The sequence below is a fragment of the Sapajus apella genome, unplaced genomic scaffold, assembly GCF_009761245.1.
Source record: "Sapajus apella isolate SASKATOON/1434 unplaced genomic scaffold, GSC_monkey_1.0 scaffold21, whole genome shotgun sequence".
NCBI classification, from domain to species: Eukaryota; Metazoa; Chordata; class Mammalia; order Primates; family Cebidae; genus Sapajus; species Sapajus apella.
Window position 1 is genome coordinate 11,954,044 of NW_022436961.1, and position 72,089 is coordinate 12,026,132.

The window sequence follows — 72,089 nt, forward strand, 5'->3', positions numbered from 1 at the left end:
ACAACCTCTATATCTGGCTGAAGCTGGCTTAAGGTCTACAGTTTCTTATCAGGAAAGAATGTTTGTAAGGCTGGTCCTCTGTCCATTCAGACTTGGAGTGGTCCGGGTTGTAAATCAGAGTTAGGAGGAGCCTCATAGCTCCTGTTTTTAGGGAATTTAGCAAGAGTGTGGGTTTTTTCTTGTAGATTTAAGAATTTAGAAATTTGTCGTAGTAGCCGATCTCTGAACCTTGACCTTGATAAAGGTATCAACTAAGATGGACCCTAAGGTTAAGGTAACTTTTGTTTTCTTAACCTTAGGGTCCATCTTAGTTGATAAAGGAGCATCTTTTAAATCATATTTTGGTCTCTCAGATCACACTATACAGATCTCTGCTACCTGAACAGCCCATCTAAAAGATCCAGGCCTTCCCGCCCACCAAATTACTCTCTACCCTTTTTTCCTGCTCCATTCTTAGTAGCATTGATCATTCTTTACAACATTACGTAGCTTTTTATTTATTATCAACATCCCATGCTACGATGTGAGCTTCATGAGCACAAAGACTTTTATTTTCTCCCTGAAGACCCTTTAGAAACAAAAACAGTATCAGTTAAATAATTTAGTGGATAAATCTTGTGTTTCACCATATTTAAGGGGCACTCTAAACTGCATGTAGTTGGGTTATATTTTTTCATCCATCGAAAGAATCTTTATTGACAGCATGTTTAATCAATTGAGATTGATTGCATTATTGATAAATTCTGATTCATTTCTACCATCTTGTTTTATTTTTTAACCATGTAATTCCTTTGCTTCTTTTTTTCTGTTTCCTTAACATTTTGCATGTATTAAACTCGAAAACCTTCTTTGTTTTCCCCCACTTATTTGGATGTTTAAAGTCTCTGGTTTATTTTTTTCTTTCTAGATTTTATTCATTTAAAGCCTTTTTTAATATGACAAAAAATACACAATTATTTTATTAAATAATATAATGTAGCCTGGTTGCAGTGACACACCTAAAATACAAGCATTTTGGGAGGCCAAGGTGAGTGGGTCACTTGAATTCAGGAATTCAAAGCCAGTCTGGACAACCTGGCAAAACCCTGTCTCTATGAAACAATAAGAAGAATGTAATACAATACAAAGACATGGTGGCAAGCAGAATTCTGAGATGTCCCCAGATCCCCAACTCCTGCTTAATCACTCCCCTTGGGCATGGATAGGACCTGTAACCATGAAGGGTTAGTCACTCCCTTGATTAGGTTGCACAAGTGACAAAGGTAGCAGGATATAAAAGTTTGTCTTGGCCAAATGGAGAAAGATCATCCTGCCTGCTCAGAAAAGGAAGCTGCCAAGTTTTGAGAAATCCACACAGCTAGGATCTGAGAAATACCTCAAAGAGCTCAGAGTAAACTTCAGCCCGTATCCAGCAAGAAAATGGAAAATTCAATTCCATAAGCACAAGCAATTAAATTCTGCCAATCTGGATGAACTTGGAAGAAAACCCTGAGCTCTGGGTAAGAAAGCAGCAGGATAACACCCTGATTTTGGCCTTATGAGGCCCTGAGCAGAGAGTCAAGATAGGCCATGTCCAGGTTTCTGAACTACAGAACTGTGACCTAATAAAGGGGTGTTGTTTTAAGCTGCTAAATCTGCAGTGGCTTGTTACACAACTATAATAACTAATACAGCTGTCTACATAGGTTTTGGTCTGAGCAAATGGATGGATGGAGCGAAGATTAGCCAAGATGGAGAAGAGTGCAGAAGGTGGCCTGGTACACATTTTTTCATCTAACGGAGGAGATAAAAGGGAACTTTAGGAGAGATGACATAAAATCCACATGGAACTGGAGGGGACAATGAAGAACAATCAAGTCTCTATTGTAGAATTCTACCCCTAAAAGCTTTCAGAAAGACTGTTGTCTAAGTCTTTCTTCACTGCTTCACTCAAAAATTGATTCCCAACTAAATAATGGATGTGTTTTCTCAAGAAAATGGAAATATACTTAAGTGGGATATAGAATTGATGCTGCTTTTTCTGTAATCCTGAAGCAAATATACTTCTCCTTCCACAGAATGTTTTCTCTAATATGCTCTCAGTAAGGATCTTTTTGTATTTTAGAAAATCTAAGCTTGTTGTACACTGCTAATGCTTGATGGCAGCCAACCTAATATTGTCCAAAGAATAAATGCTTCCTATCGGTGGTCTCAGAATTATCTACAGGTTCAAACAGCGGCTTTCTCATCCTGACGGACACAAATCTACACTCCTATAACCTTCCTGAAATGATAGATCACTACTACTACCCAAAATATATTGAAAATATCCTTCACTGTCCATTTACAGCCATCAAAAGGCAGCTGCTCATCTGGTATTGTATAATATAGAATTTAATCTTGCTCAAAGAAAGGTATGGACTTTGTCCTTGGATCCTGGGAGACAATCTCTGAGCCCTTAGAATGTTCTGTCTGATAGGAATGTCTTAGTTTACCCAGGAGCCTTGGGCCATCCCAGATCATCTAGCAATGTGATTTATGGTAGAAGCTTTGGGTTACATAGTATCAGCTCTGTCTCCAGAGGGGCTGGAGATTGAGTTAGCCAACCATTCTATGTGTCTGAAACCCAACTGAAAACTCTAGTCACCCAGCTCTGTGTTAACTAGTACCATGTGACAACACACATAGTTGGCATTACTAAGTGAGTATTGTTACACATCATTCCAGGTGGAGTTTACACTGGGTGAGGACAACTGGAAGCTCAGTGTTTTGAATTCTCCTATTCTCTGCCCCATGCATCTCTTCCTTTGGCTGATTTTGATATATACGTATTTTTTGCTGCAATAAACTGTAACTATGAGGATAATCACGGTTAGTGAGTTCTGTGAGTGAGTCTAGCAAATTACCAAGCCCAAGAGCGGTCTTATAGACATTCATTCTTGCAGTTGGTGTCAGAAGAGAGGGAGGTCTTGGGAACCCCCAAACTTGCAGTTGGTGTCAGAAGTGATTTTTGTGGACTATTTTCCTATCTCTGCAAGTATGAAAACATAAACCACAAATTATAAGCAGAGAAAACCTTTTATAAGGAAAAGTAAATGAATAATGTTACCTGGGAATACTCCCTTAGGAGGAGTTCAAAAACTCTTGCTATTTTAATTTAGAACTAATCTTGTAAAGAAGTCAGGCTTTGACTAAGCCTGTAAAAACATTTGAATCAATGTTTGTATACAGTGAATTCTTATAACACTTTTTTATTTCTAAAACCTGAAACACATGCAATAGTAAATAATAGATGAATTAATGAGGATGTAAACACCACCTTCTGAAGCCAGATATGTGACCGGATTTTCTCAATTTCTGAAGTCCAGCTATCTGAGACACAACACTATATTTTGACTAGCTTTCTTCTTAACTTTAAGAAGAAAACAACCTGTGACACATCATATAGTGCAAAAGAACAATTTGAGTGGATCTTTCTGCTTTTCCTGTCAATTTTCCCAGTATGGTCTCTATTCCCAGTCGTTATATACCCAGAGAAGAGCATTTGTTCTGAATGTTTTCAAGAAGTAGAATAAAACGCCACAAGTAAAGATGCTTCCTGGGGTTTTCTAACTCTGAGGATGATTCTAAAGTCACTCAATAACCATCTTCAAAGATTCAAGCAGGGTTGAAATGCTATGGTCAGTAGAGACAAATGCGGAGCACTGCTGAACTAAACCCATAGGCTTGGTATAAAGGTGAACCTTTCCATATTGTCAATGTAGAGTGAGATCTAAAACTCACAAGATGAAAGTCTTCGATGTTCCTTTTTATGTTTCAAAACAATGAAAGACCTAGAGCAAGAAAGGGTGCCTTGCATGAGTCAGAAGAAAAGATATGAGCAATGTAAAGAAACAATCTCAAAAGACAAAGGGGGGAAGGCAAAAATCAATGTTAACTTTGTAGTAACCTTCATTTCTGTCAGTTCTACCTCACTCTCCAACTTACTTTCTGGCAGCCAAAGATAAAGGTGAAAATATTGTTTTAACAACCCGTAAATAGTGTGCGGGGGGAAATTGTAAGTTTAATTAAGAACCAATACTGTGATCACAAGTATTAGTTTTTTTAACTATTCATGGTGCCAACTGAATTCCTGGTACGAAGGAGAACTCCATACATAACAATGTATCTGTGAAAGCAGAACAAATATTAGTAAAAAATATATAGATCTTATTTAAACCATACTATTCTTACTAATAACATAAACTAGATTGGATTTTTGTAAATTTTTGTAAATTTTTTTCCTTTATGAATATAAGTTAAATTTCACTGTGATATCTAAGTTTTAATAAAATAAAAACAGGAAACTAGTTAATGAGATATAAATGAGTTATCAAATTAAGTGATTCCAACCCAACTTCCTTCTTTGTTGTTTGTTTGTTTGTTTTGTTTTGTTTTTTGAGAAAAAGTCTTGCTCTGTTGCCCAGCTTGCAGTGCAGTGGCAGGATCTCAGCTCACTGCAGCCTCAACCTCCCAGGCTCAAGCAATCCTTCTGCCTCAATTTTAGCCTCCTGAGTAGCTGAGACCACAGGCATGTGCCACCACACCTGGCTAACATTTTGGATTTTTAGCAGAGATTAGGTCCCACTACCTTGTCTGGGCTTGTCTTGAACTCCAGAGTTCAAGAGATCCACTCACCTCAGCCTTCCTAAGTGCAGGGATTATAGGCCTGAGCCACTGTGCCCAGCCTCCTCTTCACTTTCCAATAGCATTTTCAGCCACAATATACAGGTATTTATTTGACCCTTTAACCCTGTCACATGAAAATCTCAGTGAGGTCTCAGAGTCTCAGGAAAAAACACACAGCAAGTTCACAGACTAATTCTTTAAATCTAGGGAACATGAAGAGTCAAAATACATGATAAAAATACAGAATTCAAGTAGATATTGCCCAAGAGGAAAAAAAGATAAGAACTGATAGCCTTGAGAAATAAAGTGATCAGGAACAGATAAATCTGCGCTAAAAATGAATACAGAGAATTTTTGGTTTAAATTTTAATGCTTACCACATTTCTTACTAAAATACTGAGACAGATACACTTTTGGTAGAAGTAGAGACTAATATTTTCTGGAGGACAATATTGCATATTCCATCAGAAACTTAGAATGAAAGGCCCAGAGCAAGAAAGGGTGCCTTGCATAAGTCAGGTTCCAGATTTTCTGCTTCTAGGAATTTTCCTAAAGAAATAATTAGAGTAGTCTGGCACAGAGGTTCAGGCCTGTGATTCCAACACTTTGGGAGGCTAAGGTGAGAGGATTGCTTGATCCCAGGAGTTCAAACCAGCCTAGGCAACATAGGGAAACCCCACGTCTACAAAATATATTTTAATTAGCCAGGCATAGTGGTGTACACCTGTGGTCCCACCTACTGAGGAGGCTAAGGCAAGAGGATCGCTTGAGCCCAGCAGGTCACGGCTGCAGGGAGTGGTAATTGAGCCACTTCACTCTAGTCAGGATGACAGAGAGAGACCCTGTCTCAAAAAAAAAAAAAAAGAAAAGAAAAGAAATAGAGTGCTTTTCTAAAAAGAACAATACAAAGATGTCAAGTAAAAAATTAGAAAAACATAATGCTGTAAAAGGAGATGTAGGCCAAGTACAATATGGTACTTATATAATTGAATATGTTGGGGCAAAATGGTAATATAGTTGTAAGAGGATATTTAAATGCATGCAAACATATTCACAATGCAGCCAGTGAATAAAAGCAAGTGTTGGCTAGGCACAGTGGCTCACGCCTGTAATCCCAGCACTTGTGGGAGACAAAGGCAGGCAGATCATGAGGTCAGGAGGTCAAGACCAGCCTGATCAACATGGCAAAACCCCGTCTCTACTAAAAAATACAAAAATTAGCTGGGCGTGGTGGTGTGTGCCTGTAATCTCAGCTACTCAGGAGACTGAGGCAGGAAAATCGCTTGAACCCAAGAGGCAGAGATTGCAGTGAGCAGAGGTCATGCCACTGTACTCCAACCAGCCTGGGCAACAGAGCGAGACTCTATCTCAAAAAAAAAAAAAAAAAAAAAACCAGCAAGTGTTTAGTAGAAGAGCGTTGTGGTTGAGAACTCAGACTTTCCAACTAGACAAGCTAAGTTCAAATCCTCCATGCTTACTGGCAATGTAGCTTTGAGAAAGTTTACAGAGCCATGGTAGTAAAAGGGGGATAATAGTAGAACTTACTTCATCGGGTTGTTTGGAAGACTAAATGATACAATGCAGGTACAGTGGTTAGAAAAATAGCCAATACATAGTAAGGGCTCAATTAATGTTGACTGCCATTCTTATCAAAAATATTACCAGGCAAGAGTTTTATTAGAAGAGGGATGGGGAATTGGCAGTGGTAAACTACAATGTGAGCATGCATCCAATGAAATATTCTGTTTCAGTTAGAATGCCTTTATTTGCAAGTGCAGAAAACTTAAATGGCTTTAAACAATAAAGATGGGAAAATGACTATGTAGCGTCAAAAAGCTAAAGGTAGTATGCATTTCAGGGTTAGGTAATGCCATGATTTGATTCAACGGAATGGAAGCTTCAGGTATTTTTGTATCTCTAGCTCATAGAACAGTGTCTGATGCACAATAGATATTAAATAAATATTTTTGTATAAATTAAAGTAGGATCCCATTTTCTACTTAAACGACCGCCCTTCTACCTACCGTCACGGTGTCAAACTTGCTGAAGCAATATTAGATGTAACATCTTTGGACTATACTATCCAGAAAGAGAGAAAGGGAGAGTCTTATTTCCTAACTCTCAAAGAAGAGCAATAAATGTATCCTCTGAATGAAAAGATGAAGATCTCTGATTACAGGGCATACAAGGTGTCATGAAGTTTCATAGCAGATTTATTCACAGTGTCAAAGATCTGGACCTGCTTATTGAATTATTCCATGTAGTCAAACTCAGCAACGTTAGCTGACATACAAGCAATCACTAAAAATTCCACTAAGAATAGGAAGAAATTAATTTTTTGTCTTAGCTATATATTTGAAAAGAGGTTTCAATCATCCTCCAAAAGGACAAAGGTGTTATAAAGCATAGCATTCACACAGACTCTAAGAAGATAGTGAACATAGATAATTTCTTCTCATCTTAAAATAATCAAATTGAAAAATGAATTTTAAAATACCTCTTGAAAATAATACAATAATGACCAAGTGTGATGGCTCATGCCTGTAATCCCAGCACTTTTGGAAGCCGAAGTGGAAGAATTGTTTGAGGCCAAGAGTTAAAGACCAGCTTAGACAACATAATGAGACCCCATCCCTAACAACAACAACAAAAATTAATTAGCTGGGCCTGATGGTGAGGCCCTGTAGTCCTAGTACTCAGCAGGTTGGGGAGGAAGGATCACTTAAGCCCAGGAATTTGAGGTTACAGTGAGTTATGATTGCACCACTGCATTCCAGTCTAGGTGACAGAGTGAAACCCTGACCCTGTCTAAAAAAATAAAAATTAAAAAAGAAAATACTACAATATGATTTGCTTCTAGCCATGATGATATACTAGTACCAGGCTAGGCTTCCTACCATAAATATCTAGAAATCTAGACAAAATATATGTAACAACTATTTTTAGACATTGAACACCAGGCAACATAGGAGTAATCAGGCAAAGAATGGCTTCTAGGAAAAAACTACAGGGAAGCTGGAAGCTGAACAACTTCCTAAGGCAGCACAGGAAGTATCTGAGTTCCAACAACCTAGAATGGAGGGGTACCACTGAACATTTGAAACAGTCATAGAGAGACCCTAAAACATCCACACCTTCGATGTAAGGCTTAACAGCTATGGAGTGAAGGTACTCTGGATCCACTCAAAAGAAACTTACAAACAAATCTCAAAAGTATGAAAATGATCCAGAAAATAAATTAACCTCCTGACACAGAAAAACTCCAAAATCTTTAAAGGAAGGGAGGAAAAAACCAGACACTCAGAAACGTCCGGCATTCAAATGAAGATTATGCCACATACAAAAGGTAGAAAAATGTCTCTGATATCCAAGAGAAATATCAGTTAATTGAAATGGACAAAGAAAACAGGGAAATGATTGAATTCACAAGCAGGGTCTTTGTAACAGTTACTGTAACTATATACAAAGATATATAGTTACATATAGTTAAGCATACACAAGAAGAAAAGGAGACTGATACATAAATGTTTGTGGCAGCTTTATTCATGATGGTTGCAACTAGAAACAACCCAAGAGTCCAATCAACAGGAGAATTGTCTTAGATGGCTTAGACTGATAAAACAAAATGTTATAGATTGAGGGACAAAAACATAGACATTTATGGAGGCAGGGAAGTCCAAGATCAGGGTGCCAGCATGGTCAGGTTTTTGATAAGAGTCCTCTTCCTGACTTGCAGACAGCCACAGTACGTGTTTTGGGGGTGTGGGCATTGGAGAGAGGGAGAGAGATTGAGAGTGCTCTGCTCTCTTCCCGTTCTTAGAAGCACACTAAACCTCACCATGGGGGCCCCATCCTCATTGTCTCATCTAAACCTAATCACCTCCCAAAGGCCTCACCTCCAAATACCATCATAATGGGGATTAGGCATTAGGCTATAAATTTTGTCTGTACAACATTCAGTCCATACAAGAATGGATACACACAGTATGTTATATTTATACAATGGGATATTACTAAGTGACAAAAAGAAGCAAACTACTGATAGGCATAACAATACTAGTGAATTTTAATAATGTTAAACTGAGCAAAAGAAGCTAGGAAGAAAACTACATACCAGATGGTTCTGATTTTATGAAGATGTTGAACAGCCAAAGCTAATCTATAATGACAGAAATCATATCAGTAGTTGCATGACAATGATGTTGGGGTCACTGACTACAAAAAAACGTATAGAAAACTTTTTGGAGAGTAGAAATCTTCCTTATCTTGATTGTAGTGGTGAATATACGGATATATACAAAGATCATTGAAATGTTCATTTAAAACGGGTATATATTAACAAATGTAAATGATACCTCACTAAGGTTGATTTTTAAAATACTGCAATGAAAATAAGGAAAGATCACCTTAAAAATGTAAAAGGATAACAAAATCTGAAAATGATTTGGTAAAGAAAGGAGAAATTTCCATTAGTTTGCCATACTTATTAGAATGTATGATGATTATGCAATAGCAGCAGAAAGCCAAGATACGGAAGAAAGAAAAAAAAAAAAACTAAGAATAAAAGACTAATATGCATAGAAAAGAGAGAAAAAGACTCAAGGTAGGATAATTTTAAGAAAGATAAAATCACAATTGTAGGATTTAAATGCAAATTGATTCAATGAAGCATAAGATTAAACTTGGTAAAATCTAATCAAACAGAAATAACTTGATAACATTTTCAAAATGCAGTTAAAAAAAAAACCCAAAGGACCAAAATAAATGGATAATGAAGGTTACTATTAAGAATAAAGGAGGCTGGGCGTCGTGTCTCACGCCTGTAATCCCAGAACTTTGGGAGGCCGAGGTGGGCGGATCATGAGGTCAAGAGATAGAGACCACCCTGGCCAAAATGGTGAAGCCCCGTCTCTACTAAAAATACAAAAATTAGCTGGGCATGGTGGCGCAGTGCCTGTAGTCCCAGCTACTCGGGAGGCAGAGGCAGGAGAATTGCTTGAACCCAGGAGGCGGAGGTTGCGGTGAGCCGAGATCACGCCACTGCACTCCAGCCTGGCGCCTGGCGACGGAACAAGGAGACTCTGTCTAAACAAAAAAAAGAATAAAGAAAACAGATTGAACCTAAGAGTTTCAGGTATTCTCAGGAAGGCACTAGAACTAGAGAAGAAACAAATGTCTAGAGCTTAATTGAAAAACACACCAAACTGTGAAGAAAGCTTAGTGTAAAGAGTTTATCACGAACTCCTCAAAATTCTGAAAGATAACCCACATAAATACATATCCTGGAAAAAATAAAACAATATTTTCATGAAACGGATAAGCCTTTAAACACCCAGGTTTTTTTTTTTTAAGTTTAACAATGAAATAAATAAAAATCAGACTCTTGTCAAACTAAAAATGCTAAAAGGCAAAAACAAACAAACAAACAAAATTTATGGTTTTAGGGAAAAACATTATGTCCTCCAAATTCTGAAATCAGATAAATGGCAAATTATGCATGAATAAACAGAAAGATCTTTCGAAACATGTAGTACACAAAGATTCTTTACCTTCTAGGGATAATGTATTACTTGTCCAAAGACCAGGCCGTGCGCGGTGGCTCACGCCTGTAATCCGAACACTTTGGGAGGCCGAGGTGGGCGGATCACGAGGTCAAACGATTGAGACCATGGCCAACACGATGAAACCTCGTCTCTACTAAAAAAATACAAAAATATTAGCTGGGCGTGGTGGCGCGCGTCTGTAGTCCCAGCTACTCAGGAGGCTGAGGCAGGACTATTGCTTGAACCCGGGAGGCGGAGGTTGCAGTGAGCTGAGATCGCGCCATTGCACTCCAGCCTGGCGCCCGGCAATGGAGCAAGACTCTGCCTCAAAAAAGAAAAAAAGAAAAAAATAAATAAAATAAATAAAAAATAAAAAATAAAAAACAGTGCTCCCATCTAGAGGAGCTAGAGCTAGAAAAGTCAGACGAGTCAGACGAAATAGAAAAATTTTCTTTTTGAAAGAGACAATTGTTGCTAAGGCAACAAGAACAAAATGAACTGATACTTCACAAGGGAAGAAATAGAGAGAACTGGCCTCTGCAGTTGCTTTTCTCTTGGGGGTGTTGATGAATTTGAATACGGGCAAGAAGCTAAGAGTCTAGGGCAAAACCCAGGGCAACAGCTGGAAGAGGGCTGCAGCGGGAGTAAAAGGAATCGGAAGAGTTTTAGTGGAGCATTCAAAGGTTTCAAGCACTCCGCAGATTTTTTTCCCCAAAACATGTATTGAAAACTGGAACCCATATGTGGCAAAAGGCAAAAACATAAATGGGAAGACTCTGCAAAACAAAACAGCTCTATTGACAGTCTCACATGACCAAGATTAGAATTTGATACCCATAAAAAAGAGCATTCCCAAAACACACTAACATTCTAGATGAAACTACACAAGGCCAGTTTTGAGCCAGAGGTCGTCCCTCATACAGCCATGGTTCAGCACAGTTCCTTGCTGAAGTAAACAAACTGACCACCACTCTGCCAAGGGGGGAAAGTGAGCCTTCTCAGGCATCTAGAGTTTCTATATTTTTTAAATAAACAATGTCTGGCATTTATTCAAATATTCCTTCACATGTCAAAAAATAACAAAAGAAAAAATATGACCAATAGAAACAGACCCATAGGTGATCCAATTTTAGACTCAACTAACCTGTTAAAATAACAAACATGTTAAAAAAAAAGTTAATAACAATAATTAATGTTCAATTAATATGAAAATTAAGAATATGCATAAAAGAGTTGAAAGACTAGGTAATTTCATCAGTATATTCAAAATGATGAAAACAGGATAAAATGGAAATTCCAGAACTAACAAACCAACAAAATCTAAAATTAAGAACTAGTTGGGTTCAATAACACATTAGACACAGCATCCACCACCTGGAAAATAGGTAGCAGACAACAATGAAACTAAAGCAGAGAGAGGAAAAAAAGAATTGAAAGGACAGAAAAAGTATTAGAGAAAGGTAGAATTCAGGGAGAAGATCTAATAAACAAGTAAGTGAAGCTCCAGAAGAAAAAGAGAAAGAAAATGGGCCAAGAGACAGATGCAAGCAACTACTGGCCAAGAGTTTCTCAAAGCTGATAAAATACTTTTGATCACTCATAACTTCCTGACAAATGGACCCTTCTGTCACTATAAAGTCCCTCTCTTTGTCTCTAGTAACTTTTTTTGTTTTCAAGTCTATTTTGTCTGCTATTAGCACAGCTCCTCTACTTTCTTATGGTTGCCATTTGCATAATACATTTTCCCTTTTTTTGCTTTCATTCTATTTGTGTTTTTGAATCAAAAGTATTTCCTTTAGACAGCATATAATTGGATCCTATTTTTTATCCTGTCTGATCATTTGTGCATTTTGATTGTATATTCTATTAACATTAATATTATGCATAGATTTACATTCACCATTACACTTATTTTCTATGAATTTTATGTATTTTTATTCCTCTAATCCTTTCTTATTTTCTTTTGTATTGAGTGAATATTTTCTATGAATGCATTTAAATTTCTTTGATAATTTTTTTACTTTTGAATCATTTTGTTAATGTCTTTTATAGGACCTACCGACACATCTTAACTGATCAGAATCGACTTCAGATTGATACCATTTTAATTCCAGTGAAATACAGAAATGTTATTTCTATATAGCTGTATTCCCTTTTCCTACTTATTGCAGTATTATTGTCGTACATTGGGCAATATTACAAACCCAATAATACTTCCTTAAAATTATTTCTTTATATGATTTTAGGTCTTTTTAAAGAGCAGAGTGAAGAAAGGAGAGCAAATATATATTTGTAGCTTTTGTTGTATTAACCCTCATATTTATTATTTCTGGTTTCCTTCATTTGTACTTTGATCAAGTAACCATCTGGAATCATCTTCCTATCATAGCATTGTTCCCACTCACCTACTTGTGCTGTTATTGACAAATATAGCACATTCTTATATGTTATAGGCTAAGTAATACATTATCCACATTTTTTTAACAATTGCTTTTTAAGTTAGGTAAGATCACAAAAGGGAACAATTATACATTTATCCTGTAATTTAACTAATCTTTTTTTTTTCTGATTCTCTTAGTTTGTGTGTGTGTGTGTGTGTGTGTGTGTGTGTGTGTGTAGATTCAAAATATTTGGAGAATTCTATACCTTCAACTCTCAATTTCCAGTAAGACTTTCTGCTGGCCAAAAAAACCCTGATTCCCAGTGTGATGTAACTCTACATACATCATTTTAAAGAGGAAAGAATTCCCTGCCTCAATGTCCCTAAACCTTTAATAAGAAGCATATCTTATTATTTTTTAATAATAATAAGGATGCATGCCCCAGGGACACTATTACAAAATCAAAATCAAGCACAGGAGAAACTTAACACACACACACAAACACACACGCATGCACACGTGCACACACACGCATGCACACACACACACACACTGAAGGGCCTCACTTGTTTATGCTGGCAAAACATAGGGCGAATATATATGGGAATGGATTCAGATAGTTTTGGACAAGGAGGGGAAAAGACATCACCTAAGACCATATTTATTGATAGAGACTTCACTACTGACACTCTGTATTCTTTGTAACAGCTTGAGCAGTTCCCCATGGGACAGGGAGACCAGCAGAACATGATGCAGTGAAATTATTTCTTTGATTTTAAAGACTGTGGGAAGATTCGAGGGTGACAGAGGCCACACCGGGCACATAAATGCCAGAGGCATGGTCATAACATTAGGACACAAGATCAAAAGAATAACCTGTTGAAGATGTCTGGCATTGAGAGAATTAAAGCAGGCTATTGAAACTTAAGCAGCTTTTAACTTCAATTTCCACCTATTCTAGGGGGCCCTCAGAAGGGGCCCAAAGGGAGAAAATAATTGTATAAAACGTGAATACCCAGTGCAGGATGCTTTGAATAATCAGGTAGACAAAATGACCTTCTCTATTGTCAGCCAAGCCCCTCTTCCCTAGCTAACACATCTGCTGTTTGCTCAACTTCCCTGTTAAAAGACCAATCTGAAGCCCCCAAAATAATACCATGCCTTTGGGGAATAGCTACCTGGCAGCCAGCTACCTAGCACAAGGTTAATTGCATTGGCAACCTTCCTTCCTGATAAAGGTGCCATTTATCTTTACTTAGTATTTGGACTCCAATATGCTTTCCTTTTCAACTATGCTTCTACAAGTGCAATGATTACTGAATACCTTATATATAGTCATGACAGGCATAGTGCCCTCAAAGGATATTGTTTCTGACCTAGGAACTCACTTTACAGTGATAAGAAAAAAATGAATAAACCAGCTACTAGTTTTATTATGTATCCTATCATCTAAAAGCAGCTGGAGCTGGACTTATAGAACATTGCAATGAGCTGTGGAAAAATGAGTCACGCCAGCTAAGAGACAGGTCAGATTGCAGCCCTGAAGGATTCTAGGTATGTTACGTTTCTTCTACAGTCAAGAATATGGGTCCAGGAAACAATGGAGCAGAAGGGGATGTGATACCTCTAAGAATTAAACCTGATAATATATTTATAAAAAACTTTACACATTCTTATAACTGTCACCCACTAGTTTTGAAGTTTCGTTTGCAAGGAAGGAGGTAACCATCCCAGTGAATTACCACCAGACTGTCTGTATTCCCTTTGTTATTGGGTGAACAGTTAAAAATGCAATGTTACAGGATTGTCTAGTAATTGACATGAATTATCAAAAAGGAAATAAGGTTGCTGTTTCTCCAAAAAGAAAAATATGGTTAGACCCTTTCTTTTTTTTTTTTTTGAGACAGAGTCTCACTCTGTCTCCGGGCGCCAGGCTGGAGTGCAGTGGCACAATCTCAGCTCACTGCAACCTCCACCTCTCAGGTTCAGGCAATTCTCCTGCCTCAGCCTCCTGAGTAGCTGACACTACAGGCAGACACCACCACGCCCAGCTAATTTTTTTTGTATTTTTAGTAGAGATGGGGTTTCACCATGTTGGTCAGGATGGTCTCGATCTCTTGACCTTGTGATCCACCCGCCTCGGCCTCCCAAAGTGCTGGGATTACAGGCTTGAGCCACCACGCCCGGCCTAGACCCTTTCTTAACATGTTCAATGATGAGTTTTGACTGAATGACTATTGAAGTCCCATAGAGGCAAAATTAGCTATGTTTCAGGGTTGTCCTGAAACTGAGCAAAGAATTAGACTTGGAGAGACCCCAGTTCACTGAAGTATGGCTGAAGACAAGGGGCTTATCATTCTATGCACAGCTATCCTGTACAACATTGTATCCACCAGCCACATGTGGCTATTTAAATCCAAATGTAAATTAATTACAATTCGATACAATTAAAATACTAGTTTCTCATTTCACCAGCCACATTTTGAGTGTTTACTGGCCACATGTGTCTTGAAAAGTGTAGGTACAAACCATTTGCATCATTACAGGAACTTTCACTGGGCAGCATGGATCTGCAACCACATAACCTATGGAAGCAATGAGGGCCATGACTTCTCTTCACACTTCCTTCCTTCTATGAAGATATTTTAACCAATTTCCCTCTTTTTCCCTCCTTTTTTACCCCTGTGTTGTATATAGCAGTGGTCCCAACCCCTGACCCACAGACTGTCCCCCACCAGTCCAGGGCCTGGTAGGAACTGGGCTGCAAAGCAGGAGGTAAGTGCTGGGCTAGTGAGCCAAGCTTCATCTGTATTTCAGCCTCTCCCCATCGCTGACATTACTGCCTGAGCCCCTTCTCCTGTCAGATCAGCAGTAGCATTAGATGCTCACAGGAGCACAAACCCTATTGTGAACTGCACATGCAAGGGATCCAGGTTGCGAGCTCCTTATGAGAATCCAATGCCTGATGATCTGTCACTGTCTTACATTACCCCCAGACGGAACCAGCTACTTGCAGGAAAACAAGCTCAGAACTCCTGCTGTTTCTACATTATGGTAAGTTGTATAATTATTTCATTATATATTATAACACAATAATAACAGAAATAAAGCACACAGTAAATGTAATAAACTTGAATTCCCTCCCATCCACATTCATGGAAAAACTGTCTTCCACAAAACTGGTCCCTGCTACCAGAAAGACTGGGGACCGCTGGTATATAATGTTTATGAGAGGCATTTCACTTTCCAGTTTTGTCAATATTTATAAAATGTTGAGAAGAGATTGTAATAAAATTAGAGGAGGAATAAATATTGAGCAGAGATCTTGGACTTGGGGAAGGATCCAAGTAAGAACTTGCCACACTTTCAAGCTGAAAGGCCAGAAACTGGCCCTCTCAAACCCCTTTCAGCTCTGCCATGGACTGGAGGCTTAAGCTGAGCCCATCATGTGGTCTTATTTGAGACATTCATGTGAAATAAATGATACTCAGTAGCAGAGACTCTGCAGAAGTCTGGCAGTGGCAGCTGTGGAGGTCGCTGTCCAGAGCAGGAGTGGGGAGGGTGGTTGAGGAAGTGTCTGGTAGCTGTGTCCAGGGAACACAAATACCACAGAGGAACAGATGCAATCAGAGACCTGCCGTTCCTGGGGGTGGCCAAGCCCGCCCTGCCATGCAGCCATCAGTGGCTTCTCCCCATGTAAAACCTTCCTTCCTATCAATTCTGTGAACATCTTCTTATCCTTCTGGTGCACCAATTGGTGCTATCACTTACTTTTTAGCATGGTGGTACATTTATTTTTAATTATTTATTAAGAAATAAGATTCCTTTTTCCTTAATCGAGCCAGAGCCAGTTTCTATTGTTTGCAAGTAAGAATTCTGATGGAAATTTTAATTTAATTTTATTTAATAATAGGTTAAGTATCACTTTCCAAAAACCAAAAGACTAAAATTTTAAGAGGAATGTTTACCTTTCAAAACACTGGAAAAGATAAAAGCAAATAAAGCGTCTTACACACGGTAAAAGACGTAAATCCAGAAAACTACAAGAAAGCATAAAACCTAAAAATATAAAACAAGATAACAAAAACCACGCCAAGCGTATAAGCTATGATAATACATTTAAGTTATTTCAACTCCCCATTTAAAAGAAGATTTAAAAAATCTAGGCATATGCTGTTTAAGCTTAAAGAGACACATTAAAATGAGAAATGTTTTGAAAGAATAAGCAAAGGCCTATCAGACAAATGAAATTTTAAAAACGAAAAGATGGCCCCTTTGATTTCAAACAAAACAATCAAAGGCAAAAAGTGGTTTCCTTAGAAAAGAAGGTCATTTTATATTCATGAAAGGCAAAATCTACATAAAATTTATAATAGCCATGAACCTTTATGCTTTATGTAAAAGCATGAAATTATGTAAAACAAATAGGATTGCTATGAGAGATTGTAAAACATCTCTTTCCACATTTTATAGATCTATTAGCAGAGAAAGACAAATGGAGATAGAACTAGGAAATGGAATAAATTTGGTAGTATGATCACAGATGTATCCATCCATTCTTCTTCAAATCCATGCAATTAAACATAAATGTACCACCGTGCTGGAAAGTAAGTGATAGCACCAATCAGTGCACCAGAAATTTTAAATAATCTTGGGGTACATCACTAAGTGGAGAGTGATGGGGGAAAAAATAGAGAAATTTCAGCCTAAAACAACTAAAAAAAAATAAAAACAAATATGGAAGTAAAAGCAATTCTAAGTACTTCAAGTTCAGTTATTAAGGTTAAGAGATACAAAAGGAAAGGCTATTGGTCAAGCAAGAAGATGATTAGTTAAAGAACTGTGTCACCAAAGGCTGCGTAGGCAGCCGCCTTCCTTCCTGTCGGCTTGTTACTGTGAGCAGCAGATGAAGAAGTCTTCTGCCCTATGACAAACTCCAGAAACTTTTTCTACATTGACAGGAAAGATTTGTCTGAGATCATTTCCTAGCACTATAGTTAGCAACCTTGGCTGTAAATTAAAATCAACTAGAAAATTTAGAAAAACGCCAGTGTCCAGGCTGCTCCCCAAACCAAATAAATTAAGATCTCGGGGTGGGAGTGGAGGTAAGACCAAGGCTTCAATAGTTTCTCAAGCTTCCCAGTTGATTGCAATGAGCAAACAAAGTTTAGAGCCATAGGCTTTATAGAAATGTTGGGGCTGAAAACAGAAGAGCAAAGACCGAAGTACTGCTCAACTTCCACGTGGACAACAAAGGAACAAAAATATTGAAAGGGAAGAGAGGCTCTGACTTTAGTCCCTAAGTAAAAGCAAGAATCACAGCTCTCAGAAGGGGGAGATTTGACCCCTAGAACTCAGGGGTAACTGGTGTAAGAAAAGCCTGTCAATGAGAAGGATTCCAGCTTCACAATCACCAAGAGTGATTTACTCACGAGATTATGGTCTCACACAACCTACTTGGCAACCATCCCCACCTCCCACTAGAGCCCCTGAGACAGGGTTCTGTACTCAGACCACCAAGAAGCAAAAGTAGAATCTCCAATAAAAATATGGGTAACCAAACAAGAATCACACAATATTTGAGGAAAATTAATACCCACAAAAGACAGGAGCCAAACTCAACAAATAGCCTAGAAGACAAAGGAAAAGAAAGTTTTAAAATAAGAACAGTTAATACCCTCAGAGAAGAAGAAAAGACTTCTATAAAAATATGACAAATGAAGATCTTAGAAATTAAACATATGGTTATATTTAAAAACTCAACTGATAGCTGAAGGGAAAAATGGAAAGGTTAAAATCAAATTGAACTAAAGAATTCTTAATAAAACATTAAAAATCACAAAAGGTGGAAAATATGAAATAAACCTTCAGTTGCATAAAAAATAGATCCACAAGTTCTACAATAGCAGAAAAGAAATATAATACACACAGATATAAAATTGTATGTGTGTTTATGTCTGCATCTATGTGTGTGTGATGTGTATTATATTTACACCCAGAGAATTCTATGTGTGTATTATGTTTATAGAGAGTTCTCTGTGTATGTGTGTATGTTTGGGTATACAGATGTGTATAGGAAAGAACAAGACTGCTCTCTTAAAAAGTTGGTGCAGCTCAGAACTACACAGATAAACAAGAGCACTTAAAAGTTTCTAGGGAGAAAATTCAAGGCTATCTAAGGGAATATTCTGATCTGGATTTGTCATTAGCAACACTGAATGTGATGAGGCCATGGAGCAGTATCTTCAAGTTCTGAAGAAATAATATCCTAATAGGTAGTGACATACAATAAACAATAAACATATATGAGTAAAGTGTATAGTATGTTAATACATGACAAGTAGCAGAGAAATAAGAAGAAATAGAGCAAGAGAAGGGAAATTTGGAAATGCAAGGAGGTAAAACAGAGGGCCGGTTACAGTATCAGAAAGGGTGGTCAAGGAAGAAATCATTGAGAAGGCAAGTTCTGGGCAGACAGTTGAAGGACGTGTGAGTACACACACACACACACACACACACACATATATATAAATGGGCACTAAATGAAAAATAATAGCAGAAAACAATGGTGAGTTTGACGATTTGGGGGCTTATCAAAGAACAAGAAGGCAATATTGCACAATTGCAAGCTTTATTGGGCAGGAGAGCAGAAAAAGGCAAGTCCCTCACAGCAGAAGACTTTCCAGACACCCAGAAGAAGAAGAGGGCAAGGGAAATCCCAGGAGAGATGGGGATTGGTGAGGGGGCACATGCGTCCAGGTGATATTGCTCAGAAGCCATACAGGGAGTCTCTGGGTCAGAGAGCTGCAAAGGGCTGCAGCAGTTTGTAGTCTTTTATAGCTACAAGGTTTATCTTCTCTGTGGCTAGCAGATGTTAAATACAATTGTGCAGAGAATGCAAAGCAGGTGAGCTGAGTGGCTGAAAATATGCTTATTTGGGCTACCTTTAAGCACCTGGCTGTAAAAGAATGTTTGGCTCTGGCCGGTTCTGAGCTAACCATCCTACCATGCTGTGAATAAGCAAACAATGTAGGAGCCAATATACAGGGGCCATCTTTTGCTCATTTCTGTAACAAATATTCCTTTCAAAGTCTTACATTATGAAACTTGAAGCATATGATCCTACCCAGTAATCTAGAACCAAACAAAATGGACCATACTCATATATGAGATATATAAATCCATGATCATAGAAAAGAAATGCTATACCTCAGAAACAGCTTTTTCTTCATATTCCTGTAATAATTTTATACATGTCCATGTATTAGTTTGTATGGCTCTGCATTTTAACCGCAGTATTTGTTTTTATGTCTGTATTTCCTATTATACAGTTAGCTCTTTAAAAACAGCAACTTTTTCTAACTCTTCTTAGTGCCCCAAGTATCTAGAATGAGTTTCCAGTACCTAATGGATACCCAATTAAGATTTCTTAAGGGTGAATAAAGGAAAATAAATAATATATGATTTCCTGAAGCCCTGACTTGACACAATCTATACATGTAACAAAATTGCATTTGTTCCCCAATATTTAAACAATGTTTTTAAATGAACAGAATTATAACATCTCCAACTCCACAAAGAAATCAAGAATAATTCTATTGTAATCCATATTTACTTTGAGGCTATATATCCACTTTTAGCTTTATTGTTCTAACATATCAAAACAATCTTCATTCATACGTCAAACCCGTGAATAAACTAGAAACTCAACCATATTTTTAAAACAAAATTTAATTATTGAGAAATACTCATCAATCCCATCCCAGTTATTTTGGTGGATGGCTGAATCCCCATAATATTAGTTTATCATTTAAAATGACCTGGGTTGCAATTTTAAAAGTACTCACTAAAAATGGTTTAAATATTGAAAATTTATGGCCCCACACAAGTAAAAGTCTAAAGGCAAGTGGCTCAAGTTTGTCTAACTGACTGCTCAACATACGTGGGCTCCAGTTTTGCTTCGCTATGATGCTTTTGCTTTTCTTTCGGGATACAAGATGACAGCCACACTTCCGAGCAACATGTCCTAATACAATAACACCCAATGGCAGAAAGGGAGGCAGAATTTTTCCATGGATCTCTCTCTTTGTTAGGGCAAAATAGTTCTCCCAGAAGGCCCCCTTATGTCTTGTTGGCTAGAACCTGGTGCTGTTTCTACTCAATCACCCATAAGAGAAAACTGACTTCTTCTGTCCAAAAGTTGGTGGGGCCAGACATGGTGGCTCAAGCCTGTAATCCCAGCATTTTGGGAGGCCAAAGGGGGAGAATCACTTGAGCCCAGGAGTTCAAGACCAGCCTGCGCCATATAGCAGGATCTTGTCTTACAAAAAGTAGAAAAACTTAACCAGGCATGGTGGCTCATTCCTGTAGTCCCAGAACTTTGGGAAGCCAAAGTGGGAGGATCACGTGAGCCCAGAAGTTCAAGACCAGCCTGGGCAATATAACAGGATCTCATCTCTACAAAAAGTAGAAAAACTTAGCCAGGCATGGTGGCTTATGCCTGCAGTCTGAGCTACACAGGAGGCCAAATTGGGAGGATCACATGAGTCCAGGAAGTGAGGCTTCAGTGAGCTATCACTGTACCACAGCACGCCAGCCTGGGTAACAGAGTGAGACTCTGATTTAAAAAAAAAAAATGGAGAAGAGAAAAGAATTAGTGGCTTCAGTTCTACTAAGATGGTATAAGGGCACTCCACCCTACTGCCCTCACAAATTATAGCAAAAACCCATGGACAGAATACATAAAACGAGCATCTGGAGACTGATTAGTAAATAATAGCAGGCATATTTGGGAGGAAAGTCAAATCCTGAAAGTAACCCAGAGGACAGTGAATTTCCTGACATCTTTTCATTCCATATTTTCCAGCTTAGACTGCAGGGCATTGCAAATCCAGGAACTGCACAGCAATTGTGGGCAGAAAAAGTTCCCAGAGAAGTCCACTCTTTCTAACCAGAAAACCTGAAGGAAGGGTCCCTGTGGGATGGAGAATGTGGGGGCAAATCCTCACTGTTTTTCCTCTTTTTATTCTCCCTGCCCCACACTGAAGCAAGTCCCAGTCATCAAGCTGCATTCTCAAGGCAGCAACACAGACAGACATAGCACTAGGCGCACAGCAATATTGAGCATGAAACTGAAAGAAAGTACTTCTCTCTGACCCAAGTAACTAAGCAAAGAGGTCCCTGGGGTCCTGTTCTCTCCTAAAAATTTTATAGTCTTATAGTGAATATTTAGAGCTATGAATCAATTGAGTTAATTTTTGGCATGAGGAATAAATCGAGGTTTCATCTTGCTTTTTGCATGACAGATTGTTCCAACACCATGTGTTGAAAAGACCATCCTTTCTCCATTGAATTACTTTACACTTGTACCAAAAATCAAATTATCATATTTGTGGAAGTCTATTTCTGGAGAATCTCTTCTGTTCCATTGATCTATGCATCTATCCCATTGCCTTGATTACTGTTGCCTTATAGTAAGTCTTAAAATCTAGTAATGAGATTCCTCTAACTGTATTTTTTCTAAGTTGTTTTAGCTATTATAGTTCCACTGCTTTTGCATATAAACTTTAGAATCAGCTTGTCTTCGTTTACAAGAAAAAACTCACTGTGATTTTGATTATTGTTGCATTAAATCTATAGATCAGTTGGGGGAGAACTGACATCTTCGCTATGTTGAGTCTACTAATCCATGAATACTATGTGTCGCTTCATTTATTTGTCTTATTTGATTTCTTTCATCACATTTTGTGGGTTTCAGCATACAGATCTTATGCATGTTTTCTTAGACTTATACCTAAGTATTTCATTTTTTGGAGCTATAAATGATATCCTTTTCAAAATGTGATTTCCAACTGATTGCTACTCGTTTATGAAAAAACATTTGGTTTTGGGTGTTGGCCTGTGTCCTGCAATTTTAATAAACCTACTTTTCATTCTAGGAGCTTTTTTATAAATTCCTAGATTTTATAAATGTTCATGGTGTCTGTAAATAGGGGAAGTATTTTTTTCTTCTTCCAACCTCTATGCCTTTTATTTCTTCTTATTTCTTCAGTGAACTGATTAAGACATCTTGTACTGTAAATTATAGGAGTGGGGAGAGTGGGGTTTCTGCTTTGATCTTGATTTTAGAAAGAATTCAGTCTTTCATCATTAAAAATGATGTTAGCTGTACAGTTTTTGTATATGCCCTTTATCAGGCTGAGGAAGGTCCTTTTTGTAGTAGTTCACTGAGACTTTTCATCATGAATGGCTGGTGAATTTTTCAAATGCTTTTTCTGCATCTGTCAATATGATCAAGTGGCGTTTCTTCTTTACATCATTCAGTTACATCGACTGAATTTCTTTTTTTTTTTTTTTTTTTTTTTGAGATGGCGTCTCGCTCTGTTGCCCAGGCTGGCATGCAGTGACACAATCTCTGCCCACCCCAACCTCCACTTCCTGGGTTCAAGTAATTCTCCTGCCTCAGCCTCCTGATTAGCCGGGACTACAGCCACATGCCACCATACCTGGCTAACACTTTTGTATTTTAGTAGAGACAGAGTTTCACCATGTTGGTCATGCCGGTCTCAAACTCCTGACCTCGTGTCCCACCAGCCTTGGCCTCCCAAAGACTAAATTTGTTTTTGTATTGAACCAGAATAAGCCTCACTTCACTGTGCCCAGGATAAGCCTCACTTCACTGTACAGTATTTTACTGTTTTTTGTTTATGTTTTTGTTTTTGTTTTGAGACAGAGTCTCACTCTGTCACCAGGCTGAAGGGCAGTGATGCATTCTCAGCTCACTACAACCTTTGTCTCCCAGCTTCAAGTGATTCTCCTGCCTCAGCTTCCCAGGTAGCTGGGATTACAGCACGCATCACCACACCCAGCTAATTTTTGTATTTTTAGTAAAGACAGCGTTTCACCATGTTGGTCAGGCTGGTCTCAACTCCTGGCCTCAAGCAATCTGCCCACCTCGGCCTCCTAAAGTGCTGGGATTACAGGCATGAGCCACTGTGCCTAGCCTAGTAGTTTTTTAATATATTACTATATTCAACTCGCCAATACAGTAGTCTCCTCTTATTCATGGTTTCACTTTCCACAGTTTCAGTTACCTGTGGTCAACCATGGTCTGGAAATGTTAAATGCAATATTCCACAAAGAAACAATTCATATGTTTTAAATTGCACACCACTCTGGATAGCATGCTAAAATCTCACACTGCCTGGCTCTGTCCCACTGGGGACATGAATCCTCCCTTTGTCCAGGGGATCCAGGTGTCTGCACCCCTCACCTGTTAGTCACTTAGGAGTTGTCGTTTATCAGACCAACTGTCATAGTATCTGGTACTGTGATGCTTGTTTTCAAGTCAGTCTCATTTTATTTTGCAACAGCCCTAGAGCACAAAAGCAGTGATGCTGGCCATTGAGATCTGCCAAGAAAGAAGCCATCAGTGCCTCCTTTAAGTGAAAAGGTGAAAGTGCTTGACTTAACGTGGAAAGAAAAGAAAAACTGTACGCTGAAATTACTAAGATCCATGATGAAAATGAATTTTCCATCTGTGACTTTATCTGCTGTGAAGAAGGAAAAAGAAATTCATGTACAGTATATATAGGGTTTGGTACCATCCACAGTTTCAGGAATCCACTGAGGGTCCTGAAAAATATCCCCCACCAATAAGTGTATTTTGATAAGGGTAGATATGTCTATGAGTGATAATGACAGACATTTTTCTTTTATCATGTCTTTGATTTGGTTTTAAGGTAATTCAGGTCTCATTAAATGAGCTTTATGTGGTTATTTAAATTATTCAATTAAAATCCACCATCTTGCTAGCTGTTTTATATTTGTTCTATCCTTTAGTTTCTGCTCTCCTTTCCAGCCTCCTCTTTTGTTAATTGAATGTATTTTATTATTCCATTTTATTGTCATTATTTTTTATTGGTTGTCCTAGGTTTTAAAATATACATCTTTAATTAACAAGAGTCTACCTTCAGATAACATTGTTTCTTGTGCTGTCAGGACATCACAATAGTTAGTCCCAATTCCTCCCTCCCATTAATTGTACCATGACTTTCATACCATCTACTTTTATATATGCTGTAAATACACAATACAGTGTTACTGATTTTGCTTTAGAAGTTACCTTTTAGAGCAGATTTTCTAAACCTCATCAATATTAATATTTTGAACTGGAGAATGCTGTTTGATTGAGTCTGTCCCATGTATAGTAGGATGTTTAGCAGTATCCCAGACCTTTACCCACTAGACATTAGTAGCACCACCCCAGCTGTGACAATCAAAAATGTCCCCAGACATTGCCAGTGTTCCTAGGGGGAAGAATGGTCATGGAAAGGGCTTTCCCTGGGTTGAGAACTATTGTTTTAGAGTGATTAAGAATTTTTAGATAATAAATTTAATTTTGCCTTTATTGTTTCATTTTCATCCCTTGTTACACCTATACTTAGGCAAGTACAGCTAATATTTATTATACTGTGAAAGAATTATACAGAGTAAGAGAACTAAATAAGGAATAACATAGGGGACTGAAGGTATAGTTTTTGAGGAAGAACTCTTCTGTTGTTATATCCTTGAATTAAAACACAAAATACTGAATAGAAATGGTTGAGGGAGTGCCAGGTACAGTGGCTCACATCTGTAATCCCAGCACTTTGGGAGGCCAAAGCAGGTAGATAACTTGGGGTCAAGAGTTTGAGACCAGCCTGCCCAACATGGTGAAATCCCAACTCTACTAAAGATCTGAAAATTAGCCAGGCATGGTTGCATGTGCCTGTAATTCCAGCTATTCAGGATGCTGAGGCACAAGAATTGCTTGAACTCTGGAGGCAGAGGTTGGAGTGAGCTGAAATCACACTACTGTACTCCAGCCTGGGAGACAGAGTGAGACTTTATCAAAGGAAGGAAGGAAGGAAGGAAGGAAGGAAGGAAGGAAGGAAGGAAGGGAGGGAGGGAGGGAGGGAGGGAGGGAGGGAGGGTGAGGGAAAGGGCTCTAGGTGAGACAGCTTTAGGGTAGTTCATATCTGAAAGAATGAAATTTATTTCTTCATATATGTTTACATTGCAGTCTGATATCTTATTTTTCTGTCTGAAGAACATCTTTTAACATTTCTTGTACAGTAGGTCTGCTGCAAATGAATTCTCACAATTTTTGTGTATCTGAGAAAATCTTTATTTACCTTGAGTTTTTAAAGGTATTGTCACAAGGTATAGAATTTTTGGTAAATAATATTTTTCTTTTAGCACTTTAGAGTTGTTACTCTATTGTCTTTTGGCTCGTATAGTTTCTGACAAAAAGTTTACTCTAATTCTTTGTACCACTGTGCCTTTGTTTCTCTTTACGTAACACTTTATTTTCTCTACCTTTAAGATTTTATCTTTTTGGGTTTCAGTAGTTTCGGTATGCTGTGTCACAGCATGTGTATGAAGGGAAAGGAGTGAGTGGTTTTGTTTTTTCGTTCTTGCTGTTATCTGAGACTCCTGGATCTGTGGTTTAGTTTGTGTCACTAATTTTTGAAAATTCCCAGCCATTATTTCTACAAATATTATTTTCTGAACTGTTTCCATTTCTTCTCCTCCTTGGATTATAATCACACATATGCTGGGAAACTTGATACTGTCCAACAGCTCTTGGATCTGGCAGGAAGTTATGAGGTTGGTAATACAGTTTGAACCTCCTCATCCTCCTCTACACCTATACGGTAGCAAGTATAGCTAATATTTATTATAGCGTGAAACAATTATTATGTGTATATAGACTAAAAAAAGGAATAATGTAGGAGACTGAGGGCACGGTTTTTGAGAAAGGGCTCATCTCCCTTTATGTCCTTGAATGATAAACACAAAACTCTAAACAGAAAAGTTTGAGGGAAAGAGCTCCAGGTGAGACAGCTTTGGGGTAGTCAACATATCACTCCTGATTTCTTAGAAAGCAGAGCCTGAAAAAAAGAATAAAGGGGCTGGCCTTTAGTTGGGAAAGGAAAGGCTGGAAGAATGAGGGTGAGAGGAGAAAGGAGTAACACAAGGGCCAGGAGGCCACCGTCTCTGCTCAGCTCTCAGGACATCTCAAGAAAACGTGTGAAGTGAAATCTCGCCTTGGAATAGTCCTCAGAAGGAAGAAGGAAGAGAGGATGCCTGTCTTTCATTTTTCTTTGATCAAGTTTTACATGCAGGGAGCTAATCATTCACCTCACACTTCTGGGTTGTGTCATTTAATCTCAGGTGCCACCTAAAAAATCAGGTCCTAAACTCCAGAATGTGGCCTTTCACCCACATCCAGAAGGAGACAGGCTACTCAGCATAGCTATTACACCAGCCCATAAAGAGAAAGGCAGTTGGGAGGCAATCTGAGAAGGTAGACCTGGTCTGTATCCAGTGTTGTCTGCTTGAAGTTCGCCTTGGCTCCGCCCCTGATGGCTGCTGTCTTGGCTGACCTGTTTGGTTACTACTGCATCCTCTCAACCCACCACTGAGTCAAGCTGACCTTTCCAAGTAATATCCCTCCCCTAGACCTAATGTGATGTTGTCTTGCCCCAACCTCCAATTAGAAGCAACCTACCATCTGTTACTTACTTTTTCAAGGCACTTAAAGTTGTTTCTGCTGGCCAGCCAAATTTTCTGGGAGTAACGTTCCTATGTTCAGGCAAGTAAAAAATATCTAGATTTCTATTCTGAATATTTGGGTTACACACGTAATTAGACAAACAATTGAGCATCTACTCTCCACCAGGAACGACTCTGCATTGTAAAGAATGCAGAAGCAACAGATTTCTTTTATCTCCAAGTCCCCTTCTATCTCATTTCTGCTGTTTACATTTGCTCAATGTTATTGCTCCTGAGTAGGTCCAAAAGAAGAGGAGGAAATAGAAGTAAGATTCATTTCAAAGCAACAGACAGCTTTTAGGATAGCTCTAAAGAAAGATTGCAACATGCAGCTGAAACTGGTCTCTAAATTACTGCTGTTTCATTAACCCTATCTCCCATCACCAAAAGGAAACAGAAAGTAGACTGCTGCACTTTGATGAAAAAGCACTTGTACAAATAATCTGAATAAGCTTTATCTTCACATTAGTGTAGAAATTATGTTAGATCGAGGACTGAACAAGCAGCTAATCTCTTGATATATCTTTAGAGAAAATAGGTTTTAAAATGTAGCTGCTTGAGAGCAACAGGAAGAATAGCTAATGGATGCTGGGCTAAATACCTAGGTGATGGGACTATCTGTGCACCAAACCACCATGGCACACGTTTACCTATGTCACAAACATGAACATCCTGCACATGTATCCCTGAGCTTATAATAAAAGTTGAAGGAAAAAATTAATTAAATAAAATGCATCCATGTGGAGGGCAGCCATGGAAACTTTTGATTGTGGTTCTGCCCCTCCTTTATCTTGAGCTCTCCAAGGTTCTGACCTGCCTCTCAACCAACAACCGTGTGTGGGTGTGTGTTGGGGTGTATGTGTGTCCTTCTAAAAGAGTTTTTTTTTTTTTAATTGATTTGCAGGACGAAATCAATCAGTCCATTCCCTGGCTTACAGTTAATAAAATCTTCTGACTACCAAAAGAAATTTTAAAGTGAATAAAATGTAGCTGGTTATTATTTGATTATTCCTGTCATTTGCCTTGGTAGTGAAATGGGAAAAATTCTCTTGGCCCTTCACATGGTGTGCCACAGGGAGAGTAGCTCGCTTCTCTGGTGGCCCACTGCTCAAACCTCGAGGGGGAGCATGCAGATGGGCAGGTTGTGGGGCTCCAACCCCACAGCAGTGTCTAGGCGTGAATGTTTACAGCTCCTGAAGCCCCAGTGGGCATGTGTTACAGTGTGCTATTCCAGTTTAGCTGTCTGCAGGCAGCACGTGTTAGTCAGCTCAACTAGACCCTCTGCCTTATCACAAGGACAGAGGACTTTCTGTATCCCAGGGTTCTTGCCTTCATGTACCAGAAGAATCAGATCACATGTGGGCTTGGAGAATGAGTGTAAAGTTTTTTAGTGAGTGGAAGTAGTTCTCAGCATATGGGGAGTCAGAAGGGAGATGGAGTAGGAAAGTGGTTTTTCCCTGGAATTGGCCACTCAGCAGTGGAGCTCTCCTTCCACTGCCTCAGCTGAACTCTACCTCGTTCTGCTGGTCGATGGTCTGCTGGCCTGCTGGCATCTGTCAGTATGCTCTTATGTCAGAGCAATCCTCTCGATTTCCAGCCACTTGTGTCTCCTTCTGCTGTTGTGTTCCTCTCAACAGCCAGTTGCTGTGTGCGTGCCTGCTAGGGTATCAGGAGATTTTATGGGCACAGGATGGGGCCTGGTGGGCCAGGATGGTCTTGGGAAATGCAACATTTGGGCACAAAAACAGAAATGCCTGTCCTCACCTAGGTCCATGGCACAGGCCCAGGGGTAGAGCCCTAGCCAGGGACCACATTCTTCCCTTCCCAGCACTTCCCTCCCCGTCTCCCATATCAGTAGGTAGTATCAAACTACCTAGATGGATGAGTTATATAGTTATTTACCAGATTCTCTAGCTATCGAAAATATAACTTGATGCTGAAAAGGGTTGTTTTTGTTTTCTGTGAAGTCACAAATATCTAGGATGTCTAGATTGTTTTCAGTCTAGTTGTCTAAATGCCTTTCAAAGATCCATTTAGCAATAGTGATTCACTTGTAAGAGTATTTTGAAGTGGAGGAGCTTGAAAGTAGTGAGACTAGATGTCAAATTAAGACGGCAGGTGGCTTGCAGTTTCTGACTTTCTTGCTCACAAGTTGTCTAAGAAGGTTAAAAATAAAAAGCACTCCATCAAAAACTAAGAATATCAATCCGTGATTTCCCACACTCTGAGAAACGGTTATGTCCAGACTTCTAAGTGAGCAATGAGACCAGCAAAACAAATGGTTATCTACGTGATGATGCATAATGTAAATAGTTAAAAATAAAGACCTCAAAATCTTGCACTATGTGAATGATATGCTCTTGGAACACACAAAGAGCAAAAATCAAAACCAAGAAGACTATGTAAGTTTGCTGGTCTGGAGACATACAGAAATAAAGAGTGTTTAGAGTTAGAATGTACAGGGTCATGATGTGGAGCACTCCGCTACTCTTGTGGAAGTTAAATCTGTATCCCTAGAAAAAGCCCACAGTCAACTGAAAACTGGGAATCAGGGAACACAGGAGTTAACAGTCTGAAAAAGTAAATTGGGAAGTTGTAAATATATGAGGCAGTCAATAAAAGAAGGAAAAGCTCCTCAGAAAGGTTCTCAAGCTTGTAGTTCCCTACCATAATCTCTAAGAGAGGAGGCAGCTTGCCTAGTGGGTACATGTTTTTCCAAAATATGGAAAGTTTGGCATCACCATGAACCTACTGATGGGAGAGTTCTGCCTCGCAGGATTTAAAGGTGATGGAACCAGAGCAATTGGCCTGTGTTGACTAGAATGCTAACAAAGCCAAAACCATGAAACATTTTGCTTTTTTTTTTTTTTTCCTTTTTTGTTGGCTGTTTTCTCTGCCCATCCCATTCTATCGACAATAGAAAATATCAGCTATGGTCTCTGACTGGTCACAGTTAGAAAGGTTCCAGATCAGTAGTGTCAACTTTGTTGTTTTGTGGCACATTTTTTGAAGGCTATAATTTTTGGCACTCAAAAAATACTAAAGGTCAATAAGCCATGAATAATTATAACACAAATACTACTAGAGAATAGCAGCATCTCATACTCTTTGGAAGCATCTAGTTACTGCACTGTCCATGAGTTCACTGTTCTATACCATGCTGCTTTTAAAAATAACCTGTATGGCCAGAACCACACTGTCAGAAGGCAAAGCCCTCACCTGTTCCACTGAATGCTTAATTCTTCTTTGACACCAGTGGATATGGTGCCACCTTTTATGCCCTTAGTTCCAGTTTGGAGTTCCTGCTCTACAGCCTATTGTATATTCTGCTTAGCTCAGTGTTTCATGCAACAAACTTTCAAGATATATTCATGGTTACTGCAAAAATAAGTCAGATGCTCATGGTACAACAGTGTAATGCAGCACATGGCTTAAGAATGCCTGTTGTAAGTTCATGCATTTTGCTCAAACAGAAACAAGGGTTGGGCCCAGCAAAAAAATTAAAAAGCAGAGAGAGAGAAACTTGGGGTGGTTGGTGGGGATAAGGAGCTCTAGGCATTATGCAAAAGTACTCCTTCTCTAGGGCACTTCCTAAAGGATTCATCTTTCCATAATGTTGGCCAGAAATCAGAACTAAAGAAGACTGGGTTGAGATTCTCTATGGGTATTTGAATCTAAAGCTTTAGCCTAATAGCAGGGAGAGCTTCTTTGAAAACCTGCAAGAACACTGGGTGCTGATTGAGAATGTAGGGATTCAAGATTCAAGTCAATCAATCCTCTGTATTTCCACCTTGTGAAAATAACTAGTATAATCCAGAAAAACTGCCAACTTAAATCCTTTGTGATGAAAATGCATGGTTTATATTCATAATAATTCTCTATATAGAGGAAAAATATATATAGGAAATTATTCATTTATTTTTACTTCAAAAAATAATAATCACAACATCCCAAACCCTTCAAACCCAAGGCCTGGACATAAAGGGTTAGTGAGAGGAGAGGTGGGCCACATTCTTCATCTAGCACAGGTAGAACTGAAGAGAGAACATTTCCTTCTTGACTTGATACTCAGGAAAAACACAGCTTTTAAAATCCATTTGAAAAATTAAAAGTTAAAAACTTGGGGATTAAGACCAGATATATATTTTATAAATAATATAAGATATAAATACAGATAATTTATGGTCCATATAGCCAAAACATTGAAGATGAGGAAATAAAAAAGTATTTTTAGGACAAGGGGAAAAGCTTACTATTTAAAGCATGTTGAAAGAAGTAGATTTTTTTAATCTAAAATAACCTCTATAGTATGACTCAGATTTCATTTTAAAAATTATGTTGTTGATGGAAGTATATGCATATATTTATATACACATATGTGTCTGGAAGAAAAGAAACCAAGTGTTAGTCTCCAATTGGCATAATTAAGGATAAGTTTAATTTTTTTTCCAGTTGTCTAGTAAAAGTATGAATTGCATATGTAATTCAAAACATGGCTGTAGAGCTTTTAAATTACAAAGACTAGGGTCAGAAATGGTATTCAAAGGATATTGGGTAAGTGTTCTGCTCTCTGGTGAACTAGAATGAATAGATTTGGTGTTATGGACTGAATGTCTGCATCCTCTCAAAATTGACCCCCAATGGGATGGTATTTGGAGGTGGGGCTTCTGGGAGTTAATTATGGTTAGATGAGGTCATCATGGGATTAAGGACCCTTGTAAGAAGAGATCTCTCCACCGTGTGAGCACACAGCAAGAAGGCAGACACCTGCAAACCAAGAGGAGGCCCCTCACCAGAACCTGATGATGCTGGCAGCTTAATCCCAGACTTCCCAGATTCCAGAGCTGGGACAGGTAAATATCTGCTGTTTAAACCGCCTGGTCTTTGGTATTCTGTTATGGCAGGCTGTGCTGATGACTAAGATCCTTGACATCAGACAATCTAACATAGAGTTTATATTGCCACTAACCATCTGTGTGAACTTCAGATTTTACTAACTTTATCTGAAAAATTCAGCAGTAGACACCATGGTCTCTAAGACCAACTCTATTTGAACAGCTGGACTTCTGATTATCCATTGGAAACAGATGTGTCCAATGGTGCCCAGAGTCAAGCTGTAAGGGGAATGAAATTTGCCCCACTGCACTGACATTTGCTAAAACTGTGGGTTGTCTACAAGCCTCTCACCTTGGGGGTTGCTATGCCTCTCTCTTTGCTACTTTGCCTATAGGTTGGATGAGCTACTCACAGGTAGCAATCAGCAGTGCACTGATTATTTTCCAGAATATAGCTTATAATGGGGTCAGTATGGTTTCCCCCAGATGAAGATATGGCTCTATTTTAACAAAAACAAATCTATTCTATAGATAAATTTAAACAGAATTTACTTTAAAACCACAGGTCATAGATGAACTGAGATGTCCTGCCAGGCAGTTTTAAAGCAATGAAAGAGCTTTTGAGTAATTCAGCCACTGGACTGAAGAGGCTCCTCCAGGACTCTTTGCTTTAGAGGACCCCACACAGAACAAACGCCAAGACACCAGGTCACTGTTGTTTTGCTTTGTTTTGTGGTTTTGGTCTTATTTTTTTAAAGTGTTTTTGGAAGATTCAGTAATTTATTAAGCAAAAAGAGTTTATAGGAAAGGGACATAGGACACACTTGGACCCGCAGGCCAGAATGTGCTGGACTAAGAGCTGATGAATGGGAGTGGGGGTCAGGGAGACACAGGTGAGCAAGGCTTTGCAGCCCGTGCTTTGGGACGGGCCACTCCAGATGGCTCTGAAGTGTGTGTCTGAACAGGACTATTCCCAACATGACCAAGTTTCTCCCTCCCATTTACTAAGGAGGCATGTTGTGTGAAAGGCGCTTAAAGCTGTCTGGAAGTTGTTAATCAGAAAACTGAGATGAGGAGGAGGGGAACCTACTCAAGGAGCACCCTGGCTCCTTGAGTGCTTGACCAAGTCAGTTTCCAATCCCAGATCTGCAAATGTCCAGTCCTCACCAAAAACCACAAGCTTTCACGCAGCTCCACCTGCCTGTGACTCAGCACATCTGGGTGACCATGTAGACTGGCAGGCAGCAGGGCTAGTCCTGGAGGGAGTCCAAGGATATCTGAGAGGAGTCCCTACCAGGCCCAGGGTGCGAATACAGTTTGAGACACAGGCCTTTCTTGGTTAATAACTTTGACATGTTTAGACATATGGTATATGAGACTCTACCTACACTCTTGGCCTAGGTCCCACAAATGTTAGGGTGGGCCTGGTTTTATACACAGCTATAGAAACAAGTCTACTTTCTTTATAATTGTATTATAATGCCTTAGTATCTTGATGATAAGAGGTTGAGCTTTGTAGACCTATAAGCTCCACCTTAAATCACACCCTGGGAAACTATATCCTCCTGTCAATCACAAGACACAGCTGAGGTAGACAGATCTCTACGCACACGCTAGAAAACCTGACCTCCATGATCCATGCCACGTCAGAAGGGCAATCTGAGAAAACTTCTTTCTCTCAATATTTCCTCCAACCTGTGAAAGAGTATTTTCTGTCAATCCATCTTCATATTTATGTCATGGGTACTATAGCTCCCTTTGGCAAAGTGGCCTTTGAAAGCTCCGTAAAAGATAATTTGTGAAAGTTGCATGTTTATTTCTTTGATGGGGGAAATTTATAAGGACTCAAACTGGGCCAACCAAAATGGTTGTTTTTATATCAAGTCATGCGTTATCTGGGCTTCTATGTCGTGACTGGTGTGAGGGACCCTGCACGGGGAGACACATGGCCTCAGTCCTAATACTGGCTGTGTGATCTCAGACTGGCTAGGTGACCTTTAGTGCCAGCTAGTCAACCTGTTTTGGACTCAGTTTCTTCAGCTATAAAGTGGAAATAATAATATATTTTCTATCTACAACACAAGGCAGAAATATGAGTTAAATAATGTAATGAAAGTGAGGGCTTATTTTATAAAAAGTGGCATACAGTGCTTGCACAATTAGAAATATGTGTGCAGATTTATTACTACATATACCAGTGCAGTCTAAAAGAACTTTCTATGGCAATAGAAATATACTACATATGTGCTGTCTAACATAGAATCTGTTAACCACAGGTTGCCAATGAGCAATTGAAATGTGACTGATACAACTGAGAAACTGAATTTATATTTTCTTTTATATGACTTAATTTTAATAGCTGTATTTAGCTAGTGGCTACTGTATTAGATAGCACAGATATATACCAGGAGACATTTATTGTATGCATCTACTTAGCACCTATTCTGTATTTCTCTGGTGACAGAACTCAGGTTCCATATGAGGGAATTATCTCTCATTCATTGAGTGCAGTCTTTGTAGGACTATCATTCATTGCTCTAGCCCAGTGAACATGGGTCCTCAATGAGTCTAGAGACCCTCTGCCAAGATTTTGAATTTTGGGTGATATTTTTCAGAAACAGGAAAAAAACAGAAAATGATTAGAGTTGACTCAACCCAGAAAGGGTTGTACCTCTGTGACTCATTTTTTTTTTTTTTTTTTTTTTTTTTTTTTGAGACAGAGTCTTGTTCCATTGCCAGGCGCCAGGCTGGAGTGCAGTGGCTCAATCTCAGCTCACTGTAACCTCCGCCTCCTGGGTTCAAGCAATTCTCCTGCCTCAGCCTCCCGAGTAGCTGGGACTACAGGCACTGGCCACCATGCCCAGCTCATTTTTGTATTTTTAGTAGAGACAGGGTTTCACCATGTTGGCCAGGATGGTCTCGATCTCTTGACCTCATGATCCACCCGTCTTGGCCTCCCAAAGTGCTGGGATTATAGGCACGAGCCACCACGCCCGGCCTGAGACTCTTAATTCATACTCCCATTACCTGGATCTCTTGGACTTCCCTAGTTCCCACCCCTCTCAAAGCCCGGTTCTTCAATAATTGCTTCTCTATAGGCCACTCACATTGTGTCTATTAAATTGGTTCCCATTGCTTACAACAAAACAGCCTAACAAATAGGTATGAAAATATAATATCAAAATATTGGTGGTTTCAAAGCAGAGGTCACATGAATGCACAGAGCACGTTTCACAGGTCTATCAGGATTCTTTGAGGGCGAGAAATCTCTAGACTTATTCTACTGTGTCTAAATGGAACTTTAATGTGCTAATTTTATCTTTGAATCTGAAAAATACTCATAGAGTATAAACCTTTAGAGAAGTTGGTGGGAGTGATCCATGCCCAGGTTACTCCGGATCTTCCAGCTGGCCAGGAATTGGTTAGAAATCAAGCCCCTGTACAAAATGTTTTCCTCAGGGTAAGATGGAACAGAGACCCTCCGTAGGGCCCCTATAGAAATTAAAAATAGTATTTTAACTCACGTCCCTGAGTTGTTTTGCAGAAACCCAGACCCCTACCAAGTAACAAATGCCATCTGCTGGCATGTAGACCTCAGATAAGGGAGAACTGAGGACTAAACGCTGCCATTCTTTGTTCTAATTTCATCCTGAGGGACTGGGGGAAGTCACACCCACAGGCCAGAGCTAATACTCTTTTCTGCTGATCCCAAACTTTTAGACAAAGCTGTGCCTCCTTCACCAATTGCAAATCAGAAAATCCCTGAATTCATTTATGACTTGTGGATTGCCACTTTGAGATGTCCCACCTTTTTAGGTCAAACCAATGTACAGCCTCCATGTACTGATTTATGACTTTGCCTGTAACCTCTGCCTCCCTACCTTTAAAAATGCCTGTAAGCCATGGAGGAGTTTGGGTCCTAAGCAAGAGCTGCCCAATCCCCTTGCTTGGCACTTTGCAGTAAATGCCCCACTTTCAAAGTCCTTGGCTTTGCTGTGCTGGACAAAACCAAGTTCTATTTGGTAACAGTCTCATATAAAGTAAAAACATAAATCCTTAAAAAGGCACACAAGGCCCCGTAGTTGGGAATCTGGCTTACTTTACTAATCTGCAATTTTCTCTCTGGATCCAAGCCCTCCTACTCGCACTGGGATTGTGCTGCTACAGCGGCATAGCCTCCTTTGATGCTTCCCAACTTTGCTAGGCATGTTCCTGCCTCAGGAAACAGAGACCCTCCATAGGGTCCCTACATAAATTACAAATAATATCTTATCTCATGTCCCTGAGTTGTTTTGCAGAAACTCAGACCTCCACCAAATAATAAATGCTGTCTGCTGGCATGTAGGCCTCAGATAAGGGAGAACCAAAGACTGAACCCTGCCATTCTTTGTTCTGATTTCATCCTGGCGGGGTACTGGAAGAAGTCACATCCACAGGCCAGAGCCTCAGGGTCTTGTACCTGCTGTTCCTCCACCTTGAATGCTCCTCCCTAGGTACGCTCAGAGTTCCCTCCCAACCTCCCCACTTCAGTCCTCCTTACCTGGGAGGAGTGGGCCTTCCTTGGCCAGCCCATTTACCTTTTTTTTTTTTTTTTTTTTTTTTTTGAGAATGAGTCTTACTTTGTCACCCAGGCTGGAGTGCAGTGGCGCAATCTCACTCACCACAACTTCTGCGTCTGGGTTCAAGCCATTCTCCTGCCTCAGCCTCCCTAGTAGCTGGGATTATAGGCACATGCCATCACACCCAGCTAGTTTTTTGGATTTTTTGTTTTTTTGTTTTGTTTTTGTTTTTGTTTTTTTTTTGAGACGGAGTTTCACTCATGTTACCCAGGCTGGAGTGCAATGGCGCGATCTCGGCTCACCACAACCTCCGCCTCCTGGGTTCAGGCAATTCCCCTGCCTCAGCCTCCTGAGTAGCTGGGATTACAGGCATGAGCCACCATGCCCAGCTGATTTTTTGTATTTTTAGTAGAGACAGGGTTTCACCATGTTGACCAGGATGGTCTCAATCTCTTGACCTCGTGATCCACTCGCCTCGGCCTCCCAAAGTGCTGGGATTACAAGCGTGAGCCACTGCGCCCAGCCCATTTTTTGGATTTTTAATAGAGACAGGGTTTCACCATGTTGGCCAGGCTGGTCTCAACTCCTAGGCTCAAGTGATCCACTTGCCTCGGCCTCCCAAACTGCTGGAATTACAGGCATGAGCCACAGAACCCAGCCCCATTTAAGATTTTAACACCCTTCCCCGCCCACAACTCCTAGTCCCGGTTTCTGCTGTTTCTCTTCTTAGCACTCATGATCATCAACCATTCTGTAAACTTATTTATCTAACTAATGATCAGTCTACTTCCAGTTGGAATATAAATTTCATGAGGACACAGAACTTAGTGATTATTATTCACTGCTCTATTACCTTCAACTTAGAACAGACTGCTGCACATAAGTCATGCTCAATAATTATACTCTCAATGAGCCAACTTTTTTAAATCTATAGATGTTTATTTTCTGTTCCTGTTTTCCCCTTTTTCTGTGCTTGTCTCTATATTTTTCTCTTTAGCAGCCTCTGTCCACTTTGGATGGATCGCCTAGTTGAATCTAACTACTTTAGATTACAATAAATATTTTTATATTTGTTCTTACTGTGTAAAAATAATGCAAAACTATGAATGTTATGTATTAATATTATTCGAGTCCTTTTTAGGTCCTAGGCCCTACTCTAAGTGTAAGGCTATGGCCGCCACAGATGATGCCACAGCCTCCTGTCACTTTGACCCAGGTAAGTTTACCTGCAGGCCGGTATAGACAATTCCTGGGCTTTAAATAGCATCCTACCTCTGTGTAGCTCCTGGGTCTCTCTTCTCAGTCACTGGGCTTTATCTGACACTAAGAGAACTCCCTGCTACACTGTTATAACAGAAGTGTAGGGGTTAATGCCACTTGAGGCACACTTCACCCCATTAGAGAAGGAAATGATTGGACAAATATCCCAGCTTCCATGTCCTTTCATGAGATACACAGTTTTGTGAGGGCCCCAGAGGGATTGAGCCCCAACTGCCCATGGTGGTAACCCACTGACGAATAGACCCTTACTGGCTTTTCTGTCTCTTCTGACCCACAATACCATTTCCTCACCTGTGGTTCTTGGCATCATCTCCCAACTGAAGCACCTACACTGCATCCTGATCTCACATTTTTGGGTGTAGAGAAGGGGGAAGATAAAACCTGGGAGTTTCCTGCACTTGGTTGGACTGGAAGATCCATAGGTCCTAAGAAATTCCTGAGCCTCTGTCACTGAGCAGAGATCTCATATTTCCTGCACAGGAAGAAGCTTCTGTCCTGATAGGTAACTGATTGTCAGCACTGGGGAGGTTGTCTGGGTCACCTGCAGCAAATTTACCAAGTACTTACTGCAGCTGTACTCTCAACTAAACGGGAATTATGAATGAGGAAGAAAAATCTTAAACGCATCATTGACTTTCAGGTAGCTGTCCTTACATGCAGTGGTACTCAAGATAACTGTGATATTCCATGTAGCCTTCCACCCTGTTGTCCTTGACACCAGCAGTCTCTCCTCTACTCCTGTCCCTTGCTTCCCTTCCTTCTCTTCTCATTTTTTTTTTTTACTTAGCCTCTAGAAAAGTAAAATCAAGGGATGACAGGATTGAGGATCTCTAGCTTTCCACGGCTGCATAGGATCTGACCCCTAAATGGACTTGACCATGATTCCTGCCTGGGGTTAAGTACACGTCAGCTTAGCAGAGGAAAGAACAACCACATCATTCAAAGCACATTTGAGTGGAGTTTGCCAGAAATGACATAATCACTGGGCAATGTTAACTTCAGCACCCATATCCACTAGCTGCTACTATCTGCAAAAACGCAGTTAATACTGATTGATTATCATGTCACAGATCATAAATCCAAACTGCAATTCACACAAAGAGAGGAAGCTATCTTACTTGTCATCTCACTGGAAAGTTGCTTTTGCTTAGGATTTATTCTTTTATCTTTTTTGGTCCCCTGACACTGAATAGGTGAGGACACAGGTTTTGGCATTGTTTTTTTGATTATTTGGTCTTTTTTAACTTTTTATTGTTGTTTTTTCCCTTTATGCTTTAGCTTAATTCATTGTGAGGTAGCAAAACAGGGGAGTTTCAATGTTCGATGCATCAGAAATCCAAGCTCTGATTCAAAGAGGCATTCTGATGAGTAGTTTTCAAACAATGATCTGAGAGCCCTGAATCTCTGATGGGGCATCTCCTGGCCACTGGGAACTGGGAAGGGGCAGTATGAAGCAGCAGAATTCTCGGTGCCCATGCCTGCTTCACTTCACCAATCCTATTGATCTATCAGTCCCACAAAGAAATTTGTCACACAAAAAAGGAATAATCCCATGGCTAACATTAAATTTGAATAACAGTGTATCTTCATATCCTACAAACTCCTATGTTACACATACGTAATTGTCTTCATACTTCAAAAGGATTGTGTTCTGGTTACCTAAGGGGAGTGGGCATTTGCTGGTAGTTTTTACTGTTTCAGGTTAGTAGCTTTGCTATGAAGCCATCTCCTCCTTCCATTTTCAGGAAATTCTTTCACTGTCATGCTTCATGATCAAATAAGCTTTGCTTCTGAAATGCAACAGAGGAACAAGATTTTTCTTATGTAGGATTAACTCCCTGGGAGTCAGCTTTGGATGGGAGTTGGGAAGCTGCTTAGCTCTTTCAGTAATACCACAACCTTCTCTTAGGAATTTAGAATTACAATATGTGCAAGTGCCCTGAAGCTCATAGTTTAAGCTTCTAAGAGTGACTGTATTACTGCAAATATCTCAAAACACAAATCCTATCTTGAATTTGTTTTAAAAAGCACAATGAATGACACATATTTTTAACTAGAGTTAAGTCGGTCATGAGGTCTCCAGCACTTAGCTTATTAAAAAAACATAACAGCAGAGACATGAGTGACTGTAGTATAGATAGGTCATGGTACACTAATGTACCAAACTAAACTCAAAACCTCTGTGGCTTAACACAACCAAGGTTTATTTCTCACTTATTCGGTTCTGATGCAGGATGAGTGACTCTCCAGGGCAGCTGTCCCTATCTTTCTGTCTGCCCTTCAAGAAACCCTGCTCATTACCACTTGTCAAGTCCTTGCAACCAAGTGGCACCATGTGACCCAAGATTCTTGTAAGTCTCCTCAAAAAAAAATTTTAAACTCTTTAGAGTCTGAGCAGCATGAATACCAGCTGCTGCAGTGCTGTTTTATATTATTTATGATTGCTATTATTATCAGAACTTATAGCAATCATTAGCCAACAGCCACTCTGATACTCTCAGCCAGCAATCTGTCATTCTTCTCCTTGGTTGAAGGGACTGGAAAGGACATGAGCAGCTACGGAGCACCCAAAGCTCTGGGTAGTCTGTGGTTGGGATGACGCAATCCTCCTCCCAGAGAGCTAGTGAGACCTTGATAATGGAAAAGAGAGAGAGCAAAGAGGAGCAAGAGCGCATGAAGGAGATCCGAGACCCTGTCAAAACTCCAGAAGCAAAAGCATCAGAGATGAAAGGTCACACGAGACACAGGGCCCAAGTATTTGAGAGGTTTATTGCATCCTGAGCAGCATTAAAGAGTGTCTTTATTCACAATAAACAACAAAAATGAATATGCCGAAAAGGTTTCTTTTCCCCAATGCCAGATGCAACTCTAGCTCCTTGATCCTGATTGAGTATTCCTAGCACACCATCACACTTGCACTGTGGCTCATAAACTAATAAAAGGAAGACCTCAACTGGTCAAGAACATAACTGCATAAAGTCAAAAGCCATCCGTGTCACACACTGTAATTAACTTCACAGGTTAATTTTAATGATTGTTAATTTATGGGAAATATTCTTTGGGAATATAGATGCTTTGGTCCTTACCTGAATCACTTACAATCTTCCTCTTAGCCCTAATGCCAATGAAATAAAAAATACAGTAAGTTAATTGCCACTCTGGGGTTGTGATGACTGTGATATTAATATGAGTACAACCTCTTACGTTTGAAGAGTGATTTTTTATCTTTTTCAAAGTGCTTATAATCCATCATCTCATTTGATTTTTATGAGTACTCTCTACAATGGGACATTATATTTTATTTTCAGGACTATAAGGTGGCTCCCTGAGGAGATGGGTAATGACTTAGTAAGCCACAAATCTCCAGTACTAGCAAAACAGCTGACAAAAAGTAAGCACCCAAAAAATGTTTACAGACAAGATTAACAAATACATGAATGAATAATTGTTACTCCTACTTGAAAGATGAGAAATCTGAAATCAAAGAAAGTGTTATTTACTTAGGGACATAATGCTATTTGGGGACAAAACCAGGATTATATCTCCTAACCTTGTGTTCTTTTCACTCATGCAAATCTCATGTAGAAATATTGCTTTTTCTATGTAAGAGCAAAGAAGAAAACATGATACAAAATGCACACAGCAGAGACAATCTAATCTCCTAATGAAAGATATTATTCTGGGTTTTTTTTTCAGTCTTACTTCCCATCAGCCAATATGGTATAAGGGCTAACTACACATCAACTCCACATTTTCATAGTTGTAACTAATGTTTTAATATACTCATAGGAAACTAATGAACAAATTGCCATGACCAAATTCACAAGAAGTGTCCTGAGTCTTCTAAGGAAACTGACTTTGGTTAAAGGAGTATAGAGGAGTCAGGCTGAGAGAGAGAAAGAAAGAGACAAAGTCATGGACAGAGACAGAGAGTGGGGAGATGAAGGAAGGGAAGGGAATGGAGGGGAGAGAGGGAGAGGGAAGGGGAAAAGAAGAAGAGGGAGGGGGAAGGAGACGGAGGGGGAATGGGAAAGAGGGAGAGGGAGGGAGAAGGAGGGGGGAGAGGGAGAGAGAGGGAAAGGAGATAGGAGGAAAAATCCAGTAGGCTTGTTCTGGGCTTGCACCTCTAGCATTCAGTGGCCAGGGGCATGTGGGACACCCAGTGCTTACCCTCAGCAAGGTTCTGTGGCATCACCTCTTGATAAACCAGAGCCACCTCCCAGTACATTACCCCATGGGCAGTTTTAGAGTAAGCTCTATAGTGTGGCATCTCCCTGGGAATGACTTCTCCATGTCCACCAGAGCATAGCTTCCCAACACAGCACCTCCCCACAGGGAGCATCCCCCAGCTCCATAGAGGGCAGCGTCCCAGTAACTTTTGCCAGAATATCATCTGAGAAAATGTATCTTCCATCCAATAGGCCACACCCACACCCTCTCCAATGAGGTCTGGATGCAGGTGGGGGGTTGAAAGTGGACTTTGATGACTGTGGGGTTTTCCTTTCCTTCGGTGTTCTGCCTCAGTCCTAGGGGTAGTAGCTGTTCATTATATCTGCTATTCCTATATTCCTTGGAGTTTTCTTTGCCTCTTAGTAGGCAATCTCTTATTATAATTACTCTTTTTTCAATTTTTAATTTTTGTGGGTACATAGTAGGTACATATATTTATAGGGTACATGAGATATTTTGATACAAGCATGCAACACATAATAATCACATCAGGGTAAATGAAGGATCCATCACCCCAAGCATTTATCACTTCTTTGTGTGACAATCCAATTATACTTTTAGCTATTTTTAAATGTACAATTAATTATTGACTATAGTCACTCTGTTGTCTATAAACTACTAGATCTTATTTATTCTAACTAGGTTTTTGTACCCATTAACCGTCCCCTCCTTACATGTCACTAACCTGCTACCCTTCCCAGCCTCTAGTAACCATTGTTCTACTTTCTACCTCCATGAGTTTGATTGTTTGAATTGTTAGCTTCCACAAATAAGTGAGAACATGCCAAGTTTGTCTTTCTGTGCCTGACTTACTTCACTTAACATAATGTCATCCAGCTCCATACTTGTTGTTGCAAATGGCAGGATCTCATTCTTTTTTATGAAATATGTGCCACATTTTCTTTATTCATTCATCCACTGATGGACACTTAGGTTGCTTCCAGATCTTGGCTATTGTGAATCATGCTGCAATAAACACTGGAGAGCAGATATCCTGCAATACATTGATTTCCTTTCTTTTGGGTATATACTTACCAATGGGATTGCTGGATCATATGGTAGCACTATTTTCAGTTTTTGAGGAACCTCAAAACACACTTTTCTCCATGGTAGTTGTATTAATTTCCATTCCCACAAACAGTGTGCAAGGGTTCCCTTTTCTCCACATCCTCTTCAGTATTTGTTATTGCCTGTCTTTTGGATATAACTCATTTAATCTGGACAAGATGATATCTCATTGCAGTTTAATTTGCATTTTTCTGGTGATCAATTATGTTAAGCACCTTTCCATATACCAGTTTGCCATTTGTGTATCTTCAGATACGTTTATTCAGATATTTGCTCATCTTTCAATCTGATTATTAGGTTTTTTCCTATAAAGTTGTTTAAGCTCTTTACATATTCTAGTTATTAATCCCTTGTCAGATGGATAGTTTGTAAATACATTCTCCCTTTCTTTGGATTGACTCTTCATTTTGTTGATTGTTTCCTTTGCTGTGCAGAAGCTTTTTAACATGATGTGATCCCATTTGTCCATTCTTGCTTTGTTGCCTATGCTTGTGCAGTATTACTCAAGAAATCTTTGCTCAGAAAAATGTCCTGGAGAGTTTCTTCAGTGTTTTCTTTTAGTAGTTTTATAGTTTAAGGTCTTAGATTTAAATCTTTAATCCATTTTGATTTGATTCTTATATATGATGAGAGATAAGGGTCTAGTTTTATTCTTTCCCATATGGATATCCAGTTTTCCCGGTACCACTTACTGAAGAGGCTGTCCTTTCTCCAATATATATGTTTGGCACCCTTCTTGAAAATGAGTTCATTGTAGATGTATGGATTTGTTTCTGGGTTCTCTATACTGTTTCATTGGCTTGTGTGTCTGTTTTTATGACTATACCATGCTGTTTTGGTTACTATAGCTCTGTAGAATAATTTGAAGTCAGATAATGTGATTCCTCCAATTTTGTTCTTTTGGCTGAGGTTAGCTTTGGCTATTCTGGGTTTTTTATGTTTCCATATACATTTTAGGATTGTTTTTCTCTATTTCTGTGAAGAATGTTATTGATATTTTGATAGTGGTTTTATTGAATCTATAGATTGCTTTAGGCAGCATGAATATTTTAATAATATTGATTGTTCCAATCTATGAACATGGAATATCTTTCCATTTTTTTATGTCCTCTTCAATTTTTTGCATCACTGTTTCATAGTTTTCATTGTGGACATCTTTCATTTCTTTGGTTAATTCTTAAGTATTTTATTTTGTTTTTAGACATTGTAAATGTGATTAATCTCCTGATTTCTTTTTGAGACTCACTATTGTCATATAGAAATGCTACTGATTTTTGTATGTTGATTTTGTATCCTTCAAATTTACTGAATTTATCAGTTCTAATAGTTTTCTTGTGGAATCTCTAGGTTTTTCGAAATAGAAGATCATAGTGTCTGCAAACAATGATAATTTGATGAATTCCTTTCCAATTTAGATTTCCTTTATTTCTTTCTTTTGTCTGTTTGGTCTAGCTAGGACTTCCAGTACTATATTAAATAACAGTGGCTAAAGTGGGCATCCTTGTCACATACCCGATCTTAGAGGAAAAGCTTTTAGTTTTTTCTCAGTCAGTGTTATACTATCTGTGAGTCTGTTGTAAATGGCTTTTATTGTGCTGAGGTATGTTCCTTCTAGATTCAGATTTTTTAGGGTTTTATCATGAAAAAATGTTGAATTAAGTGTTTGTTCAGCATCATTTGAAATGATCATATGGTTTCTGTCCTTCACTGATATGATGTATGACACTGATTGATTTGTATATGTTGAACCATTCTTACATCCCAGGAATAAATCCCACTTGGTCATGATGAATGATCATTTTATTGCACTGTTAAATTTGCTAGAATTTTGTTGAGAATTTTTGCATTAATGTTTATTAGGGGATACTGGCCTGTTTTTCTTTCTTTCTTTCTTTCTTTTTCTTTTTTTAAGTATTTTTGTCTGGTTTGGGCATCAGTGTACTATTGGCCTTGTAAAATAAGTTTTTTGGAATAATTTGATTGGCATTAGTTCTTCTTAAATGTCTGATAAAATTCAGCAGTGATGCCACTGAATCCTAGGCTTTTCTGGGAGATTTATTACAGCTTTGATCTTATTACTTGTTATTGATATGTTTAGGTTTTGAATTTCTTCATGGTTCAATCTTGGTAGGTTGTATTTGTCTAGGAATTTAATCATTTTTTCCAGGTTTTTAAATTTATTGGCATATAGTTGTTCATAGTAGCTTCTAATGATACTTTCAATTTCTGAAGAATCAGCTGCAATGTTTCCTCTTTCATCTCTCATTTTAGTTTTTTGGGTCTTTGTTCTTTAGTCTGGCTAAAGGTTTGTCAATGTTGTTTATCTGTTCAAAAAAATTTTTTATTTCATTGATCTTATGTATTGTTTTCTTCACTTCAATTTCATTTATTTTTGCTCTGAACTTTATTACTTATTTTCTTCCACTAATTTTGTTTCCAGTTTGCTCTTACTTTTCTAGTTCCTTAAGATGAATCATTAGGTTGTTTATTTGAAGTTTTCTTTTTCATGTAGGTGCTTATCACTATAAACATTTCTCATAGTACTTCTTTTGCTGTAGGTGCTGAAAGAAAATGATGTTAATGAGCAATAAGAAATCATCTGGTGGGGGACCAAGATGGCCGAAATGGAGTTTCTCCAGAGTGCAGCTCCCAGCCAGTGAGGCACAGAATCAGAGCAATATCTGTGTCTCTGAATGAGGTACCAGGTTCATTCCAAAGGGACTGATTAAACAGCAGGATTAACCCAAAAAGGTGGTGAAAGTAGCCCAAAGGGGGTGAGCCAAGGCAAGGCGGGGTGCAGCCCCACCCAGGAAGTGTATCTGGCATAGAAGATCGGGACACTTCACCTCCTCAAGTACTCCGATTCAGATACAGAGCTTCACTCCATGACTTCAGCAGCCCATAGTACAGGAAAATGCCACCTGGCTAAGAACCACCCCAAGTTGCAGACCCAGGTGACAGCCCCAGCTGGCAGCCCCAGCCAGCCCGGTGCCATGAATTGTCGGTACATACCAGGGCAGAGACTTTGACTAACACCAAGAAGGCTTGTGAGAAGGAACTACCTGTCCTAGAGAAGGGAGAGTTGAAAGCAGTGAGGGGGATACGGCTAGACAGGTCCCATCCCCACAAGATTTAGCAAGCAGAAGCCCTCTTGTGGGAGAGCTTCACAGTTAACACATCAGACAGCTCTGTCTGGGATTAGCAGGCTCTGCTAAAGGAACGATGACCCCCATTGGGAGGCGGGGCTAATCCCACCAGTATAAGCAGAAACCAGGAGAAAAATAAACAGCAGCCTGGCTGAGACCAAGGCAGAACAGCAGCACCTCCACAGGCGGATAATGGACAGGCTGTCTCAAGCAGCACACTGACCCCTGTACTAAGAAAAAAAAAAAAAAGCAAGCCTTGTACAAGAGTAATAACCCCAACTTTAACAGAAAGGATGTCCACTCAGAGATCCCACCCAAACATCAACTTCAAAGGTCAAAGATAGATAAATCCACGAAGAAGGGAAGAAACCCACACAAAAAGAATGAAATTGTCAAAGTCCAGAATGCCTCTCCTCCCCTGAGAGATCAGAATGACTCAACAGCAAGGGAACAAAAGAGGTTGGAGAATGATTTAGACGAACTGTTGGAAGCAGGCTTCAGAAGATGGGTAATAACAAACTTCTCTGAGCTAAAAGAACATGTTCTAACCCAATACAAAGAAACTAAGAACCTTGAAAAAAAGGTTAGATGAAATGCTAACTAGAATAACCAGACTAAAAAAGAACGTAAACGACTTGATGGAGCTGAAAAGCACAGCATGAGAACTTCACAAAACATACACAAGTTTCAATAGCCAAATAGATCAGGCAGAAGAAAGGATATCAGAGATTGAAGATCAACTCAACGAAATAAAAAGAGAAGTCAAGAAAAGAGAAAAAAGTGAAAAGAAAAGAACAAAACCTCCAAGAAATATGGGATTATGTGAAAAGACCTAATATACGCTTGATTGGTGTACCTAAAGAGGACAGGGAGAATGAATCCAAGATGGAAAACAAACTTCAGGTATTGTCCAGGAGAACTTCCCTAACCTAGCAAAGTAGGCCAACATTCAAATACAGGCAATACAAAGAACACCACAAAGATACTCCTCAAGAAGAGCAACCCAAGGCACATAATTGTCGGATTCACCAGGATTGAAAAGAAGGAAAAAATGCCAAGGGCAGCCAGAGAGAAAGGTCGGGTTACCCACAAAGGGAAGCCATCAGACTCACAGTGGATCTCTTGGCAGAAACCCTACAAGCCAGAAAATAGTGGGGGCCAATATTCAACATCCATAAAGAAAAGAACTTTCAACCCGGAATTTCATATCCAGCCAAACTAAGCTTTATAAGTGAAGGAGAAATAAAATCCTTTACAGACAAGCAATTACTGAGAGATTTCATTGCCACCAGACCTGCCTTACAAGAGCTCCTGAAGGAAGTACTAAACATGGAAAGGAACAACCAGTACAAGCCACTGCAAAAAAGGACCAAATGGTAAAGACCAATGATGCAATGATGACACTGCATCAACCAACAGGCAAAACAAACAACCAATAATAAAATGGCAGGATCAAATTCACACATAACAATATCAACATTAAATGTAAACAGCCTAAGTGCCCCAACCAAAAGACACAGAGTGGCAAAATGGATAAAAAGTCAAGACCCATTGGTGTGCTATATTCAGGAGACATCTCACATGGAAAGACACACATAGACTCAAAATAAAGGGATGAAAGAAGATCTACCAAGCAAATGGAGAGCAAAAAAGCAGGGGTTGCAATCCTAGTCTCTGATAAAATGGACTTTAAACCAACAAAGATCAAAAGGGATAAGAAGGGCATTACATAATGGTGAAGGATCAATACAACAAGAAGAGCTAATTGTCCTAAATATATATGCACCCAATACAGGAGCACCCAGATGCATAAAGAAGTTTGTAATGACCTACAAAGAGACTTAGACTCCCACACAACAGTAGTGGGAGACTTTAAACCCCATTGTCAATATTAGAGAGATCAATGAGACAGAAAATCAATAAGGATATCCTGGATTTGAAAGCAGATCTGGAACAAGCAAACCTAATAGACGTCTACAGAACTCTTCACCCCAAAGCCACAGAATCTACATTCTTCTCAGCACCATATTGCATCTACTCTAAAATTGACCACATAATTGAAAGTAAATTACTCCTCACCAAATGCAAAAGAATGGAAATCATAACAGTCTCTTAGACCACAGAATAATCAAAATAGATCTCAGAATTAAGAAACTAACTCAAAACTGTGGAACTTCATGGAAACTGAACAAGTGGCTCCTGAATGTCAACTAAATAAACAAGGAAATGAAGGAAGAAATAAAGATGTTCTTGGAAACCAATGAGAACGAGGACACAATGTACCAAAATCTCTGGGACACATACAAAGCAGTGTCTAGAGGGAAATTTATACCAATAAATGCCCACAAGAGAGGCAAGGAAAGATCTAAAATCAACACCCTATCATCAAAATTGAAGGAGCTAGAAGAGCAAGATCAAGAAAACCCAAGAGTTAGCAGAAGACAAGAAATAACTAAGATCAGAGTAGAAATGAAGGAGATAGAGACACACACACACAAAGACCCTTCAAAAAATCAATAAATCCAGGAGCTGGTTTTTTGAAAAGATCAACAAAATAGACCACTAGCCAGATTAATAAAAAAGAAAAGAGAGAAGAATCAAATAGATGCAATAAAAAACAATAAAGGGGATATTACTATCAATCCCACAAAAATACAAACTACCATCAGAGATTACTACAAACAACTATATGCACATAAACCAGTAAGCCTGGAAGAAATGAATAAATTCCTGGACAGTTGTACCCTCCCAATACTAAATCAGGAAGATGTTGAAACCCTGAATAGACCAATAACAAGGGCTGAAGTTGAGAAAGCAATTAATAGCCTACCAACCAAAAAACACATCCAGGTCCAGATGGCTTCAAAGCCAAATTCTACCAGATGTACAAAGAGGACCTGGTACTATTCCTTCTAAAATTATTCCATACAATATAAAAAGAGGGAATCCCCCCCAACTCATTGTATGAAACCAACATCATCCTGATACCAAAACCAGGCAGAGAGTCAACAAAAAAAGAAAACTTCAGTCCATCTCCATGACAAACAAAGATGCAAAAATCTTCAATAAAATACTAGCAAACCGATTGTAATAGCACATCAAAAAGCTTATCCATAACAATCAAGTAGGCTTCATCCCAGGGATGCAAGGCTAGTTCAACATACACAAGTCTATAAATGTAATCCATCACATAAATAGAACCAAAGACAAAAACCACATGGTTATCTCAATAGATGCAGAGAAGGCCTTCAACAAAATTCATCAGCCCTTTATGCTAAAGACTCTCCATAAACTAAGTATGGATGGAACGTATCACAAAATAAAAAAAGCTAATTACAACAAACCCACAGCCAATATCATACTGAATGGGCAAAAACTGGAAGCATCCCCTTTGAAATCCAACACTAGGTGAGGATGCCTTCCCTCACCGCTCGTATTCAATATAGTATTGGAAGTTCTAGCCAGAGCAATCAGGAAAGAAAAAGAAAGAAAGAGTATTCAATTAGGAAAGGAGGAAGTCAAATTGTCTCTATTTGCAGATGACATGATTGTATATTTAGAAGACCCCATCATCTCAGCCCAAAATCTCCTTAAGATGATAAGCAACTTTAGCAAAATCTCAGGATACAAATTCAATGTGCAGAAATCACAAGCATTCCTGTACACCAATAACAGACAGAGAGCCAAATGAAGAGCAAACTCCCATTCACAACTGCTACAAGGAGAAGAAAACAAGAATACAACTAACAAAGGAGGTAAAGGACCTCTTAAAGGAGAACTACAAACTACTGCTCAAAGAAATAAGAGAAGACACAAACAGATGGAAAAACATTCTATGCTTATGGTTAAGAAGAATCAATATTGTGAAAATGGCCATATTGCCCAAAGTAATTTATAGATTCAATGCTGTCCCCATCAAATTACCAATGATCTTCTTCACAGAATTAGAAAAAAAAAAAAAAAACTTTAAACTTCATATGGAACCAAGAGAGAGCCCACATAGCCAAGACAATCCTAAGCAAAAAGAACAAACCTGGAGGCATCATGCTGCCAGACTTCAAACTATACTACAAGGCAACAGTAATCAAAACAGCATGGTACTGGTACCAAAACAGAGACATAGACCAATGGAACAGAATAAAGGCCTTGGAAGCAACACCACACATATACAACCATCTGATCTTTGACAATCCTCACAAAAACAAGCAATGGGGAAAGGGTCTCCTGTTTAATAAATGGTGCTGGGAAAACTGGCTAGCAATGTGCAGAAAGCAGAAACTGGACCCCTTCCTGACACCTTACACTAAAATTAATTAGTGTAAGGTGGATTACGATGGATTAATGGATTAAGGACTTAAACATAAGACCTAACACCATAAAAACCCTAGAAAAAAATCTAGGCAAAACCATTCAGGACATAGGCATAGGCAAGGACTTCATGACTAAAACACCAAAAGCAATGGCAATAAAAGCCAAGATAGACAAATGGGATCTAATTAAACTTTAGAACTTCTGCACAACAAAAGAAATAATCAGAGCAAATTGGCAACCAACAGAATGGGAAAAAAACATACTGCAATCTACCCATCTGACAAAGGGCTAATTTCCAGAATCTACAAAGAACTAAAACAGATTTACAAGAAAAACAAACAAACCCATCCAAAAGTGGATGAAGAATATGAACACTTTTCAAAAGAAGACATATATGAAGCCATCAAACATATGAAAAAATGCTCATCATCACTGGTCATTAGAGAAATGCAAATCAAAACTACATTGAGATACCATCTCATACCAGTTAGAATGACGATCATTAAAAAATCTGGAGACAACAAATGCTGGAGAGGATGTGGAGAAATAGGAACACTTTTACACTGTTGGGAGAGTAAATTAGTTCAATTGTGGAAGATAGCATAATGATTCCTCAAGGATCTAGAAATAGAAATTGCATTTGACCCAGAAATCCCATTACTGGGAATATACTCAAAGGACTATAAATCATTCTATTATAAAGACACATGCATATGTATGTTCATTGCAGCACTGTTTACAATAGCAAAGACCTGGAACCAAGCCAAATGCCCATCAATGATAGAATGGACAAAGAAACTGTGGTACACGTACACCATGGAATACTAAACAGCCATAAAAAACGATGAGTTCGTGTCCTTTGTAGAGACATGGATGAATCTGGAAACCATTGTTCTCAGCAAACTGACACAAGAACAGAAAATCAAACACCGCATGTTCTCACTCATTCATAGGCAGGCGTTGAACAATGAGAACACTTGGACACAGAGAGGGGAACATCACACACTAGGGTCTGTTGTGAGGATTAGGGAAGGGACATTGTGAGGGGAGGTTGAGGAGAGATAATGTGGGGAGAAATACCAGGTATAGCTGATGGGGGGGATGGAGGCAGCAAACCACTTTGCCATGTATGTACCTATGCAAAAATCCTGCATGATCTGAACATATACCCCAGAACCTAAAAGTACAATAAAAAAAATAATAAAAATAAAGAAATCATCTGAAGGTGCAAAGCTTACTGGAAATAGCAAGTACACAGAAAAATACAGAATAGTGTAACATTATACCTGGGAAGTATAAATTATTCTTAGCTTGAGTAGAAAGACTAAAAAATGATACACTGGTTTTATCCCATAGGTTTTGGCATTTTGTGTATCCCATAGGTTTTGGTATGTGGTGTTTCCATTATCATTTGTTTCAAGAAATTTTAAAATTTCCTTCTGAGTTTTTTCATTGTTCCACTGGTCATTCAGGAGCACATTGTTCAAATTCCATGTGTTTGTATAGTTTCCAAAATTTGTCTTCTTATTAATTTTTAGTTTTATTCCATTGTGATCAGAGAAACTACTTGATATAATTTCAATGTAGGCTTGTTTTATGGCCTAAAAAATGGTCTCTCCATGAGAATGACTCATGTTTAGGAGAAGAATGTGTATTCTGTAGCCATTACATAAAATATTCTACAAATACCTGTTGGGTCTATTTGGTCTACAGTACAGATTATGTCCAATGGTTCTTTGTTGATTTTCTGCTTGGAAGATCTGTCTGATCTTGAAAGTGTGGTATTGAAATCTCCAGCTATTATTGTACTGTGGTCTCTCTCTCTCTCTCTCCTTAGCTCTAAAAATATTTGCTTTACATATCTGGGTGCATCAGTGTTGGTTACATATATATTTAATTTTTTATATCTTCTTGATGAATTGACCCCTTTTTCATGATATTATGACCTTCTTTATCACTTTTTATAGTTGTTGTCTTGCAATTATTTTGTCTGATACAAGTATAGCCACTTCTGCTCTTTTTTTGGTTTCCATCTGCATGGAATATCCTCTTCCATTCCTTCATTTTCAGCCTATGTGTGTCTTTATAGGTGAAGTGTGTTTCTTGTGGGCAACAGATCATTGGGTCCTTTTAAAAATTTGTTCAGCCACTCTACATCTTTTCAGAGAGTTTAGTCCATTTACTTTCATTGTTATTCTTGATAAGTAAGGACTTACTCCTGACATTTTGTTATTTGTTTCCTGGTTGTTTTGTGGTATTTTCTTCTTTATTTCCTTCATTTCTGTCTTGCTTTCAATAAAGGTGATTTTCTCTGGTCGTATGTTTTAATTTTTGCATTTATTTTTGTGTATTTGTTGTACATTTTTTTATTTGAGGTTACCAGTAGGCTTTCAAATATCTTATAACCCATAAGTTTGAGGTCATGATAACCAGTGATTGCATAAACATATAAGATAACAAAGAAGCAAAGAGAAAACTAACAAAAATTCTACACTTTAACATTATCCCCCTGCTTTTTGTTTTTTCTAGTTATCTTACTCTACTGTCTACATCTTGAAAAGTTGTTACAGTTATTATTCTTGATTGGTTCATTCTTCAGTCTTTCTACTCAAAATAAGAGTACTTTATACTCCACAGGCACAGTGTTATAACAGTCTGTGTTTTCCTGTGTACTTGTTATTACCAGTAAGCTTTGCACCTTTACATGATTTCTTATTGCTGATTAACATTATTTTCTTTCAGATTGAGGAACTCTCTTTAGCATTTTTGGCAAGACAGGTCTGGTATTGATCAAAGTCCCTTGGCTTTTATTTGTTTGGGAAAGTCTCCTTTGTGTTTCAAGGATATTTGCATTAGATAGACTATTCTAGGATAAAAGGTTTTTGATCTTTGTAACTTTACATATGTCATGCCACTCTCTACTGACCTGTAGATTTCCACTGGAAAGTCTACTGCCAGGCATATTGGGGCTCCATTGAATGTTATTTGTTTCTTTCTTCTTGCTGCTTTTAGGATCTTTGTGTTATCCTTAACATTTGGGGATTTGATGATTAATGTCTTGAGGTAGTCTTATTTGGGTTAAATCTGCTTGATCTTCTATAACCTTCTTGTACTTGAATATTGTTGTTATCTTTCTCTGGGTTTGGGAAGTTCTCTAATATTATCCCTTTGAATAAATTTTCTATCTCTATCTCTCCCTCTGCCTCTTCTTTAAGGCCAATAGCTCTTAGATTTGTCCTGTTGACACTATTTTCTGTAGGCATGCTTCATTCTTTTTTATTCTCTTTTGTCTTCTCTGACTGTATATTTTCAAATAGCCTGTCTTCAAGGCAACTAATTCTTTCTTCTGCTTGATCAATTCTGCTGGTAAGAGATTCAAATGCATTTTTTAGTATTACAACTGCATTTTTCAATGCCAGAAATTCCGCTTGAATCTTTTTCATTATTTTAATCTCTTTGTTAAGTTTATCTGACAGGATTCTAAAATCCTTCCTGTGTTATCTTGAATTTTGTTGAGCTTCCTCAAAACAGCTATTTTGAATTTTTCATCCAAAAGGGCACATATCTCTGTCTCTGGATTGTTCACTGGTGCCTTATTTAGTTTTGTCAGTAAGGTCATATTTTCCTGGATGGCCTTGATGCTTTTGGATGTTTTTTGGTAACTGGGCATTGAAGAGGTATTTGCTGTAGTCTTCAGTCCGGGTTTGTATGTCCATCTTTCTTTGGAAGTCTTTCCAGATATTTGAAGGGACTTGGGTGTTTTGATCTAAGTTTTTAATTACTGAACAGTATCTGCATTGGGGGACACCCCAAGCCTCTTGCAGACTCATAGAGGTACTGTCTTGGTGGCCTTGGGTAAGATCTAGAAGAATTCTCTAGATTACCAGGCAGAGACTCTTTTTCTCTTCCCTTACTTTCTCCCAAAGAAATGGAGTCTCTATGCTGAGCCACCTGGAGCTTGGGGAGGGGTGACACAAGCACCCTTGTGGTCACCACAACTGTGTTGAGTCAGACCTAAAGCCTGCATATTACTGGGTCTTGCCCAAGGCCTTCACCCTTACTCTTGCCCAAGGTATTCACCCTCTGGCTATCACCTATGTTTGCTCAAGTTTCTAGTGTTCTACAATCAGCAGGTAGCAAAGCTAGCCAGGCTTGTCTCTTTCCCTTTAGGGTAGCAAGTTTCCTCCCTGTGCCCCCGGGCCTGGGTGGGTCTAGAGATGCTGTCCAGGAACAAGAGCCTGGAGAACTTTGGAACTCTACCTGGTACTCTATTCTACTGTAGCTGACCTGGCACCAAAGCCAGAAGACAAAATCTTTCCCAGTCTTCCCTGCCCTTTCTAGAGTAGAAGAGTCTCTCCTGGCCACCACTGCCCCAGACCCACAGTGAGTACCTCCTGGCTACTGTTAACATTCACACAAGGCCCAAGGGCTCTTCAGTCAGCTCTGGTGAATATTGCAAGGCCTCGTTCTCTCTCTTCAGGAAAATAAGCTCCCCTCTGGTCCAGGGCAGGTCCAAAAATGCCATCCAAGAGACAAAGCCTGGAATCAGGGACCACCAGGACCCAACCACTTGGTGGTCCACTCCACTGTGGTTGAGCAGGTACCTAAGGTACAAGACAACATTCCCTTGACTCTTCCCTCTTTTTCTCAAGCAGGAGTCTCTCTCTGTAGCCACCACAACTTGGAATGTACTGGGTCACACCTGAAGCTACCATGTCTTTGAGTCACAGCCAAGGCCCACAACAAATACTGCCTGATTATCATTGCCAACTATTCAGGGCCCAAGGTCTCTTTAGTCAGCAAGTGATGAATACTGCTAAGACTACATTATTCCCTTTGAGGCAGAAGGTTCCCTTCTGGACCATGGTATGCCTAGAAATGTCTGGGATCTAGTGCCTGGAATGGGGACATATCTCATGACTCTACCTGGTACCTTACCCTTCTGTGGCTGAGCTTGTATCTATGTTGCAAGAAAAAGTCCTCTTTACTCTTCCCTCTTCTCTCCTCAAGCATAGGGAAGGAGTCTCTCCCAGTCCTGCGAGCTGCATTGCCAGGGGTTGGGGGAGTAGCACGAGCACTCCCTTGGTTGTCCTGGCTAGTGTCTCACCAGGTTGCATGCCCCCAAAAAACCACTGGCTCTGAGCCAGCACAGCACCAGGACTTGCTCAGGAATTGCTGTACTTGTGGCCTAGAGTGTCTTTCAGGTTTATTTAGGATGTCAGATCACTTTAGCCTGCAGTGACAAGGCTTGCCAGAAGCCAGATTCTGACCACCGAGATGAATGATTCGCCTCTGGGTAGGGCTGCTCTAAATGCTCCCTCCACAGGCACCAGCTGAGTTCTGCCCAGTGTTGCTTTTCACTGTGACAGGGTAGCACTGAGTTCCAATGCAAAGTCCCACAATCACTGCACCCTTCAAGGTGTTTTTGTGTGTGGATAGTTGTTGAATTTTGTGTTCTGGCAGGGAGGATGATCAGTGAAGGCCACTTGACCATTTTGTCCACCTCTCTCTCCAATAATTCTTTATATTAAATTTTCCCTATTCCAATTACTCAGCAGTTTATTTTTCCAGATAGAACCATGAATGACATAATCCCAAGAGATAGACCTTTAAAGATGAGAACTGAGTCCTGGTTTGGTCATGCCCTTGAGCTTAAGCACAGTGCTAAACCACTTGCCAAAGGGAAGAAAGATACTAGTAATTCGCGGCACAGAGTGGCACCACAATTACTCAAGTTCATCATCTGTTGATTGTGATGAAATGCTAACTGAAGCATGGCCTTGGAAGCCCACGTGGCTCCTGCACGTGATTGCTATTGACTATTGCAGTAATGGCGACTACTATAGATTTGATGTGGGATGGATACTCCTGAATAGAATGCCAGAATTTACAGAAGAAAATAATTAGCTTAGTTCCTTTAACGCATTCAAGTCATGGTTTGAAAATGAGAGACCTTCCATCACAACCCTAAATTAACCACTCATTTTTTTTTTTGTAGCATGAGAGCTGATACTGCTGAAAATCAAACACAAATTTAATTGTATGAATTGCTGAATTACAATAGTTTAATTCAGTCTTGAGAGGTTTTCCATGTGAAAGTTAGGACTTAATTAAGAGTGACATCCTGAAATTTAGAATGGAGACAGCTGTTTGACGCCAACGGAGCTGACATTTTGATTCCCCAGGTTACTCCGTCTTTTGACAGTGGAGTGTGAGTTCCATTGTTCTCCAAAACCCTCCTTTGGGTTGAGCCAACATTACCTTCACTGAGATTTTGCATGATACATTCTCTCTCAGTTCTTTCCCTTCTTGATCCAGTCTTCCAACTGTCTGCCAGCTTACCCCAGGAACACTTCCTAATTTCTTTTTTACCTGCATCCTTAATTTGGATGTGAGTCTAGGGAACCTAGGCTTAGACTACCACCTATTTTGTGATTTTTAAATGACTCATTAAAGTATATCCTGGTCCAAAGATTAAAAAAAAACCAAAACTCTGATTTGTGCAATGTTCCAAAGCCAGAGACATCTGGATAAAAACAAAAACACTAATAACTGTAAGAACGCCCATGTAAGCCTACTTTGTCTATAAACAGAGAGACATAGAAAAGAAAGAAAAAAAATCAGACCTTGACATCAATTATCCTTTATTCAAACACTATTAAAGACTCCAGTGGAAGTGTTAAATGTGTGGCTGCATATTTTTTTGCCTTAGTCATATCTAAAGGTACAACAATTGCATTTAGAGTTTGAAGATTAAAAAACAAGAAGAATGTCAATCAATGCTGTCAAGACAGCAAATGCAATAGAGTAATCAAGGTTAGTCAACCAGTTTGTAAGGGGCTGCTTCTTTCCTGGCACAAATTACTTACTCAGTTGGCACTGAGCAAATGTATGTGTTCCTAAGAACATTAGCACTGTGAGGATTCAATATCTTTTTAAGTAAATACATTAAATTGATATTCTATCTGAGTTCTTAGGAAATGTAGAGATCCAAATTATTTTTTACTGTTCAATGTCTGTATAGTTTTAAATTTTTAGCCTTTTTTTCCTTTGCAAAAGAAAAAAAATTGAATTATTCACAAACATTTAGAAGCAAGAGATTGCTTTGAGTCAGAAAGTCATTTCCAAAAGAGTTTAAGTCAATTATTTGAAGTCACAAGATCTTTTTAAGGGTACCTTCAGTACTTTATAGTCCACCTTTATGGCATAAGCAGTATTTTATATCTTTTGTCAATTAAATGGACTGGAGGCTTTTATGAAATTATCAGGAATTCAAATATTGAGGCATAGCTAATAGCACTAAAAGTTTTATCTTAATTTTTAAATCTAGCTGTTATAGTCAATTCCTTTGTTGCTAATTTCACCACTCAATTCAATAACATTCAAGAATAATTTTGCCTGATGTCTACTGCCAGGTTTAACATTTATAAGCAAATTTTGAAACCTATGTAATTTGCTTTACATTTACTGTCTTTATAGGAAGCTACACAATTTAACAAAGATTATCTCCTTCCTACTAAACCACTTGATGAGATTTCAGAATAAAAGTCCCTATTTTATCAAGAAACATTAAGTGGAAATGACTTGCCCTAAGTAATGTGGAGAAGGCAGTGTGGTCACGTAGAGAAGAAAAATCACAACCAACAAAAAAACAATTTTAAAATAAGATTCAAACTGAATTTAATTTATATCCAGCACTCATAAAATGCACTTTCAGATACACTTAATGGAACAAAAAAATTATAAAAACTAAATATCATATAAATTACTTGGCCAGACAAATTGCCAAGAAGTTCCTAGCTTTTAAAATAGTCATATCATCCACTGACAAAGGCAGTGCCACCTGCACATTCTCTTTGAGTCTCTACATTTCCATGCAGCTCGTCCTCATTTACGGCACATACACACAGTCACAGGTGTTCCTGCATGCTCAGAAGGGACTGCATTATAAGAGAAGGGAGCAATGCCAAGGTAGCTTGCCATACATGTAAAGTAGCATAATTCGGTTAAGTGCATAGTTCTAAACACTTAGCATATTCAAATACACATTTTTCCAAAATTTTCACCAAGGCAGCATATACCTTTTTTAACCAAATTAATTGGCAAAGGAATGATTTACTCCTGGATAACTGACACAGACTTTAGAAGAAATAAAATAAGTTTCATTGTGCACTAAATACCTTTAAATTCAAGAAATAAGCATATAAAACATAAATAAAACTTTATGTAAAATATCTCATAGACCTATTAGATCTTTTATGCTCTTGAAAAATAGGATGTGGTTAAACTTTTTAATCCTCAACTTTGTCTCTTGCTCTTCTCCAACATAATATTGTTATCCTAATATTTTATAACTATATAGATAGGAAAAGCAAATACTCAGTAAGCGATTTGCTAAAAGTCATATAACTAGTGAGTAATTGTTCTGAATATTTACATTCCTCTCCGAATCCATTCTTCACCCTTCTCTACCATGTTGTGCACCCAGGCAGTTGACCTCCTTAGCTCATATAAATGGATTTTCTTTGTCCTATGGCTTCCAGTTGGATTGAGTCAATGAGAGATAATAGGAAAAAAATGCAAGGCAGGAGAAGAGGAAAGTAACAGTGTTTATTCCCCGACTTCCTTCCTGCTCTGCCATAGGTTGACAGTAGCTGGTTTCCTCTACTGGAGTTCAGAAGTAAAGGCCAGAAATGAAGGCCTCAGCCTCCTGTCATGAAGCACTTTCCTACAGTTAGAGCTAGAACCACAGCCCTCTCTGGTTCCTCATAACCATTCCCCTCATCAAAATGTGGTCAGTGGACCAGGAACACCTTGGCCCCTACAGTACAGCAGGTTCCTAACCTCGAGGGGCCAGAGAAAAAAAACAGGGGGCCTGGTACCAGTGCCCCAGAGAAACAGCATGCAGCAAGGGAATGCTGAGCTCAGACTAGGTCCCCTGAAATCTTCCAGAAATGAAGACAGTTGACTGAACCCACCTTACACCACAATCAAACTCCCAAGGGCATCAAAGAAGATAAAAAGCAAACTATCCCATCCAAAGGACAAGTAACTTTTAAGATTAAAGGAACCTTAACCCACACAGATGAGAAAGAACCAAGAACTCTGGCAACTCAAAAAGTCAGTGTCTTCTTACCTCCAAATGAGATCATGGTTACCTCCCCACTAGTTCCCCAGTAATTGTTTTTAGACAGACTGAAATAACAGATATAGAATTTAGAATGTGGACAAGAAAAAAGATCATCAATACTCAGGAGAAAGCCTAAACCCAATCCAAAGAATCTAAGGAATACAATAAAATGATAAGGAGCTGAAAGACAAAAATTGTGATTTTAAGAAAGAACTAAACTGATAAAAATAGAGCTGAAAAACTCACTACAGGAATTTATAACACAATCCCAAGTATTAATAGCAGAATAGACCAAGCTGAGAAAAGAATCTCAGAGCCCAAAGACAGGTTCTTCAAATTAACTCAGTCAGGTAAAAATAAAGAAAAAAGAATTAAAAAGAATAAACAAAACATCTGGGAAATATGGGATTATATAAGGAGACCAAGTCTATGACCCACTCGTGTCCCTAAAAGAGAGGAAGAATGCAAACAACTTGGAAAACATATTCAAGGATAACATCCATGTAGATTTCCCCCACTTCATTGCAGAAACCAACATTCAATTTCAAGAAATGCCAAGAACCCTGTGAGATACTATACAAGATGACTATCACCAAGACACATAGTCACCAGATTTTCCAATGAAAGAAATAATATTAAAGGCAGCTAGAGAGATGGGGCAAGTCACCTACACAGGAAACCCCATAAGGCTAATGGCAGACCTTTCATCAGAAACCCTACAAGCCAGAAGAGATTAGGGACGTACAGTCAACAATCTTAAAGAAAGGAAATTCTAAACGTAATGTCATATCCAGCCAAATTAAGCTTCATAAGTGAAGGAGAAATAAGATCGCTTTCAGACAAGCAAATGCTAAGGGAATTTATTACCACCAGACCAACCTTACAAGACATCCTTAAGGCGGTGCTAAATAGGGAAACAAAAGACCATCATGGCTACCACAAAAACACATAAGTACAAAGACCATTGACTCTATAAAGCAACTACACAATGAAGTCTGCATAATAATTAGCTAAGAGCATGATGACAGTATCAAATTCACAGGTATCAGTATTAACTTTGACTATAAATGGGCTAATTGCTCCAAATAAAAGGCACAGAGTGACACGTTGGATAAAGAAGACAGACCCAACTATATGCTTTGTTCCAGAGGCCCATCTCACATGTAATGACACCCACTGGTTCAAAGTTAAAAGATACAGAAAAATCTGCCAAGCAAACAGAAAAAAGAAAAAAGATGGGGTTGCTATTTTTATTTCAGACAAAACCAACTTTAAACCAACAATGATCAAAAAAGACAAGGGCCTTAATGACATAACAGTAAAGGGCTCAATAAGACTTAACTATCCTAAATATATATACATCCAAAACAGGATCACCCAGCTTCATAAAGTTCTAAGAGACCCACAAAGAGGACATGTAGCCACAAAATAATAGTGGGAGACTTGCACACCCCACTGACACTATTAGACAGATCATGAAGGCAGAAAACTAATAAACATATTTAGGACTTGAACTCAACACTCGACCAAATGGACCTTCCAGACATCTATAGTACTCTCCACTGAAAAATAATAAAATATACATTCTTCTCATCTACACATGGCAAATTCTCTAAAATTGGCCATAAAACAATCCTTAGCAAATTCAAAATATTCATGCCAACCACACTCTTGGACCACAGCAAAATAAAAATATAAATCAATACTAAGAAGATCACTCAAAACCATATAGTTACATGGAAATTACACAACCTGCTCCTGAACGACTTTTGAATAAATAATAAAAGGCAAAAATCAAGAAATTCTTTGAAATCAATGAGAATAAAGATAAAACATACCAGAATCTCTGAGACAAAGCTAAAACAGTTAAGAGGAAAATTTATAAGCTAAATGTCCATATCAAAAAGTTAGAAAAATCTCAAATTGATCATGCCATTGCACTTCGGCCTGGGCAACAGAGCGAGACTTCGTCTCAAAAAAAAAAAAAAAAAGAAAAAAGAAAAATCTCAAATTAACCATCTAACATTACACCTTTAGGAACTAGAAAAATGAAAGCAAATCAACCTCAAGCCTTGCAAAAAGACATGAAATAACTGAAACCAGGTGGACTGAATGAAATTGACATGCAAAAAAACATGCAAAAGATTAATAAATTCAGGAGGTAATTCTTTGAAAGAATGAGATTTAGAGGTCACTAACTAAACCAATAAAGAAAAACAAAGAGAGAAGATCCAAATAAACTCAATCAGAAATGACAAAGGAGACTTTACCACTGACCCCAAAGAAACACAAAAAACCCTTAGAGGCTATTACAATCACTTCTATGCACACAACAGAAAGCCTACAAGAAAATGACACATTCTGGAAACATATTATTCTGCTTCTATGCTAAAATAGTTCTTTGTCATACTTAAGTGCAATGTTTATTATGACTTGATTTAAAAAATAATAATAATTAACTGCTTACTCATAATAGAATTTAAGTGAGAACTTAGAAAACAAACTGACCATAAAGGTACAGTGGAAGAATAGGGAGACTGTAGAGTTGTACTCATTTCTCACTTAGCATTTGGAAATAAAATTCCTAGTGAGCTAAAAATGGTCAATGAGAATTCACCTTTAACTGGTTAATTAGAAGTGCAGTAAGCAGCCGGGCACAGTGGCTCATGCCTGTAATCCCAGCAGTTTGGGAGGCTGAGGTGGGTGGATCACAAGGTCAGGAGATCGGAAACATTCTGTCCAACGTGGTGAAATCCAGTCTCTACTAAAAATACAAAAATTAGCTGGGCACGGTGGCACATGATTGTAGTCCCAGCTACTCAGGAGGCTAAGGCAGGAGAATCGGTTGAACCCAGGAGGTGGAGGTTGCAGTGAGCCGAGATTGTGCCACTGCACTTCAGCCTGGCGACAGAGCTAGACTCTGTCACAGAAAAAAAAAAAAAAAAAAACTGCAGTAAGCATGCTTCATTGTCAGAATGAGAGAGAAGTGTCTCAATTGCCCTGCAAGCATCGGAATGAGCCACCATTAGCTAATTATTGAGGACATTATTTTAGCAATTGATTAGATAGGCAGGCAGTCATTAGGAAAGAAAATGTTAGCCTCAAAAATCCAAATCCAGAACTCCTAGAAGTTAACTTCCGTTTTCAGGTTTAAGTGAAGGAAAAAATATTGATAGGGGATGGGGGAAAGGAGACAGAGCACGTTTATCGTCACCAAGCGTGCTGTTTCAGAAAAATTTTGTTTCAAATGGGAACAAAACTTATAGATTTTATAGTTGTCCTTATTTCAAATATTCTGTTCTACTTCATTCACAAACCATCCAAACCTTTCCACATTTTAAATTCTGTCTCCCCAACTTTTTCTAGCAACCAAATGGACATAAACATATAAGCAAAAATGATAATCAAAATATAATTCCTAGGTTTAAAAAAATGGTGTAGATAAGGCAAAATAGTTCTAGACTCTGTTAGAAAATCCTTAACGACAATATATTACCTGCTATTTTTCAGTGTTATGGTGTTTCACATCTTAATGGTCAGTACTCCCCTGACAATACAAGTGAAATTTGAAATACTGAATTTAAAGGTAATTTGTGACTTTTCCATAGTGAGCCTAGATGTGTCTCCCACTGAGCTGCACTGTCACAACAAAGATAATCTAAGATAACCCATGATATTCTATAAAGAGAACATTTTAGAATTTGGCATCAGACTGTAAAAGCAAACTAAATATGGCCTAAGAAGGACTCCATTCTTCTATATCAGAGTCCTTGTGGATGAACTTCAACCTAACTTAACATGTAGACAAGATTGAAAACCTAATTTAGGAGTATGTTATCTGTAACAACAGCTGAGTCATGGCCAATCCCAGCACCCATACTTTAGCCAGATATACACTGCCAAATGTTTAAACTGTGTTCAAATGAGGCAAACACTGAGTTGTAACCAATCCAGCTGTTCCTGTACCTCACTTCCAATTTCTTTATGTCACTTTCCTTTTTTGTCTAGAAATGTGTTTTAACCATGAGGGTATCCCTGGATTCTCCCTCAATCTCCCTCAACCCCCCTCAATTGGGGGCTGCCCAATTCATGAATCATTCATTGCTCAATTAAACTCCTTTAAATGCAATTTGACTGAAGTTTTTCTTTTAAAAAGACAAAACAGAAATAAGTTCAAAATTAAGTCCTTTGCTTTTTAAAATATATTTAGTTGTTCAACTCAGAACTACAATTTTCTCATCATAAAAAGTACAAAATAATGCCTGATTTGCAGTGTAAGTATTCAAACTATACTACATATAGTTGCTGTTCGAAAGTGAAGATTTACTATATTGAAATTCATGGAAATTTTGTATGTCTTATGACCTCCAATGTTTTGGGATCACTTGTTACTTTGTTATTCAAACAAAAAGACTCAAGTTTCCATTCCACATAACTATTGTAGGCCCAGACCCATATCAAGTATTTCTGACGATTCCCTCAGGGCAAGGGCTTTCGTTTCCTTTGTTGCTAACTGCAGTCCATTTTCTTGAATGCTAGCGATACAGGAGCTAAAGAGAAATTATTTAGGCAGTTAGTCAGGGTAAGAAAGTTCTGGGTAAGATTTCTCCTTTAATAAAAAGCAGCCCCCAAATCATTGCTTATCTAACAAAACGAAGACTGAAAAATCAAGCTGCAGGCATAGACAAGCTAAAAGCTTGCAAAGGTAAATGTCGGCAGCTGTGCCAATAGAAAAGGCTACCTGGGGGCCAGGCATGTTCAACATGGCAGCTCCATCTTCCCTTTTCTTTGTCAACCACAGGTACACTAAGGAACAGAAATTATGGTGCCAGCCAGGTAGAGAATCCATCTGCATAATAAAAGTTTACGGTGGGACGGCGAGTTTCTTCCTGTGCTATCGTGCCTGGTCCAACCAATCTCTCAAGCCCTATGTAAATTAGACACAGCTTCCTCTAGCTCATCTATAAAACTCCACGCATTTCACCATGAAACCTGAAAACCCACTTGGGAACCCCTGTCTCTCCTGCGGAAAGAGAGCAATTCTCTTTTCTCTTTCTTTTGCCTATTAAACCTCCATTCAAACTCACTTCTTGTATGTCCACATCCTTGACTCCCTTGGCTTAAGACAATGAATCTTGGGTGTTTACCCCAGACAAAGGATGCAGCTTCACAAGCTCCAAGCTTCCTCTTGACCACTTCCCTCTTCTTCACTTTCCATAGTTAATGTGGAAAGTGAAGCCTTCACCCTTCACCCAACCATGAAAACACTGCCTTCTCTTTCATTGCCATGAAACTCTGCTAACACAAGCCTGCTGTGTATAATCAATTTTTAATCAAGTTTTAAATTAAGAAATATTTATGAATATATTCTTTTTATTTATTTATTTATTTATTATTATACTTTAGGTTCTGGGGTACATGTGCAGATCATGCAAGATTGTTGCATAGGTACATACATGGCAAGGTGGTTTGCTGCCTTCATCCCCCATCACCTATATCTGGTATTTCTCCCCTCATTATCTCTCTCCACCCTCCCCACCCCCCACTGTCCCTCCCCTAGCCTCCTCTACTGACCGCAATGTGTGATGCTACCCTCCTTGTGTCCACGTGTTCTAATAGTTCAACACCCACCTATGAGTGATAACATGCGGTGTTTGGTTTTCTGTTCTTGTGTCAGTTTGCTGAGAATGTGAACATATTCTTAAATGTGTAAAATGTAATATGCAAAATCCCATCACTCTGGTTCAGAGAGCTCTGAAATGGAGCTGGGAATGACTCCATTCTAAAAAGGATTATATGCATGACCTACCACCATGCAAATAATAAAAAAATTCATTTGAATTTAAAAACCTTGCAAAAAAAATAAAAAGAATCAGAACTTGCCATGAACCTTTTCACTAGGCCAAACTTCCATGATCACATCCTGAGAAATAACTAAATTTTACCAGCGCTGCAATTCCTGAATGACCAGTGAACTACGGACTCGTGTACTAAGCCAGTCACCTCCACCAATGATAATCCTTTCAGAACAACTTGTGTAATCACCCTTATATTCCTTTTAAAAATCCCTACTCCTTTTCCACTCTTTGAAACACGATTTGGCCTTTAGCTGAATCTGTGTCTCCCAAATTGCAATTCCTAAGACACCAATAAATGCCTTGTCTTAAGCTGGGTGCCCAAGCAGCAGTTTGGTAGCATGCCACCAATGCAATGGCTGGACCACAATATACAGCTCATGACCTCCTTGGACACAGCCGTCCTGGCACAGCGCTACCTGTGGAAATAGCGGCTTCAGTCAGGGCCACCAACACCACTGCTCTTTCAAGCCCCACCAAAGGCCTGGCAGTCACGTCTTTCAAGTTCCAGCCAAAGGCCTGGCTGTCAGGGCTGGGCTCTGTAGTGCTGGACTCTCCCAGGCTGCAACAGGGACAGGACAGGGACAGGGACAGCCCAGGTCACATGTGGTGTCAGCAGAGGTACCACAAAGCTACCTTTTGGGATGATTGCTCAATTGTTTGGTTTTTTAAATCTGAGAAGCCTAGATAACCAATCTGCTTTTAATCATGATGTTTTAATCTTTAAAAAAAAAAAAATGCCTTGTCTTGCAGCATTGCAGTCTGGTCTTTTGCCTCTTCTTGGTTAACATGTGCAGGCACCAATAACTGCTAATCCCATAACCATTATCTGAAAAATACCCCTGATAGTTATTCATCTTGATCTACCATTTTTGCCTAAACAGTCAATTACAATAGACTGATTAATTTTCACACCATGCCTACCCTGTGGTGTTATGAGGGTACCATTACCTTTTTCTCTTTGGTTAAAGGAAACAAAGAACTCATAAGGCATAAACCCAAGTCATAAAAGTCCACTTTGTAACAAAAATGATAATCTAACTGATGAGTCCCTTCGTTAGATAGCATTAGTGCAACTACACTATTCAATATTCATGCAATAAATATTTCTTGGTAGCCTGCAAAATGCAGCGTACAGTGCTAGATTTTAGAAATAATGGTAAATAAAATAGTCATGATTTTTGCTTTGATAGAGCAGGTAGTCCAGTGAACATTGTCACATAAAATAAAGCTGGAAAGAACTTTGGAAATCATTTACCTGTCATCCAAAAGACCACGAGGATGGCTAGGTAGTAGAAAGGAGAGCTTTATTGGTGATACCAGTTTGCAAACCAAGAAGAGAGAGTCTCCAGTGTAGACAGAAGGTACTCTCTCTTCAAAGAGAGAAAGGGTAGGTTAGATTTTATGCCTTACAGGGCCTGTAATACACAACAGAGTCATACATATTCAGCAGGTTTTGGGAAAAACTACACATTTTTATGAAAGGAATTGAGTACATGTCCAATGGGCAAACATATGTGTAGCATACATCCCATGTCCACCTGGGCAGGGTTTTACCATTGAAATGAGGTGGAACTTGGCTCTGTATGTCAAAAGGCTTGGTAAAGGACAGAAACACAGTTCCTGGCACAGCCTCCGTAAACTGGCCAGACCTGGCTTACGGTCTACGGTTGCTTATTAGGAAAGAATGTTTGTAAGGCCATTCCTCTTTAGTGGGTCTGTGTTGAAAATCAGAGTTAGGAGGGATCTGATAATTGACTGGCCTGGTGGTTTCTATTGCTAGGGAGTTTAGCAAGAGTATAGATTTTCTTCTGGCCAAAGGAATTTAGGAAGCTGCCATACAAGTCAATCCCTGAATCTTCTACTTTCCAGTCAGAGGTAACTTTTGTTTCTTTAACCTTAAGGTCCATCTTAGTTGATACAGAGGTGTTTGTTTTAGCCTCTGAGATCACATAACAAAAACCCCTCCAGTTACCAATGAAGCCCACAGAAATGAAATTACTTATTAAAGGCCACACAAGTTGGTGACTAAACCCCAATTTGTATCTTCATCATGAAGAGCTATATAATTGTGTTTATAGAACCTGCACAGTTTCAGACATCTAATGGGGATCTTGGTACTTATCTCCTTTAGAGAAGGGGGACTACATTATTTTAACTCTTGGTATATGACTTCTCCTTTCCTACAGCTGATTTGATTCTTATTACAGTTGACATACCCAACACTGTGCTTGTAGTAGTTACTCAATAGCTGAGTATATTAACCCATGTGTTGCTTTTTGGTTAAGCAGAGGGAAAAGTCTCACCATTGCTACCCCCAATAACCACTGTGGCTTGCTCCAGTTAAACTGAGGACTCTTCCTAACAATTTGATCCAGGACATGTTTTTATAAAACTCATATTTCATAGTTTCTGGCTGTTCTTTATACTATTAATGGTAACTCAGGGCTAATAGTCAATTTAGTTAAATTTAGCACAGCACATTAGTGAGGTTTTAGATATGCAAATGAGGGCTGTTATGGAAAGAGTTCTTACCTAAGGCTGAATTTTAATGAATCTTTGTCACTCAAACATTTCTGTCTTTTACTGTTTAGCAGAGTAAAAAATGTTTCCACTCCTCTAAGGGCTTTTTTATCACCACTTTCTCCAACTCTTCCCTGAACGCATCTCTCTCTTGCATATCTTCCTAATGACAGCCAGTAACAACCAATTCACACTCCTAATATACTGCTTTACTACAGGCTCGATAAGCACAGACTGACTTCAAGTTTTCTCAGGTTGATGGTTCTAGCAGAAATATTGTCACTGAATAAGATGGAACTCCAGTTTTTCTGCCTGTGACATCAATTTTCTCACTACTCAACTGGTAAGCCAATGCCATATATTATAGGTTTTTGTTACAAAAGCATGTCACTTAAATAATACAGGAATTTAACTCAAAATCAACACCAGCTGCTCTAACCTATAAATTCCAAAATCTTGCTACCAAAGCTTATTTCTCAGTCACATAAAATGTATTTGTTGCCAGGAGGAAACTCCATCCCATACAGTCATTCAAGGCCCAGATAGACAGGGGTCCTGCCCTCTTCTACGTATATACAGCTTACATGGTTTCCAAGATGGTCCTGGGGATTGTCATCCCTTAGAACATTGGGAATAAAACATGGAGGATCATGAAGAAGATTTTATGGACCAGATCTGAAAATTATATGCATAGTTTATCTCTATATAGTCTACAAGTAAGAAGTCCATTACCTGGCCATAATTAACTTCTTGGCAGGTTTAGAAGTATAGTCTGGCCATGGCCCAGAAGGAAAAGCAGCCATATTTAAAGAATCTCTCACCTTTGTCAATGATATGGAGACTCATGGACTTGCAATGAACTTTATAACTTCATGATTTGAGAAGCAATACCTTATAGTGGAAAGAACTTGGCCTTTGACATCAGGCAGATCTAGACTTAAATCTAGGCTTAGCCACTTATTATATATGTGACCTGGATCGATTTTATTAACCTCTCTGAAACTTGATTGTCTCATATGTAAAATGATACTATAGCACCTACTTGTAGAGCTGTAATGAAAAGTAAGTGAAATACTGTATTTAAGAGTTTAACTAAGTACTTGCCACAATGTAAACGTTCCAAAAATATAAGCTACTGTTTACATCAGAATTACAGGGAGAATTTTTTCAGGAATCAGGAGTACAACCTGATATCAGTTTTACTTTCCTTATTTATACAAAATTTTTAGATTTTTCAACAATGGTGACAAGAACACATAATGGCGAAAGGGCAGTCTCTTCCATAAATAATGATGGGAAAACTGGATATTCGTATGCAGAAGAATGAAACTACATCTCTACCTCTCACCACAGACAAAAATCAACTCAAAATGGATTAAAGACTTAAATGTATAACCTGAAACTAGAAGAAAACATAGGGGAAAGCTCCATAACATTGGTCTGGGCAGAGATTTCTTGGCTAGGACCCCAAAAGCACAGGCAATGACAAATGACCTTGCATTAAACTAAAAGGCTTCTGTACAGCACAGGACACAATTAATAGGAAAAGGAGACAACCCACAGATTGGGAGAAATTTGCAAATCATACATTGCAAAATGGGCTAATATCCAAAATATATAAGGAAATCCGTTTAGTCAACAACAAGAAAACAAATTCCCCAGTGAAAAGATGGGCAAATGACTTGAATAAACACTTCTAAAAGAAGACATTAAAATGGCTAATAGATATATTTAAAATGCACATTCGTAATCATCAGAGAGATTCAAATTAAAACCACAATGATATACCATCACATACATGTTAAAATAGCTATTATCAAAAAGATGAAAGATAACAAATGTTGGCCAGGACAAGGAGAAAAGGCAACACTTGGTGATGCTGTAAATTAGTACAGGCATTATGGAAAACAGTACGAAGTTTCCTCAAAAAGCTGAAATTAGAATTATCATATGATTTAGCAATCCCACTACTGGATATAGACTCAAAGGAATTGAAATCAATATGCCAAAGACATGCCTGCATTTCCATGTTCATTACAGCATTATTCACAATAGCCAAGATGTGGAATCAACCTAGGTATCTATCAGTGGATGAGTGGAGTTTAAAATGTGTTACATATACAAAATGGAGTACTAGTCAGCCTTGAAAAAAAAAAGGGGGAAATTCTGTCATTTGCAACAACGTGGATGAACCTAGAGGACATTATTTTAAATGAAATAAATCAGGCACAGAGAGATAAATGCCATATGATCTCATTTATATGCAGAATCGAAAAAAGTCAGGCTCATGGAAGTAGAGAATAAAATAGTGTACCAGAGGCTGGGGATGGGGGTGGGACAGGCAAAGAAGAGACACTAGTCAACAATTTTGAAGTTACAGTCAAAAGAAAGAAGTTCTGGTGTTCTATTGCACGTCACAGTGCTATAGTTAATAATAATGTATTGTATATTTCAAAGGAGCTAAAAGAGAAGATTTTGTTTTATTTTTTTAAGATAGAGTCTCGCTCTTGTCACCCAGGCTGGAGTGCAGTAGTAATCTGCTTTAAGCTCTTTGAGAAACCTCCACGCTGTCTAATGGAAGAGAATTTGAAACAGTTTATATAAAGATAAATGTTGGTTTACAGATGTTCTAAGTAGAACAAAACAATAAATCATTTAAAAATACTTGCTTAAGAGTCAGAATTTATAACTTTGCAGTGGTGTACCTCATAGGTGGCAGAGATATTTCTACTTAGGCAAGGTTGACAGCATTTGTTATCTTGCTTTTATCTCAAGATAAAATTATCTGTGGACAAAAACTAAAGCATTTTCTCTCTTTCGCTTACAAACAAAAAATTATTGCCTATAAGCAAGAACAGGCCCCAAACGCCACACTCAAGGTGACCAAAGCTTCAGAAGTCTTCATGAATCACAAGAAAAGCTCACAGCACAAAACTTACCTATGATCACATCCTGCCCAGGAATGTGTACTGCCTCTTTGAACCAAAGCAATAGACCAGTATTGTTGCCATGTGTAGATTTATTCATATTGAGATTTCGGGAAGATCATTCTCCAGCACCCACTGTTTCTCTTTTCTGTCTACAGACTGAACATTTAGTTCTTGATTCTCTTAACCATGTTTACTCATTCCCAGAGGCTGGTTTTGTTCCATTTGGCAGAAGGAGAGATAGAGGAGGGTGCTTAGGCACAAGAGAGGCAGATGACATGGCAGTGTTTTCTTTCTTTCTCTATTTTGGTGCAGTAGTGATATTCACAGGGCATAACTAAATTTATGAAGTTGCTATGTTGACTCATGAAAATCAGCCCCAACTCCTGTCCTCCTTCTCATTGCCCTAAGGATCAAAGTTTAAAGTTATATAGGATAATCCACTGACAACAACTGTCTTTGGAATCATCTTAAAATACTAAATGCCTACATGTAAAGTTGAAGACTCATATCAAGGCAATGTCCTATCACAGTGAGAAATCAGCCCAAGCAGGAAAGGAATATGAGTTCATCCTGGTCATATTAAGTAGGAAAATCTGGGCACACAATGAGGAGAGCTTAGCTGGGTACAGTGCAGGGTTGGCAAGGATTAATCTTATTTTGGTACTGTGAGTATTAGGCAGGCTAACACAGGTTTAAAATCAACCACTCGGTAGTTAGGAAGAGCTTTACTCAGCTTGATTATACCCCAGAAAGCACTTCTATTCCAAGACAACATGTCGAGGAACCACCTACCCAATGAAGACTTTAACCCTGGATAAAAGCTAGTAAGTAAACCTTTCTTGATACCTTCACTTATACAGTGCCTTACAACTGTTAGGACTTTATATGAGTACATTTTGTTTGTGCCTCACAGTAATCCTATAAAATCTCTTATTAGAGATCACTAACCCCATTTTCAGGTGGTAGCAACTAGGTCTCTTAAACTATCAAGGTTGGTTTCATATCTTTGCAATTGTTAAAATGGAAGATCAAGAGCTAGAATTCAGCTCTCC